At 40.8% G+C, this 61,224-nt stretch overlaps 1 protein-coding gene across 7 annotated transcripts; it reads right to left on the reverse strand.

Annotated features, from left to right (window-relative positions):
* Positions 1 to 11,766: 11,766 nt before the first annotated feature.
* On the reverse strand, positions 11,767 to 60,493 carry RASAL3 (RAS protein activator like 3). 7 transcript variants are annotated; one of them, XM_083354669.1, is made up of 19 exons: positions 60,423 to 60,493; positions 58,623 to 59,031; positions 46,864 to 46,979; positions 46,643 to 46,721; positions 38,960 to 39,039; positions 38,272 to 38,360; positions 36,456 to 36,561; positions 35,921 to 36,019; positions 32,763 to 33,305; positions 32,303 to 32,447; positions 31,764 to 31,908; positions 30,965 to 31,201; positions 29,145 to 29,346; positions 27,681 to 27,784; positions 22,995 to 23,301; positions 17,749 to 17,871; positions 16,512 to 16,711; positions 15,699 to 15,791; positions 11,767 to 12,001 (listed from the first exon to the last, which is right to left on the reverse strand). In XM_083354669.1, the coding sequence occupies exons 2-19, from the start codon at positions 59,029 to 59,031 to the stop codon at positions 11,845 to 11,847; spliced, it is 3,234 nt and encodes a 1,077-aa protein (XP_083210795.1). In that variant the 5' UTR covers positions 60,423 to 60,493; the 3' UTR covers positions 11,767 to 11,844. The 7 variants fall into 7 exon arrangements, with proteins under 7 accessions (XP_083210795.1, XP_083210793.1, XP_083210794.1 ...); XM_083354667.1 differs by having other exon boundaries at positions 38,960 to 39,042; XM_083354668.1 differs by lacking the exon at positions 60,423 to 60,493 and adding an exon at positions 59,212 to 59,321 and having other exon boundaries at positions 38,960 to 39,042.
* Positions 60,494 to 61,224: the final 731 nt, after the last annotated feature.

Consider the following 61,224-nt stretch of genomic DNA (forward strand, 5'->3'; position numbering starts at 1 on the left):
GCCAGAATCTTTTAACATGGTTCTCATCATGGCTTGTAACGTTTGCCAACATCTCTCAACAAATGCATTATGTTGAGGCCTATAAGGGGCTGAACGTTTATGCTCAATGCCAGCTGATTCTAGCATATCAACAAAGCGTTTGTTTGCAAATTCAGTGCCATTATCAGTAATTATGCACTGAACCTTTCTCTTTGTTTTCCTCTCGACAAACTTCAGCCAGTTTGCAAATTGTTGGAAAGTGTCTGCCTTTGACTTAAGCAGATAACAAAAACCATATCGAGAGTAATGGTCAAGGATACTTAAAATATAACATGATCCTCCTAAACCTGGTTTCATGGGCCCAATTAAATCTGCAAACACAACTTCCAAAGGTACAGTTGTTTTGAAGCCATTTAGCCTGTTTGCAGGAGTTGCCTTACTCTTTTCCTGATTACAGGCATTGCAATTCAAATACTTACTACATGGCTTCAGTTTAATTCCTTGTACTAACTCAACTGTTTTACGTAGTGAGTTAAAGTTCACATGCCCTAACCGCCTATGCAATAAATGTATACATTCGTCATGTGGCTTTTTATTCTCACATATTGAGTTGGCTTTTACTGTATTAACCTGGTTACTTGTGAGAACAAATAAATGATTTTTCGAATTAGCAGTTACACAGGTTCCATTCCTTTCAATAGTGCATTGCTCCCCTCTGAATGTTACCACAAACCCAACCTTAACCAATTCCCTTACAGATAACAGGTTGAATCTTAGCTTAGGTATATATAACATAGGTAACTGTTCATCAATGCATGGACAATAGGAATTACCTTCACCAGAGGCCTTCATTCTCCAACCATTGGCCAGTGAAACATGTTGGTTGCTGTTTTTCATATTAATAAACCTCTTTTTCTCTTTAGTAATGCATTGTGAAACCCCACTATCAACAACCCACAATTCATTATTTCTGGATGTTGGTTCACCAGAAACAGCCAAACCAATGCTCTTCTTAGCCTTCCCACTGCTATTTACATTCTGTTTTCTTCCCTTTCTACAGAATTTGGCTATATGCCCTCTAACCCCACAAGAATAACATTTCTTGATGTTGTAAGTAGTGGTAAATGGCTGCTCCTCTTGTGGCTGTGTCTCTCTCAGCTGGTCTCTGTCACGCCTTCTTTTGGACTCTTCAAGCAGTCTCCCAGTAATGTTAGTCAAAGTCAGTTCCTCTCTGGTCAGGACTTCCAAAGAAGAAACATACCCATCATAACTCTCATCCAAAGATGACAGAATAATGTAGACCTGATGCAACTCTGAAAAAATCAGCTCCATTTCATGAAGCTCTTGAAAAGTTGCCTTCATGTAGTTTAAATGGGTCAGCATATCTCCATTCTTCTGCAAACGAGCCCTAAACAGCTTACGTGTAAGGTGTATATGTGCACCCACACTGTCTCGAACATAAAGCCTTTGCAAAATGCCCCAACACCTAGCAGCAGGCTCCTCACCACGAATATGGACAAGCTGCTGGTCATTCAGTGTTAGTCCAATAATGCAAAGAGCTTTCTCATTGGTTTTTTTAAAGTCATCTATCTTCTTTGCATCCTCTTCGTCATCTGGATCCCAAGCAGTAGTATCTGGTGGGTTATTTACAACAGTCCATAGTCCTTCCTTGCAGAAAAGCAAGCAGCATTTCATGGATCAGGAAACATAGTTTGTCCCATCCAACTGGGTTGTCCAGGAGATGCCTGACAACTGTTCTTGTGCCATTTTACACCAAATAGCTAACACAAACTCAGCTAGGAATACTGTGTGTACTAACTCTCAGTACATGCCTGGGCCCATAACCAGTGTTAAGGAATTTGTTGTGCAGAGGTCTCCTTGTGCTACCAAGGAGTTGCACAGACAAGGAAGGGTACTGAGAGTAGTAAGAGTCACACAGTAAACACAAGAGTACACTGAGTTGTAAAAGCAAAAAGTAGTTTACTTTTGAGGTGGTGTAAGAGCAAAAATACACAGTCAAAAATAAACAGTCCAGGTCATTCACAATAGCAACAGTCCAAGAAGTAATCCAAAATACAAAGTCTTCTTACCAGTCCAGAGGTCAATACACAGTTCACAGTAACAGAGCAAAAAAAGTAACAGTAGAGAGCAGTGAATTCAGAGAGAGAAAGAAGCTACGTTACTAGCTCCCTCTTATGGCCATGAGAACACTTACACACCCATTGGCCAATTAACATCTTAAAGATATAACATCACGGTTAATATATTTTCAACCCAACATTGTAGGCTAACACCATATGCCTAACAGCAGTATTCCAGGTGTGGTCTCACTAGGGTTTTATAAAGCAGTACTAATACTTCTCATGATCTTGATTCTATGCCTTTGCTTATACAACCGAAGATTGTATTAGCTTTTTTGGCTGCTGCTGCACAGTGTTGGTTCATAGTCAAGTGATCGTCCACTAGGACTCCAAGGTCCCTCTCACAGTTATTGTTTTTGAGCCAGGTCTCACATAATCTGTACTTATATCTTTGATTTTTCCTGCCTAAATATAAAACTTTACTTTTCTCCACATTAAAACTCATTTTGTTGGATAGGGCCCATTGTTCAAGTTTGTCAAGATCTTTTTGGATCCTGAGCTGTCTTCTGGGTTGTTGGCTATTCCTGCCAGTTTAGTGTCATCTGCAAATTTGATGAGTTCCCCTTCTATTCCCTCATCTAAGTCATTAATGAAGATTTCAAGAGTACTGGGCCTAAGATGCAGTCTTGTGATATTAGTATATTAGCTTATCTGAAGGGTTTCAAACTAAAACTGAGAGGAGAGGATGACCCATCTTTAGGATCTTTAGGACCTAATCCCAAGCATAAAACCCAAGACCACCAATCAAACAAAGAGGTAGAGAGTGATGGGAAAGAAGAAAAACTAACATACAAGCTAGGAGATGTAGGGAGCATATCCAGGGTTGGCCATATAGGATTTAGATGCCTATAATCTAACACTCAAAGTTTTGGAAACAAAAAGGGTGAACTTGAAGTACTAGTACACAAGGGCAGGTATGATATACAGTAGTTGCCATTACTGAAACTTGGTGGAATGAAACTCATGACTGGAATGTACTGATGGAAGAATATAAACTGTTCAAAAAAACCCCAGACCTAACAAAAGAGGAGATGGAGTTACATTATACATAAGTGATTGCTACATTTTTACAGAAGTACACAAAACCAAGGATGAAAGCATCCTAGGTATATATTACAGGCCACCCAAAAGTATAAGAAATAGATGAATTTTTGCTAATTAGTTAATAAATGTATGTAGTAAAGGGGAAGTTTAACTACCCTGACATCAATTGGGAGACAAACTCTGCATCAAGTGGGAGATCGAACAGGTTCCTGACCAATGTAGTTGACAATTTTGTCATCCAAAAGGTAGAGAAGGGAACTAGAGGGACAGGTATACTGGACCTAATTCTTACTAACAGAAAAGAAGTGATAGAGGGGGTTGAAATTACAGGAACTTTGGGCAAGACTGACCATGTCGTATTAGAATTCAACATAATGCAGACACAAGCAATAGAACATGATCAAACCAGTGTCTTAATCTTTAAAAGAGCTGATTTCAACAAACTTAGAGAGAGCTTAGGAAGGATTCCATGGATAAGGGGAAAACAACTCAAGAAGCTTGGGAAACTCTGAAAAATAGGATTATAAAAGCCCAGTCCAGAACAATAAAAAGAAAAATAAGACATTCAAGATGAAACCAGCATGGTTGCACAAAAGAACTCTCTGATAAACTGAAAGAAAAAAGAATTATAAAAAATGGAAACAGGAAGCATAATTAAGGCAGAATACCAACATATAGCCCAAATCTGCAAAGATGCAGTCAGGAAAGCTAAGGCTCAAAATGAAGTAAGACTTCCAACAAATGTCAATAATAATAATAATAAAGTCTGTTTCTTTCAATATAAAAAAAGAAAAAAGTCAAAGAAACAGTGATTGGCAGTGGGGAGAAAGCAGAGCTGTTTAATTCTTTCCTTGCATTTGTGTCCAAACACACACAAAAATAGCCCAACCTAACAAAAACAGAACTGTAAAAAATAGACTAGGAATGTAAATTAAAATAGACAAGAAAACAGTAAGAGAACACCTGTCCACTCAATGAGGAATCCAATGTAGAGAAAAATAAGTTAGCAAGTAAGGTAGGCAAGAAAAAAGAAATGTACAGGTACAGATTAGGTGAAACCTGATTCAATAGCAGTAACTGCAAGAGTGATCTTGGTGTCCTAGTGGACAATCACTTAAATATAAGCCAGCAATGTACTGCAGCCACCAAAAACCCAATGCAATCTAATGCAGAGGAATAAAATCAATATCATGTGATGTGTTAGTACTGCTTTATAAGGCATTGGTAAGACCACACATGGAATACTGCATCCAATTTTAGTCATCACAATATAAAAAAGGTGTTGAGACTCTGTAAAGAGTGCAGAGAAGAGCAACAAAGATGATTGAAGGGCAAACGAAAAATGATTGCAGGAATTGGGCATGTCTAGGCTAATGAAAAGAAGGACTAGATGCAACTTGATAGCAGTGTTGCAATATTTGAGGGGCTGCCACAAAGAAGATGGGGTCATCCTATTTTTCAAAGCATCTGAAGGCAGGACAAGATGGAAACTAATCAAGGAGAGAAGCAACCTAGAACTAAGGAGAAATTTCCTGACAGTAAAAATAATTAACCATTGGAGCAGCTTGCCTTCAGAAGCTGTGGGTACTCCATCACTGGAAGCTTTTAAAAAGAGACTGGACAGCCATTTGTCTGAAATGATATAGGGTCTCCTGCTTGAGCAGGGGTTGGACTAGAAGATCTCTAAGGTCCCTTCTAACTCTGTTATTCTGTTCAGTTCTATCCACAGTGTAGTGTATGCTGCTAAGCATACACAGGAAATACCAGCACAGCAGGGGGCTGGACAGCTCCAGGCGATAACTGCTTAGGCGGGAAAGCCTGAACAGAGTGAGTCATTGACAGCCCAGGCATGGTCAGCCCTGGCGGGAAGCTAGGGTTTACACCTATTGGCCACCTGCACTGGTGGGAAGCCCAGGGTCAAATCTATTGGTCACCATTCACCTGGGCAGGTATAAGAAACGCCAGAAAAACCCCTTTGTCCCCAGATTCATGCTGGACCACAAATAAAGAAGTACTACCCAGCTCAAGTGTCCGTCTCTCTGTGTGACCACGCGACGTTGCACTGGCAACGAAGGTGGGATCCTGCACCGGACAACGCTAGCCACGGAAGGAATCCAATCGGCAGCCCCGGATCCAGAGGCAGGACGACCGAGACGGCAGGATGACACAACTGGGTCAGTATCCCATTTTCAATAGCGGCCAGAGCTGGAAGTGGACGCCATTTCAAGCCCGAGATGTCCGAGATCGCCTGGCGGTATCGGTTCGAGAAGCGGGACCAGCGGCCAGGTGAGTCTGCCAAACAATACATGGCAGCCCTGAGGCAGGCAGCTCGCCTCTGCAACTTTGAAAACTTAGAAATCCAACTGCGGGATCGGATTGTCTGTGGGTTGAGGGACAGGAAGCTGCATCAGAAAATTTTTGCCAAACAGAAACTGACCCTGAGGGATGTCCAAGAAGAATTCCTAGCCTGGGACGCGGCTGAGGGGTCCAATGCGAGGGAAGGCGGATCCATCCACCAGCTGAGAGGGTACAGCGACGCAGACGAGGCAGAGCTGGAAGTGGATGCCATCAACTGGCCACAGCGACCCTTCAACCCCAACCGAGACAATGTGAGGGAACCGAGACCGGCCACGGCGGACGAGAGAGCCCAGGAGTACAGATGCGGAGCGAACGGTCCCCGATCTACCCAGCTCCACGGCCACAGTGTGAATCGCTCTTGGTCTACCCAGCATTGCGGTTGCGGGCCCCGGTCTACCCAGAACAGCGGCTGCGGACAACCCCGGTCTACCTAGTGCTCCGGCAGTGGCATGAACAGCTCCCGGTCTACCCGTTGCGTGAGCTGCGGAGGACAGCATCCCCGGTCTACCTGCCGATTCAAGTCAGCGAAGTGTCGGTCGTGCGGAAAAACAGGGCACATTGCGGCGGTCTGCAGGAGCAAGCAGTGGGACAGCCTGCACGAGGTGGAAGCCGAGTTCCAGTATGCTACAGGTACCAGGAAGCGGTCACCGGGACTGACTGTGAGCCACACGGCGGGACGGCCGGGCGTTTTTCTAACAGGAGCTCCTGCGGCGTTAACCCCGAAAATAAAACTGAGGGTGAGGCTGCAAGGGGTCCCCTGCATGATGGAGTTGGACTCAGAGTCAGCCGTGTCCATCATCTCCACCAGAATGTTTAATGAAATTTGCAAGCGGAGCGGCCAGCAGGTTCCCTTGAGGCCATGCAGACTGACCCTCTCCGATTTCCAAAATTCACCGATTAAAGTCCGGGGGGAGGCGTTGGTGAGGGTTCAATACAAGGGTTTCGAGGGAAAATTAAGTGTGCTGGTCGTCGAGGGCCAGCGGACTAGCCTTGTGGGGTTAGGGTGGTTCAACGCGCTGGGCATCGGAATCACAGGGATTCACCAGATGCAGAGCCGTTTTTCCCTCGAAGCTGTCTGCAAGGAATTTGCGGACGTGTTCAATGGGCAGTTGGGAAGGTACACGGGTCCCCCGATCTCATTTAGGCTAGACCCCCAGGTGCAACCCGTAAGGATGAAGGCGAGGCAAGTTCCGTTCGTGCTAAAGCAGAAGATAGAGCGGGAATTGGATAAGCTGTTAGACCAGGGGGTGTTAACACCAGTCGATGGAGCAGAATGGGAAACTCCCATCGTAACACCACTCAAAGCAAATGTTGAAATTCGGATTTGCGCTGATTATAAAGGGACCATTAACCGAGCTTTAAGTGCCCACTCCTATCCGGTCCCTGCAGTCAGCAGTATCCTAGCGTCCCTACAAGGCGGGTCGGTGTTTGCTAAATTGGACCTCGCTCAAGCTTATCAGCAACTGCCGGTAGACCCAGGGGCTGCTAGAGTGCAAACGATAATCACTCACAAGGGAGCGTTCCGGGTAGACCGGTTGCAGTTCGGGGTTAGTGTAGCGCCTGGAATTTTTCAGGAGGTGATGGAAAAGACTCTCAAGGGAATACCAGGGGTCTGTTCTTATTTTGATGACATCCTGATCGCAGCTAGCTCCACGGACGTACTAGCAGCCCATTTGAAGGCAGTCCTTGAGAGGTTCAGGGGGCAGGGTTGAAGCTCAAAAGGGAGAAATGCAAGATTGGGGTAACTGAGACAGAATTCCTGGGGTTCAGAATAGATGCTCAAGGCATCCACCCGTCTGCATCAAAGGTTAGGGCAATCAAAGAAGCCCCTGCTCCCAAAAACAAGCCTGAACTGCAGGCATTCTTGGGGCTCCTCAATTTTTACCACGCATTCCTGCCACACAAAGCCACAATTGCAGAACCCCTACACAGGCTGCTTGACAAGCAAGCACCCTGGAACTGGACTGACAAACATGCCACAGCATTTCAAACACTAAAGAACATGTTAGCAAGCAATGCCACAGTCACCCATTTCAGGGAGGACCAGCCAATCTGTCTTTGCGTGCGATGCATCCCCTTATGGAATTGGAGCAGTGCTCAGCCATCTAAGGGAAGATGGAACACAGGCTCCCATCGCCTATTATTCCAGGACCCTGTCAGCTACAGAGTGGAATTACGCCCAGATAGACAAGGAGGCACTGGCAGTGGTTGCTGCAGTAAAGAAATTTCATGATTACCTTTATGGTAGGGAATTCTTAATCTTCACAGACCATAAACCACTATTAGGATTATTCACAACAGAGAAGCAAACTCCTCAGATTTTGTCACCTAGAATGTTAAGGTGGTCAATATTTCTCTCTGCATATTCTTGCAAGCTGATACACAGGCCAGGGAAGGAGATGGGGCACGCTGATGGCCTCAGCAGACTTCCCCTGATGGACAGTGAGCCGGATCCAGCACCAGCTGCTCAAATACTGGCAATTCAGGAACTGCCAGAATGCCCCCTCAACGCGAGGGACATAGCCACAGAGACCCCAAAGGACAAGGTTCTGAGCAGGGTACAATCATGGGTGAGCAGTGGGTGGCAAGACAAATCACCAGGGCAAGAGTTCACTGCTTACTTTTCCAGAAGGCATGAATTGTCCACATACAAAGGATGCCTCTTGTGGGGAAATAGAGTCATAATTCCCACAAGGCTCAGGGAAAGGGTTCTCCAGTCATTACACGAAGGACATCCAGGGATAGTAAGAATGAAGGCCCTGGCAAGGAGCTACCTGTGGTGGCCAGGGTTGGACAAGGAGATAGAAGCACGGGTAGTGGGGTGTTACACATGCCAGAGGACACGGCCAGAACAACCACATGCACCAATCCACAAGTGGGAGGAAACACACTCACCCTGGTCCAGGGTACATATAGACTATGCTGGCCCCTTCCAAGGTCACACATTTCTGGTAGCTGTAGACCAGGGATGTCAAACTCAATTTCATTGAGGGCCGCATCAGCATTGCGGTTGCCCTCAGGGGGCCGGGTGGGTATGGCCTGGGTGGGCGTGGCCTACTGGGTGGGCGTGGCTAGAGTGCGTATGTCCTACTGGGTGGGCATGGCCAGCTCTACATCGTTCGCATCAAGGGTGCCTATGGGGGCCTGGGCAGGAGTGGGACAGATCTGAGGGTCTCTGGCAGGAGGAGGGTCTCTGGGCCAGGGCCAAGGCAGTGGGGGGCCATTTCCTCACTGTTTCCAAGATGGCTTCGTGGGCCACATGAAACCACTTCACGGGCCGGATCTGGCCCCCGGGGCTTGTGTTTGACATGTCTGCTGTAGACAGTCATTCCAAATGGCTAGAGGTAGTGCCTGTAAGCAATATGACCTCAGCAGAAACCATTCAAGCATTGAGGGGGATGTTTTCCACACATGGGTTGCCTGATGTAATCATGTCAGATAATGGAACACAACTTACTTCCTCGGATTTCCAGGTGTTCCTGAGGACCTTGGGGATTAGACACGCCACCTCGTCTCCCTTCCACCCTGCCAGTAACGGATTGGCAGAACGATTTGTGAGGACAACAAAAGATGCTCTCAAGCGCATAGTGCAGGGAAATTGGAAGCAAAGACTAGCCACATTCCTCCTTCACCAACATGCAACACCTTGCACTGCCACAGGCAAAAGTCCAGCAGAACTCAGATGGGTGAGATGCCTCATAACAACATTAGACAGGCTCCACCCACACAGGGTAGCCGCAGACACCGGGGCTCCCAACATCAAAACACATTTAAACTCAGGAGACCTCATCTGGGCTAGGAACTACAGCATGGGTCATCCATGGGTGCCAGGGGAAATATTAGAACAAACAGGACCCCTGTCCTACAGAGTAAGGGTGGAGGGGGGACTCCTTTGGAAGAGGCACCTGGACCAGCTGAGGAAAAGGGTTCCTGAAAGGGTGGTAGAAGACACACTGGGGGCTGAGGAGGAAGAGCCAACATAAGAGCCAACACAAACACATTCACCTAGGAGGGTGGCTGGAGAGGCCCATTGGCAACCTCTGCCCAGGCAGGAGACTGACAGAGAAACCAGGCAATCACAGAACTCAGCAAATCACACACAGAGACACACAACAACCTTCCACAACAGGAGCAACGAGAAGGAGAACATAGTCATATCACCACACCACCTGAAGAACCAGTACCAAGAAGGTCAAGCAGGCCACACAAGGCACCAAGCTACCTTGCAGATTATGTGCGTTCGTAGTGGGGTGGCAGAACAATCAAGTTGTATCAGTTGTAACCATATGTATGTAAAAATGTACGGTGTAAATAAGTGTATATAGTATGGAGATGGTTTGACAGAGGAAAGACCTCACTATGGGGGAAGGGGTGTAGTGTATGCTGCTAAGCATACACAGGAAATACCAGCACAGCAGGGGGCTGGACAGCTCCAGGCGATAACTGCTTAGGCGGGAAAGCCTGAACAGAGTGAGTCATTGACAGCCCAGGCATGGTCAGCCCTGGCGGGAAGCCAGGGTTTAAACCTATTGGCCACCTGCACTGGCGGGAAGCCCAGGGTCAAATCTATTGGTCACCATTCACCTGGGCAGGTATAAGAAACGCCAGAAAAACCCCTTTGTCCCCAGCTTCATGCCGGACCACAAATAAAGAAGTACTACCCAGCTCAAGTGTCCGTCTCTCTGTGTGACCATGCGACATTGCACACAGCATTTCCCTGATCAACTAATTCACTGTCGAGAGTGATTAACTTTTCACCGAGTTTCTTCTCCATTCTCAACTTAACATTCTGGACAGGGGTGGTTGAAATGTCTGGGGTGTGAATGGAATGCCAAGAATCTGTCTGCAGATTGGGAGGCCCTGCTCCCCGCTTCAAAGACCCGCTGTGCAGGTGTTTGTATGACCCAGACAGTTCCCATAACAAATGGAGAGTAGGTGATTGGACAACACAATGGACCAAAGGGGAGAGGCCAAAGGGGGAATTCATGATTAATTATACGGGCCTTTGAGTGGGAATTTCAAAGCTGGTTTTGCTCTTTTTTTGTGCCAATATGATGTATTCAATAAAACTATTACTTTTCTGAAGAACAATGTCTCAGGAGTTCCTTTCTTGGATTTGCTAGCTGGGCATCTGACAGTCACTTTATCAAAAAAGGCAATAAGGTTTGTCTGATCTATTTTTAACAAATCCATCCTGGCTTCTAGTAATTGCTATGTTCATTTTTAGCTGCTCACAAATTTGCTGCTTGATTAACTTTTCCAGAATTTTCCCAGGTATTGATATATGCTGATTGGTCTGCATTTTCCTAGATCCACTTTTCACCCTTTTTGGAATCACATCAGCTCTTTCCGTCTTCTGGCAATTCACCCTTCCCTCAGGAGCTTTGAAAGGTTTATGTTTGGCACTTCTGAGATCACGTCTGCCGGCTCCTTCAGAACCCCGGCACACAATCCCTCCAGTCCCAGAAATTCGAACTCATCCAGAGCGGGCAGGGTTCTCTTACCAATTTTTTAAGCCTATTTTTACCTGCATTCCTGTTTTGTCTCCCTGTTTTTTGCTGCTTTTGATAGGTTGGACTATTTTTTTCATTTTATGAAAAGAAGGAATTAAGTTGTTCCACTTTCTCCCTGTTGCCTGTCACTTTCTTGTCATCTTTTATTAGTGGACTGATCATTTCCTTGATCTGGAAAGCAAATGTTCTTGTTCCCTTACATACTGAAATAAACTTTTTTTTGGTTATTTTTGGCATTTGTTGCAAGTTTTCCTCACAGCTTTCCATCAAATGTTATTTTCCAGTCTAATTTTTTGTTGTCTTGATTGTTCAACCTCTGTCCTGCCTGCTGGTGAGTAGTGCTGTCCCTACACACTGAATGTGGAACAAATTAAGGGAAATGACTTGTAGTTTTTTGTGACTTTGTTTCCCCTCCCGCCAAAGGGTCACACAGTAGGAGAAAACCTTCCACCGATACTTCTCCTTAACTTCAGTGGGGTGAGTTTGGATGAGAGTAGGTGGCTGCCTGGAACAGAGAAATTTGCCACCTTTCTAGTTGCTTAAAGATGTTGGTTTATTTTTGGACCAAGATCTAGCAATTTTTTAAAAGAATACTAAATTTGTATCCAAAAACAGCTTAGCTGACAGGTCACATATGCGGAGGATGGCCAGAGGATGAAATGAGAGGGGATGTCAGGACCCACTTCAATCCCACATCTTAAGAAAGCAGAACTCTTGGAAGCAAATTCTTCCAACAGGAACTTTTATTAAAAATGGTTGATAGCAGGCATAATAGACAGGATTTGAGATTTCCCATGCAGAGCAATAGGTTAAGATATCCCCGAGCAAAACCCCACCCCATAGTTTGTCTGGCCAGTGTGGGATGGCCAATCCCCAGGTGTTAGGTCCATCATGGGAAAAGGGGAGATAACATCAGCCCATCTCCGGTTCACACAGCGATGGTCGGGCAGCTCTTCACACCTTCCTCTGAGAGCATAGAAATAAACCAGGCACAGAGGTTACATTCCTTATTCCCTCCCTTGCTCTAGCCAAGAGTTTAGGGAGATAAAAGTTCAGAGAGAAATATAATGCAGGAAAGCAAAATGTTACATTGTAGCGGATAGAGGAAGCAGAGGCAATAAACGAAAGCAAAATGTTACATTGTAGTGGATAGAAGAAGCAGAGGCAATAAACCTGCGGCCACATCCCCCCTCCCCCTTGGGAGTATGACAGAACCCAGGGAAAGGTGAGATTTGATTTTGGGTCAGAGGGGATAGATAGAAATGAGATCGGAATGGGTTCTGTCAGGGGAGGATCTATAAGGTAGCAGTGAATGGCAGTGGCTGGCAACATTTGGAAATACTCCACCAAGTAGGCAAAATGGCATTGCCCCTCCCAAGGCAATCCAAACAGTCTGCAGGAGGGGCATACAAAATCTCTTGCTCAAAACCCATAATGCACTAACCCGTGACAGAACAAGTTTCTGGCAAGTAGAAGAACTTGGCTCTTATGTTTCAAGTCAGCCTTCTCCCCGCAGCACAGGAATAGTAGGTCCTCCAGAGTGCTTATCTTGTTTCTTAAATATAGATCTGGCACTTTTTCCACAAAGCACCAAACTTGCTTGAAATAAAAAAAGAACTGGCAGTCTTTTTAAAAGGGTCTAGTCCTGGATATACAAGGATCCCATCTAATGCCCAACAAGTGCATCACTATTTAGCGAGCAATATGATGATATAACAGAATCGTGAGCCAGTCATACCTGACTGCACGGCAACATAACTTATGATAAAGAAGCCACTACCTTGCCTCATTTCATACTGGTATGAGAAAGAAAGAGATATTGTTCTTCTGGAGACTAGCTATAGAAACATCTATCCAAATATCTTGCCCAGAGCTATTTCCATTATTCCCTGCATAGAAAATCTGGAAAAGTTGGAAATTTGATAAATGCTCGGCTTTTAATTTTTTGAAAGAGAACCTGAGTGGGAAAGCTAGCTCTGGCAGGATGATTCAGTTCTGAAGAGGTCTCCTGAATAATTCCATTGTGCAGTGGTGGGATTCAAATATGTGAACAACCAGTTCTCTGTGTGGATGACATTTCTGGAAGTCCATTCTGGGCCTGGGCAACAAAAAAATTAGCTACCAGTTCTTCCAAAGTGGTGTGAACCGGCTGAATCCCACGACTGCTACTGTGGCCCCTTCATCAAGTGTGACGCCTCCAGGTTGGCTGGTAGACTAAAAGGTGGGAAGACAAGAACTACCACTGGGGAAGGGTGATTCAGAGACAGCTCAGCTAATGGAGCAGTTTGTTCTTTTCCTGTCTAGGGACCTTACTTCCCAAATGCCATCCAAATGCCAAATGCCTATTTCTTGGGAGTCTATTAATGGAGACATTTTTTAAAAAAAAGCAAATGTAGGTAAAACTAGCACAAGTGAGAAAAGGCTACTTTGTGACACATAGCAGAAAAAGAACAGGTGGAGGTGGCCTTCCTAGAGGGAAGAGAGCAGATGGAAGACAACACTGCACATTCTTAATCTCAGAAATGGTTAGTACTTGCCCTGGGGCCAACTGGCCACATCCATCAGCCAAGTGAACAGCCTGCTTGGGACAGGGATGAAGAACCTTATTCTTTAACACATGGTGCAGCAGGATGGTAGTAGACCATAATGGCAGGTACTGGACATCCCAGGGTGGCTAATGCCATTTTAATAAGCCCCACCCCTCACATCACCTGGCTCAGATGGGTCTCAAAGGCAAGATAAAGAAATTATCAGAATTTTCTGATGGAAGAAGGCAGTGCTTTGTACCTTTTATAGATAAAGCAAGAAAAAAACCCCACAAGACATGTTTCTTTCATGTTTGCTTAAGATTTTTCTGGGCATAGAAGCAATTATTGCCCAAAATTTGCAAGACTGGCTTTTGTATTGCAGGTTATATATGCCCTTAGGTATAGAAGCCGCAGATTCAGGCTGACAAGATGAAAACAATAAGGCATGTAGCTGGAGGTTGACACAGGCAACAGAAACAGGGATGCAATTTCAGGGCTCATCTGCATAGCCACAGTAGATGTGCTTCCTCCCTACAAGAGGAACATATGCTGATAGAAGAGCCACTGCCCCAAAGTTTGCCTTTTACCAAACCTCAGGATGGAGGCTGGTAGTGTTGCTTTTCAGGCAGTTTATTGGGCTATTTGGCGAGGGGGATCTCATTAGCAGCAGAGCTCTAGACTGCAAGCTGGTAATATACTTTGTCCAACCAATGGTCTATGCAAGAGAAAAGCATGTGAGGAGTGGAGATGGTAAGAGATGTTGAACTTGACAAGACCAATGGAAGGCATCTCTTCCCCCAACTATTGCTGAAGTCACTTCAGATAAAAATGCACAGGCTGGAAGGAAGATTTTCTTCCATTTTCTCAGGAAAAAACATTTTCAAGCCAAGGCAGCTCTGCAGTGAGGATATGTACCCAGGAAATGGTAAATGGGATAACTTTAAGCCAAAGGATGGAATGTATGTGAATAAACTCTCAGGTGGGGATGGATTTGAAGCTGCAGCAATGGCTGAATACCATTGAGAACTGTTAACACGATACTGTGCTTGTCAGTGAAAGACACATTTTTCCATCCTCTTCTCTGGATTTCATACAAGAGCTGTATAGGAAATGTGGCTTTCCCATTCTCAATCTTATTATCCACACAAGCCCTGAGAGTTGTTGCCATAATGTGGTTGGTTATCTCGATAACCCAGCATCTGGTTAACAGCACGGAAAAACTGGTCATGGTCCCTTTCCATTCTGGAGAGTTGCTGCTCCTGCAAGACACATGCTGGAGAGAGTCAGTTTTGCCACACCACTTCTTAATCTAAAGCAAATTAATCCCCAGGAAATAGGGTTGCCACCTCTGTGAGCATAAGAGGCTTACAGTAGTAGTTCATGATAGGAAGAAGTCAAGTACAAACTCAAGCAAGAAGCACTGTCCTACTGAAATTCTCCCTGGAATGCATAATGGCATCTGCCAAGGGAAAGTCAAAAGAAGCAACATGGTGGATGCCACAGTGCAAACCCCACCCCTCTTGTATCTGCATGCAGTGTCAATGCATGTACAAAAGGGGTGGGGCTTGCATTGTTTGCCCTGACTGCCATCTTCTCTTTTTTTTGATACTGCTTCCACACCTCTGCTATCCAGGTGGGATGTAAGCTAGCTCTGTGCTGGTTGTTCTACTTATTGTTCATAATTCAGAACCTTCTGTTATTTATACAATACTTTCAACAGCCTTTGCATAGGTTGGACACCATTCATCGGGAATACAAACAGCTTGCTTCAACAAAATGGAACATGGAGCTCATATAAAAATTCAAATGGATAAAAATACTTATCTATCCCAACCAGGAACATCTGGGAAGAAGGGAAAAGGGACAAAAAAGTCAAAATGGTGGCTTCAATTGAGCATATATAAAAGAGGTAGGACTGATTCTTCAGTTGCACATGCTATTTTGCCTTTTTTGTTACACATACTTGTGGATGTCTCTGGTCTCACCTAATAACTTCTCTCATCTTAATGAAATAAGATGTGTTCCTTTACAAATAATGATACTGTTATTTCTGGAGTAACTTTCTGCCTGCCCTTCTTACTATCCCTGTTGAACAAAGATCCTTCTTCCCTTTTCTCTCCTTAACTACACATTACCTCTGGAGGGCTCTTACCAGCTGTTTGGTCTTCTCCTCACTCACTTGCAGCTTTTCATGATCCTTCTTCCAGCTGGCCTCTATGCAGGACACCCTGGAGAAACACAGCAGTCAAGTCTCCTTCAGATCTCACCTCAGATGGGTTGTGGTTTCAACCCTTCTTCATATTCCCTGCTAGTTAGCCACTGACCCTCAAGAATCCCCTGGCAACAGTTTGAAGGATGATAAAAGAGAGAGTAAAAAAGCAAACTGAGAGCAAATCAAAGTTAGAACAACAAAGAGGTTCACATTAGCCTTTTCACTTTCTGTATAAATGATACCTTTTCCACAATCTGAAACCTTGCAGATGTTCAGTCTACATGAGAATTATTCTTAGTGGCACAGCCAACAACATACTTCATCAAACTGTGTTTTCCACTGCAAGGACTGTACTGCCATGTTTGTTTGTTTTTCAACCCAGCAGAAGACTTCAGCAGTGGATTGTAGCTCAGACCTGCTGGCCTTGCCATGGGAAATGGCAGGAAAGATCAGGCCATGGGTGTCTACTTCGTTTCATCACCCCATTAGGTTTTTACTTCCTAATAGGCTCCTTGGCATAAATGGGTTGAACACCAACTATGCCCTGCTGGATTCCCAGAACAGGGAACTTGGACTGTTCCCTTCCTTATCCCCTGCCATGGGATTTGTATTGCCTAATAAACTGGAACTTAGACATTGAATGGAATGAAAATTCCTAAGCGGGCTATCAGCTCCCCCTCCCCATCACCACATTTGACAGGATGTGCCTCTGCCTCCTGTTGCTGGCTTCTCCTACCTGCTGCTGAGTTTTACCAGGCCATGTTCCATTTCCTCTAGCCTCTTGCCAAGAATCTCTTCTCGTTCTTGAAATCTGCCCTGCTCCTGCAGCAGTGCTTGATTCTGAGCAGACAGTGACTTCACCTTCTCCTCCAGGAGCTGCTGTTTGTCTCTGGCTGAACTCAGCTTCATTTGCAGCACTTCCATCTTCCTTACATACTGAGGGAGGGGGGAGGGAGGGAACGATAGAGGAAGGGGTCAGTAATGAACCTTAGAGCAACCCTGGGCTGAAAACTAAGCAAGGGCTCAAGATTAGAGAATGAGGGAAAGCTATGCAGGAGCAGAGAAAAGCTGGATAAGGGGATGTTTTAGTCTCTTCTCATCATAATTGGAGAAGACTCCAGTTATGTCTTAAGAAGTCTTGAGAAAGTACTGGATTCAGTTGACAAGATTACTTCAGTAATACACTTTGCTGGAGCTACGTATTTAGACTGTGCTGACTCACTATAAAATTGCACTTTTGAGGATTTTCTTTCCTAGTTTCATCTTTCCCCGATTAGGGGAAATATTTGCAGTGTAAAATTCTAGACGTTGCTTTTGTGTGAGGTTTCCCTAGTAAATTAGAATGGCTCCCTCTAGATATGCTTTGAACCTAAGTTTGTAATTGCTATGATTCCTAACAACAGGAAAATATGAGTTTCACTTCTTCCTCCATTACAAAACTATAGGGGAAGAACTGGGAAATATAAACAGCTAAAAGTATGATCCCCAAAGCAGAAGTGTGTCTGAGGCTGTTCTCTGTATTGTCCAATGCAACATGTTAACTGCCCATTTTGTGCAGGGGTCTCAGTTATTCACCTATGAAGGCACAGCTTGGCTTCTAATGCAATCCCTTTCAGGAAAATTAACATGCAACAGAATTCCATTTCTGAAACTTCTTTTGTAACATGTGCCTATTGACCTATCAAATCTAAGACTCATTGGCCAAGCATCCCCAATGAGGATAAGCCACCCAGAGTGAGGTGAGATGTGTGGCTATAACAATTGGATTAATAAATAAATAAATGGTGGTCATTCATTATATTTCTGGAATCATATCATCACTTTTTTTAAAAGTTACTTTTGCTAGATGCATGTATGCAACTTTCAATGGCACACATTCTTTTCCATCCTTTTTTGGGGTGGATTTTTAATTAAGAATAGATTAACAGACAGCTAAGCATGTGGGTGTTCCTCTGAGGACAATCCTTCTATACCTGTTCCAGGGGTTGCATGGAGTATACACAATTTTGCATTGCTGATGCATCCTCTGAATGTCGTAACCACGGGACTGATGGTTTCTGGGGCAGCGATACAGAAGGATGGAGCTTTGAGCATCCCTAAAGCAGAAGAACATGTTTGAAGAGACCAAGAATCAGAGAACAATTACAGACACATGGAAATACTATAATCCACTTGCAATACAAAATACCCTTTAAGCAGAGCCTCCATGCTGGAAAACTGGGAGGAACATAAGAAAACCTCCCAGCATCTGAAATAAGAGCAGCTATGGATAAAGTGTGCCGGGTGAATTCATGGATTGCCAGACAGAGAAAGTTGCCTAGAGATGTGGTGGTTTATTTTGCAAAAAGAGAAATCAGAGACCAAGTTATACAAGCTGCCTATGATGCTAAAGTGGTGATTGCTGAACAAGAAGTCTTGGTTTTAAAAGAAATTCCTCCAAGGATTTTAAGGGGAAGGAAGGACTATACATTTCTCGTGCATGAGCTTAAGCAAAGAGATATAAGGTTCAGATGGGAGATTCCAGAGGGGCTGATGGTGATGCATGAAGGTAAAAGGTACCGGCTGATTACTGTGAAGCAAGCGCGTGATTTCTATAACAATGTCTTAAAAGCAACCCCATTAACACTTCTGGAAGCTGGAAAGGGATCTGGAGAAGGAGAACATCAAGAGGATGAAACAGAGGAAAGTGGTGGTGGAGGAGATCAAGTTACAACTTCTTTGGATGATCCTAGAGAGCAAAGAGTAACGCGTGCTGCTTTAAAACGAGCAAAGAAAATAAAAGAACAAGATCAGCAAAAGTCTTCAGATTTTTCACAACGTACATATAGTCAAGCTGTGGGAGGAGCACGGCCTAAAGAAGTTAGTCCTATCAAAGCTGTGGTCCAAGAGCTTCTGGAGGATATGCATGGCAACTAAATTTTTAACTTGGAATGTTAATGGACTGAATTCACCGCAGAAGAGGAAGAAAGTTTTTCAATATTTAAAACAATTTAAGATAGATGTTATATGTTTGCAAGAAACGCATATTAGAGTTTTGGATCAAAAGCATTTACTGAACTCGAGACTGGGTACGCATTTTGTTGCCTCTGCAGAGAATAAGAAAAATGGAGTGGTTGTTTATGTTAAAAGTGCCTTAACAGCAGACTTAGTTGAAGCAGATAAGCATGGAAGATATGTTATGATTGAGCTGTTGTTAGAAGGTAAAAAGACGCTTCTAGTTGGATTATATGCACCTAACCAACAACAAGCTGATTTTTTTAGCTTACTCCACACAAAGCTTACCCAGTTGGATTATAAATCTTTTATTTTTATGGGAGACTGGAATGGTGTTCTGGATGTACAGTTGGATAAGGCTGGAGCTTTTAAGCGCATTCCAAGTCATGCTAGACTGCCTAAATCTTTTTTTGAAATGAAGGATGACCTGGAATTGCGAGATATCTGGCGTGAGAGACACTTGCAGGAGAAAGATTACACTTTTTATTCTGACAGACACCAATCTTTTTCGAGGATTGATTTTATTTTGTTGACTAATGATTTTTTTGTGAGAACTAAAAAGGTGAAGATATGTGCAAGAACTATCTCTGACCACAGTCCAGTTTGGTTGGAGATTGATAAGGAGAAAAGAGACAGGCGCTCGTGGCGCGTAAATGAGAATTTGTTTAGAAATCAGAGAAATGTGGAAGAATGTAAGCAGCGGATGAAGGATTTTTTTGAGATTAATATGAATAAGGGTACCTCTATGGATATGGTTTGGGATGCTAGCAAGGCCTATATGAGAGGAGTGTTGATATATATGAATAATAGACATAGACGTGCAGTGGAAACTAGAAGGAAAGAACTGGAGAATGAAATAAAGGAAAAAGAAAAGGCTTTGATTTTGAATTCAGAGGATGTGAAGATCAAGGAGGCTATTAGACTGTTAAGAGGACAATTTGATAAATTAATGGCAGATCAAGTGGCAACCAATCTGCGGTTTGCTAGGCACAATACTTTTTGCAACGCTAATAAACCAGGCAGATGGCTAGCCTATAGACTGAGGAAAAAACAAAGGGCCTCTAATATAGACAAGATTGAGTATAAAGGAAGGGTTGTGTTTCAACAGAATCTTATTAAGGATGCTTTTGTGGATTTTTATTCGAAATTATATACTAAAGAGGAAATTAATGTAAAAGATATTGATAAATATTTGGAGAATGCTAGCATTCCGGTTCTTACGCAAGCACAAAAAGAGGGGATTAATCAACTGATTACAGAAGAAGAAATTCTTATAGCAATTAAGGAACTGAAGGTCGATAAGGCGCCAGGCACGGATGGCTTGACTGCGGCCTTTTATAAAAATTTACAATTTGAGATGATAAAGCCGTTAAAGGAACTGTTTCAGACAATTCAGAGGGGGGGAAAGGTGCCACCGTCTTGGAAGACAGCTTTTATCTCTTTGATTCCGAAGGAAGACCAGGATGCTACTCAAGTTAAAAATTACAGACCGATATCGCTCTTAAATACAGATTATAAGATATTTGCTAAGGTTTTGGCTAATAGATTGATGAGGGTTCTGCAACAGGTGATTCATGGGGATCAAACGGGGTTTATTAGTGGTAGGCAAATGAAAAATAATGTGAGACATATAGTTGATGTGTTAGAGTTTTTGGAAAGGCACAACCAGATCTCTGCAGCGCTAATCTTTTTAGATGCTGAAAAGGCTTTTGATCAATTGAATTGGCAATTTTTGTTGAAAGTGTTAGATAAAATGGACTTTGGGGAAAAATTTTTACAGCCGATTAGGGCATTATATCAAAAACAAACTGCCCGAATTATAGTTAACAATAGCCTGACAGCAGCATGTAATATTGAGAAGGGCACAAGGCAAGGGTGTCCGTTATCGCCCTTGTTATTTGTGTTAACATTAGAGATACTATTGGTTAAGATTCGGAATTCGGAAAAAATTAAGGGGATACAAGTTGGAGATCAGGACTATAGATTGAGAGCATTTGCAGATGATCTGGTTGTTACAGTGACCCAGCCAGAGAACTCTGTTGTGGACCTGATGGAGATAATAACACAGTATGGGAATGTTTCTGGATTTAAAGTAAATATACAGAAAACTAAAATTTTGGCTAGAAATATGACAGTTTCACAGAAGGCTCTCGTAGAAGGATTAACTGGATTTGAGATTGTTAAAAGGGTTAAATATCTGGGGGTGATTTTGTCGCCCTCTAATACAAAGCTATATAAAAATAATTATGAAAAACTATGGGGGAAGATTCAAAAAGAACTGGAGAGTTGGCAAAAATTGCAACTGTCTTTGTTGGGACGGATTGCAGCAGTGAAAATGAATGTCCTGCCCAAATTTTTATTTTTGTTTCAAATGATACCGATTCTTAAGAAAGATTCCAATTTGGAGGAATGGCAGCGTGGTATCAATAAATTTGTCTGGGCAGGGAAAAAGCCACGAGTTAAACTTAAGATTATGCAGGATACTCATGAGAGAGGTGGCCTTAAACTGCCTAATTTTAAATTATATTATGAAGCTGCTGCATTAGTAGGAATAAGCGATTGGATTAATTTGACGCAATTGAGGTTATTAAATCTTGAGGGCCATGATTTGTTGTTTGGCTGGCATGCATATTTGTTGTATGATAAGAAGGTAGATACTGTGTTTAGGATGCATATTTTAAGACAGGCATTGCTGAGAGTTTGGAAGAAGTATAGACATAAGCTAAGCAGCAAGATACCATTGTGGGCAATTCCAAAACACGCAATAGAAAATATACATGCTGGTTTCAAACATGATGTGACTACGTACAAGGAAATTTTAAGCTTGGAAAGGAACGTTTGGTGTTTGAAATCATATAGCCTCTTGCGAGAAGAGAAGGTTGTTCAAACTTGGTTTCAATATATTCAATTACAGGCCAGGTGGAAAGAAGATCAGAAAAATGGATTTACAATGACTGATGAAAATTTGATAAAGCAGATTAGAAATCAGGGACCAGCACATATTAAACGGATATATCTTGCATTGATAGAGATTGACTCGGAAACAGAGCTTGTTAAGGATTGTATGATTAAATGGGCCCAAAACATCCAGGAAGTTATTACAATGGACACGTGGGAAAAGATTTGGGTGAGAAACGTAAAATTTACTCAAGCTCAAAATCTAAGAGAGAACTTTTACAAAATGTTTTATAGATGGCATCTAGATCCTAAAAAGCTTGCAAGTATGTATCCGAATTACCAGCCTAAATGTTGGAGGTGTGGTGATGAAGATGCAACATATTTTCACATATGGTGGACATGTAAGAAGGTTAAGGCTTTTTGGATAAAAATCTGGTGGAATATGCAGAAGATTTTTAAACAGAGGATAAAGTTTTGTCCGCAACTTTTTTTGCTGGGAATAATTGCAGACGCTACAGTTGTGGACACCAAGCTGATGTTGAACTTAATTACGGCGGCAAGACTTTTGATAGGCCAATATTGGAAGAAAGAGGAGTTGCCGACCATAGAAGAGTGGACTTTAAAGGTTTCCGACCTGGCAGAGATGGCGAAGATTTCGGCCTATTTGAAAGATCATTCGCAAGAACGTTATATTATGGAATGGAGAAAATGGATTGAGTTTATCCAGAACAAGTATAGGGTTAAGAAGTTTTATGTAGCATTCGAATAAGTCTTCTTTCGTTTTTCTTTCTTTTTTTATTCTAGTTTTTTATATATATCTAATATTGTTAAGGTGTGTTTTATCCTATATAAGCTAGAGAGTGATGGATTTTAGAACTTATAGTTGTTAGTATATGGTTGTTTATGATTGCCTTTTTATATATATATACCTTGTATTTAGCTCTGGGAAGTCGGGGGGGAGGGGGGGTGGAGGGAGGGGGGGAGGGAGGGAGGTTGGGGGGAGGTAGGGGGGGTACAGGGAGGGGGAAGGGGTTTTTTTAAAGGAAAACTGTATTTTAAAACTTTTCAATAAAAAAAAAAAGAAAACCTCCCAGGTTTCAGAGCTCAGATGGAGAAATGTTGAGAAAGTCTGAAAGGTGGACTTGAACATGTCTTCTCTGTAGTACTGGAGAGAGAGAGATTGCCCAGTCTTCTTGCGGAAAAGCTTTTCTTTTCTGTAATATCAACAGCTTGCCAGGAAATTGAAACTGAACTAAAGGGATTTGTGGGCCATCAAGTCCACAATTTAATATAGTAGCTGAGCAACCTGTTCTAAAACTCGACTTACCTGGGAAGCCTTGTGGCAGCCACCATTGCATAGAGCGGAGTCATAAGGCTGAGGGCTGCTGTCCTGATTGTCAACCACGTGCTCTATGCTACTCTGCTTGTGGAGATGTCGAGATGCCTTGGTGTGGGTTGGGACACTCTGAGTACGCTGCACTTTTCTCCTGGTTTTGGTCTGATGTAAAGGAATCAGGGCTTCTTCCTTGTCTCTGTTCTTTTGGATGCTGGTCATGGACTGGCTCTTGATCAGAGGACTGTATTTTCCAAGATCCCGTGGTGGCACAAACCCTAGTTTCTCTTTCTCAGTGTGTCTGAAACATAAAAAATGAGGAGTCAGCTGTGCAAAAGACAAAGTAATACAGAGCAATACTGACAATCTCAAATCCAGATTATGTCTTCAGGTCTAAACTTGGCTCATATCTACGCATACCTTTCTCACATTCTGCATTATGGCTTCTCCATCCCATTTTCTTAAACCAGAATATTTTTAGGGCAATTTCTGTGTGCTATCAAATTATGGACACAGCCAGTTGGCCACATTAAAGTGCAATCAAATGTCAGAACCCATTCCTATTTCATTTCTATCTATCCCCTGTGACCCAAAATCAAATTTCACTTTTCCCTGGGTTCTGCCATACTCCCAAGGGGGAGGGGGATGTGCCTGCGGGGTTATTTCCTCTGCTTCCTCTAACCGCTACAATGTAACCTTTTGCTTCATTTATTGCCTCTGTGTTCTCTACTGCTACAATGTAACAATTTGCTTCCTGCGCTATCTCTCTCTCTGAACTTTATCTTCCTAAACTATCAGCTAGAACAAGGGAGGAAATAAGGAATGTAACCTCAGTGCCTGGTTTATTTGTATGGTCTCAGAGGAAGGTGTGAAGAAGCCGCCGAAAATCGCTGCGTGAGCTGGAGATGGGCCAATGTTATCTCCCCTTTTCCCACGATGGACCTAACACCTGGGGATTGGCCATCCCATACCAGCCGGGCAGACTATGGGGTGGGGTCTCACTTGGGGATACCTTAACCTATCGCTTTGTGCGGGAAATCTGAGATCCTGTCTATTATGCCTACTATCAACTACTCTTAATAAAAGTTCCTTTTGGAAGAATTTGTTTCCAAGAGTTCTGCTTTCTTAAGATGTGGGATTGAAGTGGGTCCTGACATACCAGTCCTTTAGCTGGCAGAAAAATATGCCAACATAAAATCTGCTATCTTGCCATCAAAGCCCTATTCTGCTATAGTAATCAGGTTCAAGAGTGGTCTTGTCTTTATAGTTTTAATATGGACAAATAAGGAAAGGAAATGATGGACCCCCAAGCTTGGTTTACTCTCTCTCCACATGTTGCCTGCCATCTATCATTCTGCCATCAATTGGGGAACAGAGGGGAAACAAATGGACAATAAAGTTCCCACCTACCAATACAGAACTAACCTCTTAGTCCCTCCTAGCCGTCTCCCCATGGTCCATCCATGTTTACCCAATCTGACACCGGCAAGATGCTTTGGGAAACACTGAGGTGTTTGGGCTGGGGAAATTCCACTCTCAGGGTAGAGTGAAGATGTCAGCATGCCAGCATGAACCAGATTCCAAAACACTCTGTTCTTCCTCAACTATCTATACCCGTCCCAATTTCCTTTCATAAAAGGAGGACGTGGTGGCTGCAATGCAAGAGGAGGGGTCTGAAATGCAAGAGCAGAAGAAGGCCAATCCCCAAATTCCATTGGAGTACCAGGACTTGCGGGACATGTTTAGTGAGAAGGGTTCACCTGCCAATGGACTGCTCCATAGAGATCCTGCTGGGGACTAAACTATCCAAACCCAAATTGTTCTCAGTGACACAAAAAACCAAAGCAGGGGTTCATCCAGCTGGCCCGACCCAGGGTGGCCACCCAGATACTGTTCCAGAAAAGGATGGGTTCCTACGGCTATGCATAGATTATAGATGGCTAAATGGTTTATGTGTGGAAAATGTCTTCCCACTGCCCCTAATGAAAGACATATTAGCTCATTTGGCCAAAGGGAAGATCTTTACTAAGTTGGACTTGTAGGGAGCCTATTACCAATTTCAGATCAAAGAGGGAGACAAATGGAAGACAGCTTTTAACTGCCCCTCAGGGTGTTTCCAATTCAGGGTCCTCCCCTTCAGACTACAGGGGGCCCCTGCTATCTTCATGCAGTCCTTAAAAAACTTTGGCCTGCCCAGTATATACTAAACTTTCAAAATGCAAGTTCCACCAGAGTAAAATTGATTACTTGGGCTACCGCATCTCCCATGAGGGATGGACCCTGAGAGTGGTGTTAGAGTGGGCTCCATCCCTCACCAGAAAGCAATTGCAAAGCTTTTGGGAGTTCATTAACTTTTACCACCAATTTATCCCTTTATTTGCCCAGCCCGCCCTCCCCATCACCAGCTTGCTAAAAATCAAAAGGGAAGGGGAAACCCAAACCTAGCCAGCCACTGAAGTGGACAATGGAATGCCATGCAGCATTTGAAAAACTCAAATGGTTGTTTGCTGCTGAACCAGCGCCAACGCCCCATTTATTATTCAGCGGATGCTAGCAATGTGGCAGCGGGGGCAGTTCTTTTAGAAAGGAACAGCCAGGGGTCTCTACAACCATGTACATACACCTCCATAAAACTGACTGACACTTAGCGGCGATGGGCGGTTTGGGAGAAGGAGGCTTATGCTGTATACTAGGCATTCTTAACATGGAGGTATTTCCTGGAAGTGAGCAAGACCCCTTTCGAGGTGTGTACTGACCATAAAAAACTAGAAGCCCTAAAAACACCTCAGAAATTATTGCCCAAACAAGTCTGGTGGGTTTAGTACTTTAATTGATTTAACTTCACTCTCTGCTACCTCCCAGGGGAAAAAAATTCTTAGCTGATACACTAACCAGGATGCCTCAATACAACAGCTCCAAGCAGGAAATAGTCAGACCAGTTATTCCATCCTGCCAGCTTGTGGCACCAGTCATCACCCGAGCATAGGCAAAAAAGAACCCCAGATTGGGGAAGGCATAGCAGAGAACCTAAAGGCAGCATTAGAGAGGGACTAGTGGTTTCAAGCTCACAAAAATGAATGTAAAATGCAAGAGGGTCTAGCCTGGCTGGGGACCAAGCTGTATGTTCCTGAAAGCCAAAGATTACTAATCCTGGAGAAGAGCCATGACTCAAAAACCACAGGACATTTTGGCTTTGTAAAAACATTACACTTAATGAAGCACCAGTTTTGATGGCTGTTGCTTAAAAATGACATTCAAAGTTATGTGGCCAGCTGCCCACTTTATGCATCAACCAAGCAGTGGCAGGGGAAACCACCAGGACTCCTCCAGCTGGTGACAGAGCTTAACACCCGCTAGAAGGAAATTTCTATGAACATCATAGTAGAACTACCAGAAAGATCAGGAAATACTGTAATCTGGGTGATCACTGATTTGTTTTCTAAACAAGTGCATTTTGTGCCTTGCCAAAAAAATCCTTCCACCCGCACCTTAACTAAGTTGTTCATCTACCATGTCTATAGGCTCCATGGTGCTCTGTGATGAATAATTTCTGATTGCAGAGTGCAATTACCTTCCAAATTCTGGCAAGAGATTTTTAAAAATCTTGGGACATTCCAAGGGCTTAGTTCCAGTCATCAGCTGGAAACAAATGGGGGGTATGAACATATGAATGGGGTTCTAGAACAATACCTGAGATGTTATATAAATTACCAGCAGGACAATTGGACAGACCTCCTCCCATTCGCTGAAGTGGCCTATAATAACTCCATACATAGCAGCACTGGGTTTACCCATTTCAAGGTGGCTATGGGACAAGACTTTGTGCTCATGCCTGAACTACCCTTGGTTATCCCCCCTCATATTACATCGTTAAAGGACTGGGTTGCCCACCTCTCCACAAAATACCTGCAGTCCAGACAGCCTTCCAAAAAAACCTAAGTACGTTGGCCCTTTCCCCATCAAAAAGATCATCAACCTGGTCACAGTTGAACTCCAAGTGCTAAAATCCCTTAGGCACATTTACCCAATTTTCCATTGTAGTGTACTAAAATTGGAAATTCTGTTCACTTTGTACCTGAAGCCACCCAAGCCACTCATGACTGAGGGGGAACAACATTTTTAAATTAAGGACATTTTAAACTCTCATAAACACTGAAGAAATCTTCAGTATTTAGTTTCATGCAAACTTTCCTCCCTCCAAAATTGAATGGTTAAGCACATTAATAGTGCCTTTTCACTTTAACCAAATGGAGTTGAGAGTTTTACTTCCCTAGGATATCAGACTGGGGCAGGTCTGACAGATGTTAGACAAGTACTTTGAGCAGTGAATTTGCCTTCTTTCAAGTTACCAAACAAGAAATTACTTGGCTACACCACATTTGTAATGAAAAAATAGGCTAATTTTGAATATAACTCTAGTGGGTGGGTGGGTGGGGTTTGTTTGTTTTTTGTGAAAGGTTGGGCTAACAAGCACAGAGGAGGGTATAGGGGAACAGGTCTGAACTAGTGATAAGTAAGCTCCATTCTCCATTAGTGCTACAAAGTGGCCATAACCATAGAATCAAGAAGCAGTTGGAGGCTAAAGGGCAGCCCCTCCCCAAAGGGATAAAAAGAGGGGATAAAACACTCCTTGTCAACCCCCAAGGGCCACACGTCACTTTTGGCACTGTCATTCATTACCTCTCCTCCATGTGAGGCCCAAGAAGAATGGAGACTGGCACAGGGGTTCCGTCTTGGATGGCCTGCAGGATTGCTGGTAGAGGCTGCAGTTTCTCCTGGATCTCCTTGTAAGTAGAAGAGCAGAAAGGGTCTGCATAAAGAACTTGGCCAGACCAATGGTAGAAATTGCTTTCAGTCTGTCCAAAGGCCGATCTGTTTTCTGTCCCTTGCATTTATACATGTACTTATTTCTTATACTATATATTTAAATTCACATACAAACTTGAACTTACTTTAAAAACTATCTCCTGTCTTGGACAATTTGCCTGCAGAATGGCCCCTCTCTCTCTCCCTTGCAAACCTTATTACACTCTCTCCTCACAGTTGACTTCAACTGCAAACAGATCTATCTCCTATTCAGATGAAGAAGAGCCATCTTTGGCAGTCTACTAGCTGCTATAAAAGTGGCTAGAAAACTGTTAATTGTTGATTTAAAAAAATACTTGAAAAAAATCTTAGAGGCCTAACAGTCAGCATTACTGAAGAGGGCAGTTAATGAGAGTTACCCACATCTACCCACTTTCCTCCCTTCAAGAACCACATTCAGATAAGAGAGAAATGGAATCCCTGGAATGGTCCCAAAGCTATAGAGAAGGATTTTTTGTAGGGCTCATTTTCAGTTATCCTCTACGCTAAGTTTGCATGACATGGCTGGCTGGAGGAGGTTAGTTTAGGTTCCAAGGCTGTTGTATGAATCCTCTGTAACTTGATGCTGACCTGATGTTTTCCCAACATGCTAAGTCACCCTTTATCCAATTAAGCATATTGTGCAGACACAGCCAAACATTAACCTTTTCTTGTCCTATGTATCCTGTGTTCCTAACTTCACTATTGGGCCTTTTGTTTTCCCTTCCTTTGATCTCATTTGCAATTGCAATTAGTGAATGGAGTAAAGTTCTTGGTGTGCAACATGCAGACAACAAGGGCTTAAAACCAATCCCAGAAGACTTTGATTTGAGACAATAATTGGTGGCCTGATCCCTAAATTTTAACATCTGTTTCTGTCTTTTTATTTTATAGATTTTATTAAGTTTCACTATAAGATTAAAAATACAGAAAAAGACAAAAGTTAGAGAAGTAAGAGAAAAAGAGAAATGCAAAGAGAAAAATTGTTAGTCATTTCTGACTTTTTGGTGCAGTAAAATACAAATTGTGATCTCAACTATTTGCTTTGCATTTCACAATATTTCAAGCCATTTCTATAATAACAAAATCATTTTAATCATCAAAAACTAAAATCAAAGTTTCATTTTTTTCAGTTTCAAATAAAAAGTCCACAGAAGCACCTGTTTCTGTGTTGTTTTCACACATAAACAGGTTCCAACCATTGTGGATGATACAAAAAGGCTTGTGTGGCACCTTGCCTCTACAGGGCAGGCTAGTTTATCATAAGAATTCCCCCCTCCCCTCAAGAGTAGCTGATACCTGTTCCAGAGTAGAGAATATGTTGCAGAGCAGGGAGTGAAGGATGGACAATTCCAGGGCCAGGTCAATTGAGTCATTATAAGCACTCAATGCTATGGTACTACCAGGGCTTGAAACACGGCTGAGAAATGATTTCATGGTATCCCAGTTGTGCTCAAGAAACTCATTCATGAAACTCATATAGGCCTCCTTTTCCCCAAACCTATGGGAAATGAAATACCATATTACTGTAATGGAGAGGTATGGCTGAGCCCTGTAGATTAGAGATCCATCCTTTTTGCTGCTGGTACTTGTGACCAGATGGAGGACTTACACAATTCCTGTTGAAACAATCCATTTAATCTTCTGGGCTGGGAAACTCAGTGGATTCCCCTGTCCCTCAGGCTGCTAATGCAGTGCAACTGGCTAATATAAAGCTGCTCAGCTCTTGCCTTCTGGTCCAATAACTGCAGCATGAGATCTTCCCTGTTCTTTCAATTTGATTCCTGCCTTTTCTTGAGCAGGTGGTGCCTTGCAGCATAGATGCCAGGGGAAAATATCCTATATAGTTAAGTTTGAGAGCCCAGAGCCAGCCTTAAATGCCATAAAAACATTTGAAGGCCTTGGATACAACAAGTAAGGTCTTACAGAAAGGCTCATAGGTTTTCTCTCATTTTCCAAGGCATTATGATGGCCATAGAATCATTATCTAAACAGCTTCTTTCTGTGTACTTAATCAGCAAAGTAAGTTTAAATAATAACCCAAGGTTTTTGAAGCTGTGTTTTGCAGAATCTGAAGGTTTCATGGAAGTGGGAAATTCCATTCAAATTCTGGGATTTTTTTAAAAAAAATAGTTTCTGTGGCTGAAAGCATTTGAACCCACCCACCCCCAATCTAGTTCCCCATAAAGCCATTACAAGCCTAAGAAGAACCCAGCTAGATTAAACAAACATCCCAGCTATTCAGCACATTTTTAATGCTGTGCTGTGCCAACCAGAGGTTGATGGGAAACCCCTAAGCAAGGCACAAATGTAGTAGGTCTGTTTTTCTAGTTCTATGCTTTTCCTATTCTACAATTGTAGATGAAGCAGGTGCTCTAGAATTGTATAGATTTAAAAGACAGCAGAGAAATTATGACTCGTGGACAATGAAGCCAATAATGGCTATTGATTTGAATCACCTGGAAGAAAAAATATCATTATGACTGTAATTCCAAATCAATCATATGGAGCTAGGAACACTTTAACATAGTTGTGCAGAGGTCCAGGTAATCAGATTTAAATTATTATACATTATATCATTATTAACATGTAGGAGACCTCAAAATACTGATTGTCAATTCATTAAAAGGAGAGAAAAAAAATAGAAGTATCATTCTTCTTGTGATTATTTTCCCTACATCCTCACTTTAAAAAATGTTTTTCTAACATCTTGGACTGATATTAGTTACGAGGTTTTCAAACCTCATGTTATGTTATACATTATGTTAAACAATAATAATATTTTTTTGCTTTTGCATAGTTCCATAGTTGAAAAGTCTGTTGCTTCAGATGCCTTTTCAAAATCTGCTCTGTGTTTTGCACCTTCTGCAGGGGCTCACAGAAGCACATAATGTCATTGCTCTGATTATAAATGCACTCCTTTTCATGGGACAGACTAGAATCATAGAATCAAAAAACTGGAAGGAACTTGGTGGTCTTCTAGTACAATCCCCTGCCCAGGGTAGGAGACATTCTTCCATCTTGGAGAAATGGCCGTCCAATCTTTTTTTTTTTTTGAAGCCCCAGGTACACCTGAGGTCAAGTGTCTAGAATTCTGAACCAGGGACGTGGTTACTTACGTGGTGAAATTAGCCAGGTTCTGAATAACCTTGGCCACCAGGGTGAGGGTGCGGGAGGTGGTGTCATCAGGGTATTTCTGTGTGAGGCCAAAAAGGCTGGGGGACATAATGGCTGGACAAAGGAAGCGTAAGAATAGAGAAGCAGAGACGAGTCGCTGGCCAATGTCCACCTTGCCCCGCAACTGGCAGGCTTCTTGCCAGGCTGTGAAGATCTCACTAAGCTCAGCTGGAAAAGAGCTGCAAAGAGAAAAGAGATGACAGCTGAAAGAAGGCCTTAAAAGCTTAAAAGTGACCACTGACCAGACAGTTTTTACAGCCATGTCTCCTAGCTAAACAACCTTGCCTGGTTGTTTACTGAATTTTGTTTCAGATATACTTGGGTCTGGATAGAGCGACCAACCACAGCAATTTGCCTATTGCCAACCCAGGGACTTTGCTCAGGAACATTGGAGGATCTCACTTGCAGCCAATTCAACATTATTACAAAGTCATTTTTATATACTCTCAAGTGAAGGTGAGCTGCTTATACCAAGAGAGGGGTAAACTGCAAAAGGATACTCATTATACTTAACTTTACATGCTAAACCTATTCTAGCAGAACAGCCCATTTTTCTAGTTCATTTGGGCCTATAGACAGTTTGCTAGATGAGCCATCAAAGGTTCTAGATCAGACCCTTTGGTTCAGCCATTTGAGAAATCAGAAGCCCAGAAATCCCTCTACAAAGCAGATTTGGCCTCCCCTCAGTGGTGGCAGGAGAGAAAGCTACCTGACCACCCTGGTTGATACTCAAGTGCGCACTTGCTGGACATAGCAATCCTTAGGAAGACCTCTTCACAGAGTTGCTGCAGATGGTTGCGATTGTCAGCCAGGTCACGGGGAGGGCATTTGCTTGGGTCCACTTCACAGCAATTCTCCAAAATGTTTGGCTGGATTACAATGTCACCTGTGAGACATTCCCCCATAGGTTTTTATTAGGTGACTGGGATGGCATAGATGCAGCTCTGTTGCTGGCAGAGACAGTGCTGGGTCACAATCCACAATGGTATTTCTAATTTAGTTCCTTGCCTCCAACTAAAAACACAGATTCTTTGACAAACCTATAATTGCTTATTAAAGACATAAGGAATGATGATAATCATATTCTAGCAATGCCAATGATGATTTTAGCTATTTTTTCAGGGTACCGCCAAAGCAGTGGGAGATGGTTACTATCAGATATAAATTTCTCTTACCATCTTGAATCACAGTTCACCTTATGTGCTATGTAACAATTATAGGCACTAACACTTGGTGCATTTTTCTTAGTATTATAAAGCAGACTTTCTAAATTAACTTACTTAATGTGGCCATCAGATACGGGCTTCCCACCAGCTTCATGTACTCATCAATAGCCTTGGTGGCTAGCGTGTTTTCACGAAAAATTAAATTTTCCCGTTCATCAAAACGGTCCAGCTCGGCTATGCCTAAGTCAATGAGAAAATCCTGCAGTAAAGATAGGAAGAGAGTCAGTAGGATAAATCCCATCCTGTTCTGTGTTCACATTTAAAGGCCACTTTCAACCAGATTCAGGATGTTAGGGAAAGGGTAAAATGATACTAGGTTTTTATCCTGTGGACCTGAGAGCTGCTTTGGCAGCTAAAACAATAATCCCACAACACCAGGTGATCTAGCAATAAAACAGCCCATGAGGGAAAAATCAGCATAGCAGTAGGAAGAAAATTCCAATGATGAATCTGTGAATCAGGTTGTTTCCCAAGATCTCAACGCCAGTCTGTATGTTAGTAAAATAAATGATACCTTGGCTTTGCCTGTGCTTTGCAAGACTTGCACTAGGACACTCATCAGCTCTTCCTTGTCTCTGGCACTAAGGCTGGGCTCCAATGAAGCACATAATTCCCGATAGTGGAAAGTGAGATATTCAGCAAATTCTTTGTACTGTACGATGGGCAACACTCTGATATTGCAGTATCGTCCTCGGAGTCGAAGGGTGGGCATGTTTGGCTTGTCTTTGCCCAGTGGGTACCATCTCTCCAAGGGCTGGCGCACAGCAGCCAGCTCCTTTAGGGGAACAGACATACAGGCAATGGGGCTCTCCTTTGGCCACAGCCCTTCTTCTTCTTGTACCAGGTAGACCTGGAGTTCCACAGCTGGTGGAAGTGTCTTGAGGTTAAAGTTCTCACCCCAGAAAAGAGTTCCTATGGTGCTAGCTTGCTTGGTTGTTGTGCGGGCATATGGGACCCCATCCAATTGGATTTCACAGTAGTATTGCTTCCTGGGAGACAAGTCTCGGGCTTCATATACCCAAAGACTTAACCTGTATTCCATCCGTTGGCAGTTATCCTAGAAAATGGATGCATGGGACAATGTTAAGAACTTGGACTGGATGCAAACAAGATGTGCTACAACTTGACTTCCTGTTCCTGTTTACAGCGAAGCAGTCAGAAGATTCGGAATGCCAAACCCTTCGGCTGAAATTTCTTTCTGTTGGAGACCCTAAAGGGGCCAGAACCCACCCCAAAAAGGTGGAATGAAGGAAGAAAGTCCCAGGGACTTAGGAGAGACGGCGGTCTCCCTGAACGGTCCAGGAGAAGCCTTCCAGAAACCAACAGAAGAAAAGGCTAGCTAATTCCATTGTCTAGCCATAGCTGAAAACAACGTAAGTCACAAGCTTTATATTAAGCTGATTTTAAACAGTATGCTTGAATCTGGGTAAGAATATTAATTTTCTCTATCCTACCTATTTTCCTGAAGAAGAAAGTCCCAAAAATAAGAGATCTCCGGAAAAAAGAGAGGAGGGTGTTTCTACTCCCTCCCTTTGGCTGAAACCTACCCTTTAGAGAGAAAAAAAGACTAGAAAGATCTGAAAAATGAGCAAACGCTGATACCTACTGGTGGGTTTTTGTCTCTGACCTTCAAAGTTCGTAATAAGTACAGCTGTGTAAATAAAGTGAGACTAACAAACCTGAAGCAATGAATACTTCACAAAAGGAAATATATGATAAGCGTCAACCATTTCAAAGGACAATGATTTTAAACTACAAAGAAATACAGAACAACTTTGAGAGCATGAATCAACTTATCTCCAATTTAATTTCACTCCAAGAAATTTCTCAGGAAAATACAGCAGAGATGACTGAACATAATTCTGAGGATAGAGACTTAAAGGTGGAATGTATAAAATAAAAAATCATGATTTAATTCAAGTGGGAGATATTTTAATGCATCCAAACAACTTTGAAGATAAGAAAAAGAATGAGAAAAATACTTTACAGAGAAACGAATGATGCAGCAAAATACAATGATTAAGAAAGGCAAAGGCCAGAGAAAAAAGATTAAAATGGAAACCAAGAAAATAGATGATGGGACTTATCAGAGAGAATACTTTAAAAGGAAACATTTGTTTGAATATGGCTAAAGAAATGGAAAAACTTGGAATGGAATATACTACTCTTAGAGAGATGATTTTTTAAACTAATACAATATGTTTTTTCCCTTTCTGTAAAAAAAAAGCTGAAATGATTTAAACATAGCAAATATTTTAGTTATTTAAATGTGACGATAAGAAAAGCATAAAAAGTGTTTTGAATTAGAGTTAAAGGATTAGATGATTAGATCTATTGAATGGAATGCTTAAAGTTTATATAGATTAAATATATTCTCAGCTATGGTTAAAAAGAATAAGAAATTGAGGGAATAAGTATATATTAAATTAGGAGGGATACATATTTTAAGTAGTATGTTATTTTTTGTATTTCAGTCTTTTTGTCTTTTTGTCTCTTTTTTTCCTCTTTTTTGTCTTTCTCTTCTCTTCTTTTCTCTTTCTACTTTTTTATCCATTGCTTAAGAAATATAAAAGTATGAGAGGGCTTATATGGAAAAAATAGAATTAAATCCACCAATGTAAATGTAATTAATTGTTGAGAAAACTGTCACTAGTAAGAATATTTAGAATTTGGGTGGGGAGAAATAAACTGAAATAGACACGTAACAGGATTTATGATAAGGCAACTAAAATGATTAATAGGAATATTGGAAAAACTATATACTTAATTGTTTATCAAAATAATGAGAATTGTTTTAATCTAATGTTTGCAAAGAAGGATACTTTGGGGAAAAGGGAAATCAACTGAAATTAACATATGGAATATAGATTATAGAAATCAATTGTTAAATATTGCTTTATAAATGTTACCCAGACAACATATTGTTTACAAATTACTGAATGATTTATGTTCTGTTAAAAAATATATATACAAAAAAAAGATGTGCTGAAACTTGCCCAGTGTGGCACCTTTTTGATGTGTTGGACTGTAATTCCTATGAAATCCATATTTCTACCATAAGTACTGAAGAAAACTGTTGTCAAGTGCAGGAAATCAGGAGTCCAGACAGTTCAAATGAATATATATAAGTTTATTGTACACTAAAGCTCTCTAAGAATCTGAACTACTAACAATGGTAGATCAGAATCAATGGAATTCAAGGATCTCTGATGGGCATGAAGGGACTTGAGACTGATGATGTGTTTTACCTTCCCTTGGGCTCAACCTGGTCATCTCCTACAGCTATGTGGTAATACATGAAACTTTTAAATATAAAGGTGAATTCACAAAGAAAAGGCAAGAAATGAACAGGATTAGGTCTAAAGCAGCTGAAAGATCAAGATTAAGGATTTGGTGGTGAGAGCAGAGGGTAGAGACATATGTGGGAGAGACTGGAGGGGCCTATCAGTGCTTATAAGCACTGCCAACTTTTATGACTTCTTGGTCATAAAGACTAGAATTTCTGCTTTGGATAAATGACAGAGACAAGAACAGAGACCATGGCAGAAGACAAGTAAGGAAGATTTTTTGTAAGGAGAAGATACGGGGACAAAGAAAGTGGTGTTGGTGAAAGAAATTTCCTTTGGAGAAATATGCCCATTTTCTGAACAGTACAAGTCATAACTGCTTTACCATACTGGGCTGGACAGCTTGACGTAAGTTCTCCATCCAATGGGTTCTCTCAGCAGCAGATGAACAGCTAAAGCAGTAGCGTTTCCCAGCACTCAGGACCTAAAGAGGAGAACTCTGGTTAAGACATGCCCTGGGCCAATCTGGTCTCTTCTCTCATTCTGGGGTAACAGTCCCTTTGTTAGGATTAACAAAGTGAGGAAGCAGTAAGTAGATGAAATGGGGTTTATGACACTGCATGATTCATGACTGCCAAAAGGGCAGGGGTTCATATAATATATTCATCTTGATGTTTGGGCTGCAGCTGCCCTGTGACAAAGGGTGTATAAGTTAAGCCTTCTGCCTCTTTTATAGATCATGGTAGCCAAGAACTTCCTGAAGTCCTTCATCTAGCCAAAACAACTTTATGGATGAATGGAGTATTAACAGGAAATTGAGTTTCAATCTGAAGGTAGCTGAATCTCCAGGACCACTTGCAGAATATAGAATTATTTCATTACTGAATCAATTTATGAAATAATATATGGTTATTCTATACCTCAAAGCAGTGCTGCTCTCCCACAAGGCTGCTATGAAGTGGTCTGATCAAGACATCTTTCTCATTGCTCAAGTCCAGGGTGAGAGCTGGGCCAGGCAAGGTCTCCCTGTAGGAAGCAACGGAAAGGCCAGGCCAGAATAAGAAATAGAATGTGTCCACAAACTCCTGTGCATTTGCAAAGACTTGCTGCTATTCAGAAATTATTTTCAGATCATCAGTTAATTGAGGAAATCATTGCAGGCCTGCTTTTCCTGCTAAGATTAGACTAGAATTGAGTGAGACATGAGAAGATGAATAGCCTTGTCCAAAGACTCCAAAAATTCTACTACAGTCAACCCTCAACCTTCCCAAACCCATATCCTGGAAAGGAGACTTTGCTTCAGAATTCAGGGAGTCAGTGACCCATTCTCTTGTAGACCTGCCAGGATCATTTTTGGAAGCAATGGCAAAGACATACCTGAGCAAAGTCCAAAGACTTTATTTAAACCCAGAAGCCTATTCAGGATGAGGAAATGGGAAATGTATTCCAGAACAAGGCCCTGATGATAAGTCACAAATGAAGCAAACTGTGAAAATGATTGTTTGGGCTCAAGCCAGAGCTCAAGTAACAGATAAGCTTGCTGTGCTCCAAGCGCCATTTTGTTAACAGTGCACCTGCTTTCTGGACTGCCGTACCAGACAGTTTCTTAGAAAGTAGAGACATTTAGCTAACTTCTTAGAACTAAGCAGGTTTGGCCCAAGTTAGAAATGACTTGGTTGACCATCTGGAATGTGAGGGCTATTATCTAGACTGGGAAAATTGGAAAAACATCTTGGAGGACTAGGATGGTAAAGTGCTTCCATAATGCTGCCCCCAAAACTGCACAAATGGAGTCAGCTTGATTCAAGGGCATCTTTACCTTTACCAGCTAGTTCTTTGGTTTTTTCATATAGCTGAATTTTGGGCCAAATATCAGAAGGTAGGAAGAATGAGACATGCTGGCAAAAAAAAATCACGATAAAATGAGTTATACCATGTGTCCAATCTGTTATATATGCTCTTGAAACTATGAGTGCTGCAGGATAAAATACTTTTTAAAAAAATTCAATAGTGGAGAGTGTAGGGGTACCTGGGAATTTATCAGTCTTTGAGAGGTAACGCTGATTTTCAGTGTTTCTCAATTGTATTTTGAACCTAATAATCTTCTGCCAGCAGCACTTTTATTATGTCTGGATAGTGCTCAGTTTGTTTGCTAGGTATGAGAAGCCTTTTGTTCCACTGCTGGAATATCAGGGGTCTGGGGACAGCTGTGACTGCTACTGCCATATGCTGCCCTAAGGCAGCAGTAAATTGTTGATAATAAACATAGCATCCTTTTAAGCTATCAGGAAGACATTAACCTAGCAACCTTTTATATGCCATAATAGTCACACTACATTATAAAGATGCTTTCATTCTTAAAATTTTTATTTTCTCTTGCACAATCCTCCAATATTTTTTTCTGTTATAAAATATTCAGAACTTTAATTTTGGGTTGGACTATCAGTCTCCCCCAACTGGTTCATTTCACATGAACCCCTCTCTCTCCCCCCCCCCCAAAGTATGGCCCATCTAGAAAGCACCTGGTTTGGGGAAATCTAGATTAAATGAATGGAAGTTCAGAGAACAGACAAATAACATTTTGGGACCATATCTTAAACTGTTTGCCAGGATTCCAGCTGAAACATAAAGAATAGGATGAGCTCATCACACCTAAACCAATATATTCAGGAAAACAAAGTGAATCCAGAAAGAGGCACACAAGATAAGGCAATGAGAATTCCTGTTAGAGCCTACCTATTGCCATTCACAGCAGATTCACCTGAGGAATCATTCTTAGGATGGAGCCATCCCTTCCGATCTCTGAAACGTCTCCAAAGCATGCCCTGGAAATAGGAAGAGAAAAAGGAATAATTATGAGGATTTTCCTACCCCTTGAAGAGTAGGAAGCTGAAGGGGCACAGCTGAAAGAAATCTAGAGATGTTTTGGTCCAAAGTTCTTCCAAGATTCTCAGTCTTTCCCAAGCCAACCCAGGCAATGTCTCCCACACCAGAGAGCAAGAATGAATGAGCTATGCCTTAGCAAGATACTTGTGAAGCAGTTAAGACCAATTGATCCAAACAACATATCATAGCCAAGGACAGCACCCCTCCCCAAATGTGTGTCCCTCAAGGCCTCATGTGTTGATTTTGATTTTAATGTGAGAAGTTTGGAGTTAATGCAGCTAGACAACAAATGACTGAGAATTGGAGGTGAGATGAAGCAGTGGAATGATCTGCAATGACTTAAGGAGGACAAGAATAATATGGGAAGCTGCTACAACTCTGAAGTAACATTCCTACAATAGGATTTTTATTCCAGATTCTGGAACACTTGGGGAACACTAAACTGGGGAAAGCAGGGCCACAGGGGAACCCCAAGAAGCTAGGGTGTCATCAAGAGATTGCCTTTACTTGACTTTCTTGCCCTCCCCCCCAGTTGTACCTTCACATTGCCAAGCTGTGTGCCTGAAGAAGCATCCTGGGAAGCCTTTTTCTCCAAAGCCTCTCCACCTAGGGAAAACTCTGCTGAAACAAAATAAATTAAATAGAAGTCAAACACAGTGAAACAGCTGGGGGACAAATGAATTATAGAATCAAAGAGTTGAAAGGCACTTTTGAAGCTTTTCTAATCCCAACCTCTTAATCCTGGTATCATCTCAGAGACGTTTCCTAAACGTTTCTTGAAAACTCCATTGATAAAGCACCTATAATTACAGGAAAGAGATTGTTCCACTACTTAATAGCTCTCATACTCAGGAAATTCTTTCTTACTTCATATTTGAACTTCCCTCTTTAAAGCTTCAACTCATTGCCCTTTGTCCTATCTTGGGTACTACAGAGAATAAATTGAGACTCTACTGACTTCTGGTCTGATGCTATGATGAGACGCGTGGAAGAAATCAGAGCTCCAGCTTCTTAGTCTGATTTCATTTGGTCTGGCAACCCCAAGGGGTCAGAAAGTTGCCCTAGAAGGACAACAAAGAAGAAGGGAAGCTTTGGGAGTCTGGACCAGATGGTGGTCAGTCCAAACGAACCGAGGAACCTCTTCATACGGACGGAAGAAAGACTGCCTGTAAGCACAGGCAGTCCAAGTCATCGTCAGCTGGAAAAAAAAGCGAGGAGCCACAGTGCACCAGCGAACATCTGACTGTCAACAATGTGCTGAAACTGGGTGAGATTGTTTTATTGCTCTTCCTTATGGACTTGGAAATAGAGATCCCCTGATCGGGAAAAAATTCTGAAGCAAAGACCCTGGAAAGAGCAGGGAAGAAGGGAGTTAAAAGTGATGAGAAATTACAAAAACGGGAAGGAAATTAAAGAATATAAAAGAATACTTAAAAATGGAATTCAGACTGACTTAAAGAAAAACTACTTAACCTCCTAGGGTGTGGACAATCTTTTTATATTCAATTTTTATGAGAAATAATTTTAAAAGAACTTTAAAAGAAAACTTTTCAAAAAACCTTCTAAACCTGGATATAGACAATATAGTGAATAACGACATCTAATGGTGAAAGGATATACTACAGCAATACCAAATACTAAAAGAACTTGAAAAGCTTTTGACCTTGAAATAACACCTGGTATAAACAAAGAGCTTTATATGACTTACACTAGAAAAGACTCTCCACAATCATATCTTTTGACCCTGGATATAACTAAAACAGGAATTATTTGAAGACAGAGGGCTTTTTACATCTTTGAACTGATTGGAGCATCTGGATTTAGCCCAAAGTAGTTGGCTCATTTTATGGTTGGATTTTAGCCTAAGGTAGTTGCCTTTTTTCCTTTTCCTTTTTTTTAAAAATTGTTTTTTCTCCTTGTGAATTTATAAACTCACTTAATTGAAAAATGAGTGCACCAAATCTCACCAGACTTATGAAAAAAACTTCCTCGGTACCCTCAGTTGGAACATCTAGCCCAACAAGCCAGGGATCTATTGAAACAATGTTGCAGTGAGAAAAAATAAATACTGCTCAAACTGAGATGCAAACTACATTAAAATTAATTCAAGTATCAATAGAGAGAAATCATGAAGAGACAAAAAGTAACTTTGATAAATTAAAGAAACAAATGCTGGGCATAAAGACACAGTTTGAGACTCATCAGCAAATGATTGTTAAAAATGAACAAAGAATTCAGAGAATGGAAAATAAATCAGATGACATTGACAAAAAATGGAAGCACTAATGCAAGAAAATGAAAAATTAGAACAAGCAAATCAAAGCTTAGAAGGAACATTTGCAGCTTTAAGATTTCAAAATATTCCTGAAGACAGAGAAGAAGATATAGCAGAAGTGATTATTAATTTACTGGCAGAGGCTTTAAAAACAGATCGAGCAGAGATACAAATGGAGACAGATGAAATATTTCAAATGAATTCAAGCTATGCAAAGAAATATAAACTACCCAGAGAAGTCCATGTAAGATTTATAAAGAAAACAATAAGAGATGAGATACTGAGAAGAGTCAGAGATGAACCATTACATTATAAGAATAAAGAAATTGTGGTGTTAAAGGAGATCCCTAAGAGAATAAGAGACACCCAAAGACAATATCACTTTCTAACTACAAAGCTAAGTGCAAAAGGTATAAACCTCAGATGGCTGATGACAGAAGGGATCCTAATCAACTGGAATAATACAAGATATTGACTGGATTCAGTTTGGAAGGCACAAGACTTTGATGAAAGAAATCAAGCATTCCTAAATGAAAGAGTACAACATTAACAAGAGGAGAGAAAAGGCCAGAAACAAAAAAAAGAAACAACTGAGGAAACAACTCTATAAACAAGAACCGAAAGAGAAGCCTGTCCAAGAGGATGAGGGAATGGCAAGAGAACAGAGGACTATGAGATCGACAAGACCTAAATATATGTAATTAAAATGGAGAAAGAAAATGGAATTTTTTCACTGAACATAAATGGACTAAATTCCCCATCAAAAAGAAATAAAATTTTCAGAAAACTACAGAAACTAAATATACTGTAATTTGTTTACAAGAGACACACATAAAAAGACAATAGTACAAACTGTTGGAATACCCAAAAATTGGGAAACTTTATCACACATCAGCACAACAGAAAAAAAGAGGAGTAGCTGTATATATTAAAGAGACAATAGATTCTAAAGTGATTTATTCAGATGAAGAAGGAAGAATTGTGATGGTAGAAATATTTTTACATCACAAACAAACACTGTTGGTAGTAATATATGCACCAAATAATAAACAAGAAGAATTCTACCAAAATCCCCAGAAATGGAGTATCAAAATATTTGTTTAGTAGGAGATTTCAACGCAATAGTGGATGGGACATTAGATTATAAAAGTAGCAAAACAAGAAAAAGTGGAAGAAAAAGATTACCTAAGACTTTTTTTAATATGATAGAGGAAACTGGGGTACAAGATGTCTGGAGGGAAACTAATCCAGAAAAACTACAATACACATTTTATTCAAACAGTCATAAATCCTGGTCCAGAATTGACATGATTTGGATAACACCTGAATTAAGGACAATTATGCAGGAGATTGAGATAGAATTAGGTACATGGGCAGACCACAACCCTTTAAAAATGTCATGGAAGGGAATACCAAAAAAATTAAGATGGACTTTGAATCAATCTATATTTAAAAATGAATTTATAGAATTAGTAACAAAAGAAATGCAGTTTTTCTTTAAAGAAAACAAAAAAGAAGATACAACACTACAAAATGTATGGGATACAGCCAAAGCATATTTTTAGAGGTATAGCTATAATATATACGGCAAAAAAAACAAAGAAAAAAGACAACAATATATATTATTAAGGGAAGAATTTGAAAGATTAGAATTAGAACTGCAAATAAATCCACAAAAGAAAATACTGAAAAGACAAATGGAATCAATAAAACATAAATTAAATTTGATGGAATCAGAAAAATTGGCACAGCAAATTTAAAGAGCAAAACAATTTTTTTGAAAATGCAAACAAACCAGGAAGATTGCTATCTTACAAACTTAAAAAACAGAAGGAGAAAAAACTGATAAATAACTTAGTAGATGAAAAAGGCTGTTTACAATTTAAAAATTAAGAAATAAAAAAGATAATTAAAGAATACTATAAGAAATTGTACGATATAGAAGAAATTTCATGGGAGAAAATAATTCAATATCTGGAAGAAAAAAAATTACCAAAAATTTCAGAAAACTTTAAAACTATGTTAGAAGAAAAAATAACAATAATGGAACTAACAGAGGCTAATGTCAAGTTTCTGATGTATGGAATTTTCAAGTGACTCTGTTTACCTTAAAGTCCTTTATTAGCCTAATACACTGTCAAATGCTTGCTCAAAGGAAGCTGGAATCTGAAATCTCCGCCCCTTGCACAATATATTAAAACACAATTCTCCACCTTTCTAATTTTGTCATTAATCATATTCTCCAATTAATTCAAAGAATCAGTTTCCCTTCCGTTAGAAGAACCGCCAAAACCATATCTTCTTTAGAGAGACAAATGGCCTTGAAAGTGCATTCCTACTCTTCCCTCCTCCCAACTTTTAAACTAAAGCAATACACAAGTTTAACATATGAAATAGCTACTTCTTCATCTCTTGTCAAGCAATAACATTCGATGTTAGCAGCATTGACAGCTATAAGAAGACAAAAAATATATATGAGAAAATGCCAGGACCAGCTGGACTACTGGTCGAGCTATATAAATGTTTACAAGATACATTAATTGTACCATTGAAAAATGTATGTAATGAACTTTTGTTGGAGGCTAAGCTCCCAAATACATGGACGGAAGCAAATATTACTTTAATACCAAAAGAAGATTCAGATTTGACACAGATACAAAAATTACAGACCAATATCATTACTAAATGTGGATTATAAAAATTTTACTTCAATAATAGTGGAGGGACTGAAAAGATTTTTAACTGAATTTATACATTCAGACCAAAATGGATTTTTACCAAAGAGCCAAATTAAAAATAATCTAAGAGTTATAATGGATATATTAGAATATTATGAACTGCATCCAGGGAAACAATTGGCACTAATATTTTTAGATGCTCAAAAGGCATTTGATAATGTTTCCTGGCAATTTATGATCCAACAATTAAAAATAATGGACTTTAGACAAAACTTTATAAATATGACTAAAACAATATATAATAAACAAACAGCGAAAGTGATTGTAAATGGAGACTACACAGAGCACTTTGAGATAAGAAAAGGTACAAGACAAGGATGTCCATTATCTCCATTGTTATTTGTCTTAACTTTGGAAGTTTTAAACAGAAATATTAGACAAGATACAGAAATTAAAGGACTAGAAATAAAAGGTGAAATATACAAATTGCAAGCATTTGCAGATGATTTGGTATTTATTCTAGAAGAACCTTTGGAGACGATCCCTAAACTACTGGAGAAGATAGAACAGTATGGAGAAATAGCAGGACTGAAAATAAACAGAGAAAAAATTAAAGTAATAGTTAAAAATCTCTCAGATAAGCAAAAAAAAAATGCCAGAAAAAAAAAGAACTACAAATAGTTAAAAAGGTTAAATACTTGGGAATATACTTAACAGCAAGATGTTCAACGATAAAAGATGATAATTATACAAAATTATTGAATCAAATAAGACTGGACTTGGAAAAATGGAAAAAAACTGCAACTGTTGATGTTAGGAAGAATTGCTACAGTGAAAATGAATATATTACCAAAATTTTTGTTTCTATTCCAAACAATACCTATAAAACTTGAGAAAAAATTCTTTTAAGATTTAAATTCATTAATTTTTAAATTCATTTAGCAAGGAAAGAAAGCTAGAATTAAGATGAAAATGTTACAAGAAGCCAAGGAAAATGGAGGTTTTGGTTTGCCAGGGTGGGTCTTATATTATCAAGCATCTGTATTAACATAGGTAAAAGAATGGATAACTCTTAGAAACAAAAGGTTGTTTTATTTGGAGGGACATGATTTACAGTTGGCATACTTTTTTATAGTATGGGAAAAATAAAATCCATAAGTACCTTCAGAACCACTATATAAGAAACACATTATCATTAACATAGGAAAAAATAAAATGTAAAATATACTTGAAAATTCCAGGATGGCTTTCAACAATGGAAGCATTTGTACATCCAAATTTAGTTAATTTTGAAAAAAATTGGACATACATATTCTAAATTCTGAAGGGAATTTAAAATCAAAACAAGAAATGGAAAATCAGGGTATAAATCTATCATGGTGGGCATACTTACAAACGCAAGTTAGATATGATAAAGATGTTAAACTGTATGGATTTTATAAGGAGTAAACCTTGTTTGATATTATTAATCCCTGATGAGAAATTAATTAAGAAAATTTATAATTTTCTATTGAATTTGAAAATGGAAAGCGAACGAGTTAAAGAAACAATGATAATATGGCCAAAAAAATTTGGATATAATATAGAATTAGAAAAATGGCAAAACTTGTGGGAAAGAAATTATAAATTGACAATGTCAACTCCTTATAAAAGAAAACTTATATAAAATGTTTTATAGATGGCACTTGCCATCAGCAAGATTAGCAAAAATGTTTAAAAACATGTCAGATAGATGTTGGAAATGTAAACACGTCAAGTACTTATTGCTATGTTTGGTGGAGATGTGCCAAAGCAAAGAGTTATTGGAAAAAAATACATACGTGGCTAGAAAAGATGTTGGGAAAACATGTAGATTTTAAACCTGAACTTTTTTTATTAGGTATAATGCCAGAAAAGACTGATAAACAAAGCAAATATTGATTTTACATGTAATAACAGTGGCAAGAATTATATTCGCACAATATTGGAAAAATGAAGAAATACCATTGGATGAAGAAATAATTTAAAAAATACTAGAATGTGTGGAGATGGACAGCCTGACTTTGAGGTTGAAAGAAAAAGAAGAAACAAAATATTATCAAACTTGGGACTTATTTTATCAATGGTTAGAGAAAAGAATAAAGGATTAGGAATTAAATCTGTATTAGTGAATGGACTCAGTTATGGTTGTAAGGATTAGCTGTATCCACAGCATTTTCTTGGATTACTAATCTTATCATTTTGTAAAAATAAATAAGTAAACAAAAGCAGAAAGATTTATCTGGCACAACCTATTTTTAACAAACTCATGCCTTGTTCCTTTCAAAGTGCTTGAAAATTCATTGCTTGATTATCTTTTCTAGGATTTTTAGGTACCAATATCAGGCTGACTAGCTTGTGGTTTCTTGAGTCTACTTTTCCCTTTTTGTACTCAGTAGCTAAATCTTTGGTTCCTTTAATCCTGGGGGGCTATCCATTCTTCCAGAAAAGGACTCAGATTTCACTGAGACCAACAGAAGATTTAAGCCCCATGAAACCCAAACCTGAGCACCTTAGGAGTAGGCATCCCATCAAACCCCACAGAGTGCTAGTTGGATTGGTGGTAGGAGATGGAGGGAAGAGAGGGGTGGTCAAATAGCAGAGTTTTTTGCTTTGTAAAGTTTCAAGCCATAGGAATATCGATCTCTCAATCCTCTAGAAGACATGGAAATCCCTGTGCATTAAACTCCTTTGCAATTTCCCACCTCTTTGGTTTTTAACTGGTGTGAAAGTTACTAACATCCAAACCTTGGATGGAAACTTTGGCTTTTGCCATCCCATCCACAAGAAACCCCTGTTTGAAGAACCAGTAAATTATTTACATCTGAGATATGATGATCTACCAGACGACCAATGGGTCTATCTCCCAGTAAGTTGTCATATCAAAAAAGAAAGGGAAAATGAGGGTCTAAAAGGACTAGCTGTGTGGATTAAGGTGCTAATCCCAGTTAAATGTCTAGTCATTCTTGTAGACAAGACAAAATGACAAAAGCATCACAGTGCCCAGCAGTCCTACTGCCCACCATTCAACTCCAAGGAAATAATTAATATGCTTAAGAAATACCTGATATCAATAATAGGGTGGATGAGAGAGAATAAGCTGAAAATAAATCCAGCCACCCCTTCTTTATTTCCAGTCATCTGGTCACACATTTAGCCTCTGTGTGTGTGTGTGTGTGTGTGTGTGTGTGTGTGTGTTTCTCTGTGTGTGTTTCTGTGTGTGTGCATGTAAGAGAGAGACAACACTCACTATTCTCCTTATCTCGTCGGAATATTGAGTTATTCTCTGAAACAGAACTGCTGGTTCGTTTCCACTTTGCAAGCAGATTCTAAAATAGAAAAGAGAACTTTTAGGCAGATCCACTATTTTGATATATTATTATCAATCTACCCTCAACCCCATAACCTCTAAGCATGCTCAGATTCCACTCCTGCCCCTTCTTAAGTTCTAAAAGACAGAGATGCTCCCACCTCCTCATCTCTGCCCCACAACACCAGCCGTCCATCCTGTAGAGATACGTTAGCCACATCCCACGGAGGAACACCAGGACTCATGTTTTGAATCAACTGGACAACAGAATCATCACCTGTAGGGAGAAATATGGATATAATGTGTGAATGAGCAGAAATATGTCTCTAAGCTTACCAAGATCAAACCCCCAGCATATGATATAGAAGAGTGAGTACTTCTCACATTTTCCTTCCCACTAAAACACCTATCTGACTTTGACAAATATAAATCATCAGGACCCGACAGTTTACAACCCAGAGTTCTGAAGGAGCTGGCAGATGTTATCTCAGAACCATTGCACCATATCTTTCAAAAATCCTGGAGTACCAGGGAAATAAATGAGGATTGGAAAAGGGTTGATGTGGTTCTCATCTTCAAGAAAGGGGGGAAAAAACAGACCCAAGAAAATACAGTCCAGTCAGTAACATCAATACTTGGGAAGATCCTGGAAAAGATAATCAAAAAACAGATCTGCGAACAACTAGAAGCACACAAAGTTATAATTAGTAGCCAGCACAGGTTTGTCAAAAACAGATCATGACAAACCAATCTTATTTCATTCTTCAATAAAGTGACTAAACTAATAGACCAGCGAAATACTGTGAACGTAGTATACTTAGACTTCAGTAAGGCATTTGATAAGATAGACCACAACCTACTCCTTGGTAAGCTAGAAAAAAGGTGGACTAGACAACATCACCACCAGATGGATCTGTAGCTGGCTGGCAAACTGTACTCAACGAGTAATCCTCAATGGCACTACATCCACATGGAGAGAAGTAAGCTGTGGGGTACCACAAGGTTCCGCCTTAGGCCCAGTATTCTTCAATATATTCATCATGGGTTAGATGAGGGAATTGAAGGGGAACTCATCAAATTTGCAGATGACACCAAACTGGCAAGAGTAGCTAACACCCCAGAAGACAAACTCAGGATCCAAAAAGATCTTGACAAACTTGAACAATAGGCCCTGTCCAACAAAATGAGATTCAATGTGAAGAAAAGCAAAGGTTTACATTTAGGCAGGAAAAACCAAAGGTACAAATACAGATTGGGCGAGACCTGGCTTAAAAACAGTAACTGTGAGAGGGACCTTGGAGTCCTAGTGGATGATCACTTGATCATGAGCCAACAGTGCAGCAGCCACCAAAAAAGCTAATACAATCCTGGGTTGTATAAACAGAGGCATAGAATCAAGATCACGCAAGGTATTAGTACTGCTTTATAAAACCCTAGTAAGACCACACCTGGAATACTGCAGCCAATTTTGGTCACCATATCACAAAGATGTTGGGAGAGACTAAAACATACGAAGAATGGCTTCAGGACTTGGGTTTGGCTAGTCTAAAGAAAAGAAGAAATAGGGGAGACATGATAACAGTGTTCCAGTACTTGAGGGGCTGCCACAAAGAAGACGGGGTAATGTTATTCACCAAAGCACCAGATGGCAGGACAAGAAACAATGGCTGGAAACTGAATGAAGAAAGAAGCAACCTAAAATTAAGGAGAAACTTCCTGACAGTGAGGACAATTAACCAGTGGAACAGCTGGCCTCCAGAAATTGTAGGTGCTCCATCACTGGAGATTTTTAAGAAGAGGCTAGACAGTGACTTGTCTGAGATACTATTCGTTCTCCTGCTTGAATGAGGGGCTGGACTAGAAGACCTCCAAGATCTCTTCCCGCTCTATTCTATTCAAATAAATAACTACACTGTACAGCTCATCATGGAGCCTTTTCACAATGGCCAAAGTGATCTTTGTTCTCTTCCCTTTCAGATCTTTGGTTTACATGTGCCAGATGTTCAGGTAATGGATATGTTCTGCTCTTCAGTCACTTATTTGTCTTGGAAAAAACCCAGAAGATGGCACCCTTGAAACAAGAAATCTGAGTTACTGAAAGATGTTGGGTGTGGGGTACAATATGCTTGTCAATGACTCATTCAGTCAAAATGAGGAAGGAGCAAACAAGCCCCAGAGATACATTAAGTTTTGGTATAAAATGAAGTTGCATTTCTAAAGCAGAACCAGCCCAGGATATGAGGTTTTATCCCCTTCCCTCACACACTTCCCAACCTTGTATATGATGCTCCATTTAGTCTGGTTTATCAGAACTGAACCATGCATGGCTAGTGAAGCAGGAAGAGCTAGACTAGAGGGACCTCTAGTCTCCTGGAGCCAGCAGCAAGGCCTCTCAATGCACTGGGCTGAAAGGATACTGATAAGAATAGAACACTTATGATTTGCCTTTATAAGATCACAGTGCTGGACAGACATTGAAGATGGAGGAGCTAACTGTGGGGGTTAGAAGAGAAGAACAAAGTAAGCTGGAATGTCTTTAGTCTTCCTTGTGTGCTGCAGCCCTTCTGTGGATGGCAGTTTCTCTAAACTTGGCACACAAATGCATTGAAAAACAACTCCCATCACCCTTGGAACACCATAATGACTAGAACAAAGGGTTTTATAGATGAAGCATCCAGAAGGAAACAGAGTAGAAGATATTGCTTGATATTCAGGCTCAAGCTCAGGGAGGAGCAGAGGGAAAAGGAGTGACTGTCACGCTCCTGGCCCCAAGGAGACTCTTGCCTGAACTTGTATTTGCTGTGTAACAACAGAGATCAGGAGCAAAATTGATTTGTGCTTAGATTGTAAGCCGCCCTGAGTCTTTGGAGAAGGGCAGGATATAAATGGGATTTTTTTTTAAAAAAAAAATGGGCTGGCAGTGTCCTTGTCAGATGAAGAAACCAATAAGTTGGTGGGGAAAGCTTCTGTTACCACCTCCAGATTATCTCCAACTGCAACCAATGTTAAAAGCAGCTGAAAAAGGGCTTTATGCATTTTATTTTTGTGCATCTATACACACACACACACACACACACACACACACACACACACACTGCTGGCATATACAAGGTACTCTTGTCCATATTAAAATACTCTAGCCCCACGTGTGCAGTTCTGTGCATGTGTATTGATGTACTACTAAAAACTTTTTTTACTTTGCTACTAGCACTCTCCAGAGGATGGAGTATGTATGTATGTATGTATGTACATAATTATAAGTTATTTTCCATGTGTGAAATTAAACATTCTATGTGGCTTGCGTGGCCCAATTCCCCTCTCCCCCAAGCTGGGCCCCCCAAGCAGCAAAGATTGCAGACCGCTGCCCTACCTAGACTTTTACAGCAATAAGATTTTACAAAGCTCTATAAACAAGTCAATCATAATTTAATCCTAAAGTTATTTTCATCAGTGTGATTTTTCCCACATGCTCCCACTTACGGAATCATTGACTTTTAACAGAGAAAAAGGATGACATTAAGATAGGATGCAGCAGGGACTTCTGGTTTGTGTCGTGGACAAACGGGATGCAGGAAGGCAGGGCTCTGCATTCCACACCTGATTTTGCCCTGCTGGGAGCCCTAAAAAGGGGCTAAAATTGCCCCAAAGAGGCGATGAAGAGGAGTAGTGCCTTGTTGATCACAGAGAGACGGCAGTCTTTCCGTTCGATCCAAGGAAAGCCCCCCAAACTGGCAGAGGAAAGACCGGCTACATTCTTGTGGCCAGCCATTAGCTGCTTACAACCGACAAAGAAAAAAGCACTACTTAATACATTGTAAACAGCATGCTTGGAACTGGGTGAGATTATTGATCCTTTCTTTACTATTTTACAACCATTTCTTGGGAAAGGCTCCCAAGAAGCTAAACATGTGGTGTTTTAATTTTATTGGGGACAGAAACATACAATATTGAAGTGGAAGTAATATAAAGCTACAGTTTCGACAAATTTGAGAACTGAGATAACTGATAAGATTTTCTCTTTAAAAAAAATTGAGGTGAAATATAAGAAATCAATCCTTGGTTTTAAGAGTAGAAAATGGACTTTGTATGACATCTAGTGGTGGTTTTGTGTATAGCACTATATTTTGCTTTACTTGGTGATTCCTATCTTGGGAGAACAGCTGGTAATAAAGGAAAATATTTTGCCATACTTATCATCCTGTCCTTGGATTATAAACACCTACTGAGCTTGCACTTTTAATTTCAAGAGCTAGTGGGAGAAAAAGGAAAATTTGACCTTGGACTATGCCTGGCTGAGGGAGACTTTTGACCTGTTTTCAGAGAGATTGAACATTTTGAACACTTTCGCTGATCTACTAGTTTAGTCACTTTGTCAAAGAATGAAATAACATTGGCTTGGCATGATCTGTGTTTAAAAAACCCCGTGCTGGCTACTAATTATGACTTTGTTTGCTTCTAGTTGTTTGCAGATCTGTTTTTTGATCATTGTTTTTGCAGGATCTTCCCATGTATTGATGTTAAACTGATTGGTCTGTAATTTCCTGGGTCCATTTTCCCCCCCTTTCTTGAAGATGGGGACCACATCAGCCCTTTTCCAATCCTCAGGTACTTCCCCGGTGCTCCAGGATTTATGAAAGATATGGTGGAATGGTTGTGGGATAACTTCTGCTAGCTCTTTCAGAACTCTGGGATGCAATCTGCCGAGTCCCGGTGATTTATATTCGTCAAGGTTGGATAGTTGTTCGCTTACCATTTTCTTGCTTATTTTATTTTTTGTTTCTAGTATGTCTTTTGCAGTGGGGTTTTTTTGGTACATTGGGCTATCTTTTTGTGTGAAGATTGATGCAAAGTATGAGTTAAGCAGCTCTGCTTTCTCCCTGTTGCCTGTAATTTCCTTGCCATGTTCTCTCTTTAGTGGGCCTACAGTTTAGAAGTCTTTCTAATTAGAGCAACTTTGTAGCATCCATCAGATGCAACAGAAGCAGCATAGGAGTGGTGATACTTTGCTCAGCTGACTGCCTCCTTCCTTTCTTTCTAAGCATGGGGCTTCCTGTGTAACCACTGCAGACAGTGAGGAACGGGAGCATTTACATAATACATAAAAACCTACTCATGTTTTTATATGATTATCTTTCCAACCAAAATTAATGTTGATTCAAATATTGAGCTACCTTTTGTAGGAAAACAAGGCTAGCAGCTAGTTGCTGAATAAAGACACTGCATAGTATCTTTAGTTACATCTGTGATTGCTTTCAGTTTTAGTAAAGAATTTGAGTCAACAAGATACAGTTGACTCATCATACATGCAAGTCTGAACCACCTCTTACACTCTGATATAAATGAATAATTAGGATGTCTGTGTTTGGGGATCAAATTGTATAAACCTAATCTTACTTATTTTTTCACTATTTATACTGAAAATGTATATGCATAATCCATTACCTGGGAAATCCATCTTTTATAATTTAACTCATTAAGATGAGTTTAAACAATAAAGTTTGAAGTAGCGATTAAGGCATCCAAGTAGAAATTGGGGGACTGTGAGTTCTACTCCTATTTTATACATAAGACCAGTTCGGTCATCTTGGGTCAAATATTCAGCCCTAGAGACAACAGTAAACTGTTCCTGAAAACTTGCCAACAAATGACTTGAAGGCACAAAAAATGCAAATAAACTTTTAAAAACTTATAGCTAAACAAATGACATCAAAAATGGAGGGTATCACCTTATTGGATATGGCAACAGTCTTTATTAAAAGATTGCAGCACAAATATTTTCCCATGCAGGAGAAAATTGCTGATGGAAGTTTGAGTAACTTGGGAAAGAAATGTGATCTATGGATTGAATACAGTCTCCATTCCCCCTTCCTTATACTTTTTTGGCCTCCTTTCCTCCAATATATCATAATCCCCAGTCCCAGTTTGTCCCCACCAGTGACAAACTGCTGATTGGGGGATAAGTAATCTGGAGTGTGCACATGTATGCGTGTGTTTATTTTGTGGTACATCATGCAAATTAATCAGAATAAGGGACTTCCAATGATTTCACCATAAAAACAGTAATATCTTTTTAGAACTCAGTAGAAAGATATGTATTTGAAGAATATTTACTACTGAATTTCTACTGCAACTTATTGGCTTGAGAGCTATACCACAGTTGGTAGGATATTTTTTTCTGTTTTTTTATTTTTTTATAATAGCAAAATTGTGATTTCCCAATTAAGCTGCTTTTTAATCAGCAGTGGGCATACAACACTCACTTTTTTCAGTGTTATAACTCCAATATTAATAAACAAAAAATACTGCAGACTTTTATCTCTTTAACAGATGGAAGAACAAATAAAATAATGAAATTATTGAAGTAGGTGAAAGCCAAAGCTCTTTTTTCTTTTCCATTTCTAGTCCTCTGTGCTTGTTTAAGAAGAAATAGAGTACCTTGAGATCATGCAAAGGTTAAATAATACACTTTGCTCTTTGAACTCTATTTTCTGACAAATAAAGGGTCCAAAAATTTTGGCCCTATCATGCTGAGGACTCTGGAAGTTGCACACAGGGAACAATGATAGGGCCCTTGTAACATCATCATCATCATCGACTTGGAAGGGACATTGGAGGTCTTCTAGTCCAACCTTCTGCTCGGACAGGAAACCCTAAACCATTTCAGACAAACGTTTGTCCATTCTCTTTTTAGAAACTTCCAGTGTTGGAGCATTCACAACTTCTGGAGGCAGATTGTTCCACTGATTAATTGTTCTGTCAGGAAATTTCTCCTTAGTTCTAGGTTGCTTCTCTCTTTGATTAGTTTCCATCCATTACTTTGTGTCCTGCCTTCAGGTGCTTTGGGGAATAGCTCGACTCCCTCTTCTTTGTGGCAACCCCTGAGATATTGCAACACTGCTATCATGTCACCCCTAGTCCTTCTCTTCATTAAACTAGACGTACCCAATTCCAACAAATGTTCTTTATATGTTTTAGCCTCCAGTCCCCTAATAATTTTTGTTGCTCTTTTCTATACTCTTTCTAGAGTCTCAACATCTTTTTTATACCTTGGTGACCAAATCTGGATGCAGTATTCCAAGTATGGCCTCACTAAGGTGATATAAAGTGGTATTAACACTTCACGTGATCTTGATGCTATCCCTTTGTTAATGCAGCTTAGCACCGTGTTGACTTTTTTGGCAGCTGCAGCATACTGCTGGCTCATATTTAAGTGATTGTCCACTGGGACTTTGAGATCCCTCTCACATTTACTACTATTGAGCAATATATCACCTATACTGTACCTGAGCATTTGGCTTTTCTTGAATAAATGTAGAACCTTACTTTTTTCATCACTGAATTTCATTATGCTAGATAGCGCCCATTGTTCAAGTATGTCAAGATCCTTCTGTATCTTAAGCCTATCTTCTGGAGTGTTGCCTATTCCTGCCAGCTTGATGTCGTCTGCAAATTTGATAAGTTCCCCATCTATCCTCTCATCCAAATCATTGATGAAGTTGCTGAAGAACACTGGGCCCAGAACAGAGTCCTGGGGCATCCCACTACACACTTCCCTCCATGTAGATGCAGTTCCATTGAGGAGCCAGCTACGAATCCATCTGGTGGTGATGCTGTCTTAACCCACATTTTTCTATCTTATCAAGTAGGTAGGCTGTGATCTACTTTATCAAATGCCTTGCTGAAGTCCCAGTAAATTATATCCACAGCATTCCTGTGGGCAACTAATTTTGTCACTTTGTCAAAGAATGCAAGAAGATTTGTCTGGCATGATCTGTTTTTGACAAACCCATGTTGGCTTTTGGTTATGACTTTGTTTGCCTGTATGTGTTCGCTGATTCGTTGCTTAATTATCTTTTCCAGAATCTTCCCAGGTATTGAGGTCAGGCTGATAGGTCTGTAGTTTCCTGGATCAATTTTTCCCCTTCTTTGAAGATGGAAACTACATCAGCTCTTTTCCAGTCCTTTGGTAGTTCCCCAGTGCTCCAGGATCTTTGAAAGATATAGTTCAGTGGTTCTGAGATCACATCTGCCAGTTCCTTCAGAACCTTGGAGTGTAATCTATCTGGTCTTGGTGATCTGAACTAGTCTAGGTTGGACAGATGCTCACTTACCATTTTCATCCCTATTTTAACTTGTGTTTCTAATCTGTTTTTTATGGTACTGTTTTAGATAAGTTGGACTGTTTTTTCCTTTGTGTAAAGATGGATGCAAAAACAAGTTAAGTAGTTCTGCTTTCTCCCTGTTGCTTGTCATCTTCTTGCCACTTTCTCCCACTAATGGACCAATCATTTCCTTATTTTTTTGTTTTTTACATGTTGAAAGAAGCCCCTTTTTTGTTATTTTTGACTTTTGTCGCAAGCCTTAGTTCATTTTGAGCCTTAGCTTTCCTCACTTCATTTTTGCAGGCTCGGGCTATTTGCTGATATTCTGCCTTAGTTATGTGCCCCTCTTTCCACTTTTTATACTTGTCTTTTTTGTCTTTCAATTTATCAGAGATTTCTTTATGCAGTCATGCTGGGGGTTTTTTAAGAGCTGTTATTTTTCTTCTTCATTGGTACTGTGCTAGAATGGGCTTTTATAATCTTATTTTTCAAAATTTCTCAAGCTTCTTGAGTTGTTTGTGCATGCTTTGTGCAACCAGCATGGCTGCACAAAGATCTCTCTGACAAACTGAAAGAAAAAAAGGACAAATACAAAAATGGAAAGAGGGGCATATAGCTATGGCCGATTATCAGCAGACAGCCAGAACATGCAAAGATGAAGTCAGGAAAGCAAAGGCTCAGAACGAACAAAGACTTGCTACAGAAATCATGGATAATAAAAAAAGTTTCTTCCAACATATTACCAACAAGAAAAAGAGTCAAGGAAACTGTAGGTCCACTAAAGAGAGAAGATAGCAAGGAAATAATAGGCAACAGGGAGAAAGCAGAGCTTCTTAAATCATACTATGCATCATTCTTCACACAAAAAGAAACTATAGCCCAACATACCAAAAAAACCACTGCAAAAGACAAATTAGAAACAAAAATTAAAATAAGCAAGAAAATGGTAAGAGAACACCTATCCAACCTTGATGAACATAAATCACCGGGGCCTGACAGATTACATCCTAGAGTTCTGAAAGAGCTGGCAGATATTATCTCAGAACCATTGTACCACATTCTTCAAAACTCCTGGAGTACCAGGGGAGTCTTAGGCCCAGTACTCTTCAATATCTTCATCAATGACTTAGAAGGGGAACTCATCAAATTTGCAGATGACACCAAATTGGCAGGAACAGCCAACATCCCAGAAGACAAACTCAGGATCCAAAAAGATCTTGACAAACTTAAACAATGGGCCCTATCCAACAAAATTAATTTTAATGTGGAGAAAAGCAAAGTTTTACATTTAGGTAGGAAAAATTAAAAGTACAAGTACAGATTGGGCAAGACCTGGCCTAAAATCTGTAACTGTGAGAGGGACCTTGGAGTCCTAGTGGACGATCACTTAACCATGAACCAACAGTTTGCAGCAGCAGCTAAAAAAGCTAATACAATCCTGGGTTGTAGAAACAGAGGCATAGAATCAAGATCACACGAAGTATTAGTATCGCTTTATAAATCCCTAGTAAGACCACATTTGAAATACTGCAATCAATTTTGGTCACCATATCACAAAAAAGATGTTGAGAGTTTGGAAAAAAATCAGAGAAGAGCAACTAAGATGATCAAAGGCCCGGAGACTAAAACATATGAAGAACGACTGCAGGGCTTGGGTCTGGCTAGTCTAAAGAAAAGAAGAAACAAGACAAACAAGTCCTTCCATGTTCAGCTCAGCTGTTAAATGGGCTGCAAAGAGGGGGGAATGGCAGGCTGAGGTTTCAGAAGAAATGGACAGGGAGAAAGTTTTAGTAAATGAATTTTAAAAAAGAAAAAAGAAAAAAAGTTTAGTTTTATTAGAAATAGCTGCCAAAAGTTCTTACCACTTTGTTCAGATTGTACCCACAATGTAACATAAGTTCCCCAAGATTTAAAAAGAAACTCCTAGAGATCAGCAATGTATTCTAAAGCACACTGCAATCAAACCTGGCTGCATCTTAACAATACACAGAGCCTGATCCATGTTCATACCCCATTGTCATACCCAGCTTTCACCCCTTCACATTCCACAAAAGGGCTACTGTCTGGGAAGCAGGCAGGCAGCACATTACAAGCAGGTTCACAGAGTATCAAAGAGAAAATGCCTTTTGACAAAATAAAAAATAGCTCTTCTACTGATCATTTAACTAGGACAGATTTCATTGTGGCTCTTGTTAAGCTCAAGCAGAAATCAAAACTGAGCCATATCACTGAGATGTCCTGACACTCCATTTTCACAAAGTACAAGTGTGGTTTTTGCCGACTTGCAGAGAACTTTGCTACCTACTTAGTCAATAACCACAACATTTCCTTTTGCACAGAAGCTTGAAAAACAATTGGCTATTTTATTGCACAATACTTTCTAAAATGTGGCTAAAAGCAAGCATTATTATTTCCCCAAATGGTCAAGGAGAGGTAAATTCCTGGACAGAAGAGGAAGATAGTCCCCTAAGAATTGGATGGAGGATTAGGAATCCCACATACAAGAATAAAGTCCTGAAATCTGTTGTATAATAACTCACTCAGGCTTGTGCCAACTTAGCTCAAGCAATCCAAATTCTGTGGCATGAATGAAGCATACCAATTCAAGAGCATGACCTCCTTGCTCTGCCTACAAACCAGTGGTGAAGCCCACCATCACCACTACTTTTTTTCTGTTCTAGAAATTGCACTAGGCATGCCTGCATGAATTTTGGATAAAAAACACAGAATGAGACCTATAGATCTGTAAAGGGGTAGAGGCATCAGATAGAATGGAGCATATGTGGGGGAAATGTAGGGTAATTCAGATAGCAGGTGCTTGTACTCTGGGCTGCTTTAAGGGGTTCCTGAAACTGGCTTAACAAATTTCTGTCCAGATTGCAGTGTTGCATGGCTGCCACAATGCCTGGCTGGTCATTCCCCTGCTTCTTGCTCTTCAGTTCAGGAAAGATAAGCCTCAGTGGCTGGTCTCTGTATAGGCAACCCCCTTTTTCCTTTAAGGGATTATAACCTTCTCACAAGTTCTTGTTCTTTTCCTTTGCTTTCCCAGATGTTTGCATACATGATGCCAGGCCAAAAATCCAAGAATGACATGTGGTGATTCACCCAGGCTGAGTTCTTTATTGTTTCCAGACCTATACACAGAATCTTCCCAGATTGAGCAGTCTACTACTGCATCTACCATATGTTCTGTGAACTATTATGGAGGAGCTGTCTTCATCCTCCTTTTGTCACCCAACAGCTTCTTTAGAAGCCACTGGAGGGCTTTTTTTATGCACGTCAGCATGAAATTATCATATAGAGGAGCAACCTGCCATTGCAGGGGGGAGGTATGCCAGGCACTGTAGCTAATTGGGGATGTCACTAGATTGTAATGAAGCTTAAGACGCTTAGGACAGAAAACGGAACTTTCAAAGCTGAGCTTCAAAGAACAGATGGGGAGTACATTTACAGAGGGATGGCAATGAACAGAGGACATTGTTGTCTTTTCCTGCAGTCAGAAAATGGTAGCTGGCAGGTACTGGTGATGAGGAAATCAGAAAGTATACATCTGGCCTTGGATCATGACCTAATTTTACTAACTATTCCTCTACACCAGGGGTATCAAACTGCCGGCCCGTGGGCCGGAGCATCATGGAGAAACCGTGCCCATCCTATTGCTGGCAAAGGGAAAAAGTTCCAATATGTCATGCGACGTCATGTGACATTGCGAGTTTGACATGTCTGCTCTACACTGTCTCCTTCTCTCCAATCCCAAGCAATGCAGAAGCCCAGCTGGACCCATCAAATATTTGGCAGGACAATGTAGCCTCCCTTACCTTTGCTTGTTTCCTTGGTCTCCCTCACTATTTGAGAGGGGCTCTCTTGGTTCTTCCAATGAGACATGGAGCACAGGTACTTCCTCATGCTAAGCTTACTGCTTCTATTTTGGGCCTTGCTCATCCTGCCTGGCAGAGAGAAAGCTCTCTGGAAGACAGATCTCTTGGTGGCTGCTCTGCTGTCTTGGGAAACCAATGGTGGGAGATCGTCATGGCCAGGCTCAGGGACTTCTCTTTCAGGCTGGCTTTGTACTCGCTTCCATTTCTGTATTTTGCCCCTGCGCCTGCTGCTTTCTGATCCGTAGTGAATAGGTCCCAGTTCTGGCACCTTCACCCCAGTTGGCAGTACTGTCTGCCATAGGTAGGCCTTAAGTAAAGATGAGCCCTCTGTTTCAGGCTGAACTGCCATCTGTCAAACAAAAAAGGGAAAGAAGAGCCATTTCACAAAAGCAACAGTACTAGAGCCTCCATTGCCAAAGTCAAGGTACATTCATACTTCTAAACCAAAATTATCTCTTCCAACTTGACCATTTCTCCAAGGACACATAGTTTGGATCCCTCCCCTGAGCAGTCAGAAGCAAACAGTTACCAGTCTGCACAGACAATGGAAAGATTCAGTTGCTTTCAATTTCAAGCCCTTAAAAGAGGGGAGTTTCTGTCAATGAATAGTCCTTGCTAAGGGAAGGTGAGCACAGTGCCATTCCACCCTTCTCACTCCAAGGTGCAGGGTTGCTACTGCTCACTTTTTTGCAAAGAATAATTTTGTGCTGCCATGGCAGGAAGCAAAAAACTAGCAGCCCCACCACATCCTGCATTGCTCTTAGCTGACTCAGACACTTCCTGTGATGAAAGAGCTTGCACTGCAGAACTGTTATGCCTTGCAAGTCAGTTTTGCAGACCCTTGATGTGAGGCAGTCTTGGAGTCCACTTACTTGAGATCATCCCAAGAAACTCAGCCTGCCCTTGTTGGCAACCCTGTGGAGTCCATGACCTAACTGTAAAAATGATGGGTGGAGCATGGCAATGAGTGCATCTTGATCAACCAGCTTTTCCCCAAGCCACAGAACCTGTCTGAACATGTCCCTTGCACACTGTGAAGTCACATGGCCCAACCTCCTTGAAAAGTGCAAACTGCCCAGAAGGGACGCGGCTGTGGGGAACACAGAGAAGAGAGAAGTTGTGGGTCAACATTTCATTTCCTGCTCTTCTGACTAAGGAAGTAATGGTTTCCCACATCTCTAGGTTGGTTTTGTGTGTCTGCGTGTGTATGTGTATGTGTGTGTGCTGCAGAGCAGTCCAGCTTTAGTAGAACTAAATTTTAGAGGAGAAAGAGAATGAGAGCAGGTTCTTTTGAACAAAGAAAGGGAAATTTGGCTTAAATATGCCTGCACAGCAGATTTATCTACAGCATCTTTATGTAGGGATTCTTAGAGTGATCTTATGCTGCTTGATAAATAAGGGAGCCATTAATCCTTGCTGAATAGAGAGGAATGGAAAGTATCTTGCAGCCCCAGCAGTAAAAATGAACTTAGACTCTGATAAAACAAAGATAGACAAGAGGCAGACAGCAGTGAACCTAACACTCTACCCCCTTGGGCTCATGCTTAACCCCACCACTCCCTTTGTACCCACATGCTTTTATTTCCCAACTCCACCATCACTGCCACTACTACCACCATTGCCATGTTCCTGTCTAATTATCAGAAGGAGTATGGAAATATTCTGTTTTTAGTATTTCAGTGTTCAGCTTTTACCCAGATTCCTCCCCTTGCTATGGCACAAACTCCTTTCTCTAATTACCTTGGCTTCTAGCTGTCCATCCTCAGCCTAGCCTTTCTTCATCATCTCTCTGAATGACTGGTTTCCTCTCCTGCTCCCTCAGCTCTGCAAATCCCCATGTGATCTTCAGTGACATGATAATAATCTCACTTCATCCTGTTTGAATAAACCCGAGACTGCCTTGTGCTGTGTGAGTGGCTGAAGCCATCCTTTGCTTGGTTATGCTTAAGCCAGACTGCTCACCTAGTTGAGCTCTGCTGCCACCCAAAAGCAAATGCCACATTTCCTATCCATCCTCCCTTCCATAAGAACTCCCTTAATAGCCCCATTCAGAGTGGATCTGTGACAAAATTAGTTGAGCCTGTCTTACCATATTGCACTTAAGAATTCCACACAAGTTTGGACAGGTCCTGGATCAGTTCTACAGCTGGGCCCCATCCTGTCCTCTTTAGGGCAGTTCAGCAGCTGTGCAAAAAGAACTCCCTGAAGCTGGTTTTCAAAGGGAATTGGGGTGGGTGGGTGTCATTTCTCCATCAAAAGGAACTCTAACTTCTCCCTACTCCCAACTTATAAGCTTCAGCTACTTTAACAGGGAATGGAAGGGGAAAGCTGGTTGACAGCCTCACATAATTTCTTCTGTCATTCAGACAAGCCAGAAAGACCAAAATATTTCTCTTTTGCAGAGGACCAGGAGCAACGTGGCAATCTGTTCAGATGTCTTATTTCTTTTCTTTTCTTTCTCTTTTGTATAGGATTGTGGGAGGGAAGAAGTTTGGTGTTTGTGGGACCAGTGATCTCTCTTGTTCTTAGCATTTTGAAGGTA

Source organism: Vipera ursinii (assembly GCF_947247035.1).
Source record: "Vipera ursinii genome assembly, chromosome: 2".
NCBI classification, from domain to species: Eukaryota; Metazoa; Chordata; class Lepidosauria; order Squamata; family Viperidae; genus Vipera; species Vipera ursinii.

Bases quoted from the DNA above. Each gene is read 5' to 3' on its own strand.
- RASAL3 (XM_083354667.1), bottom strand. From the start codon at position 59,031: ATGGCAGTTCAGCCTGAAACAGAGGGCTCATCTTTACTTAAGGCCTAC. The intron at 16,712-17,748 runs GTATAGAAGGAT...CCCCTCCCTCAG, and splicing joins CCATGCAACCCCTGGAACAG to TATGTAAGGAAGATGGAAGT. The intron at 15,792-16,511 runs GTAGGAGAAGCC...GTGTTTCTCCAG, and splicing joins CTGGTAAAACTCAGCAGCAG to GGTGTCCTGCATAGAGGCCA.